Source organism: Cannabis sativa, chromosome 8, assembly GCF_029168945.1.
Source record: "Cannabis sativa cultivar Pink pepper isolate KNU-18-1 chromosome 8, ASM2916894v1, whole genome shotgun sequence".
Classification (NCBI taxonomy): domain Eukaryota; kingdom Viridiplantae; phylum Streptophyta; class Magnoliopsida; order Rosales; family Cannabaceae; genus Cannabis; species Cannabis sativa.
Window position 1 is genome coordinate 23,870,434 of NC_083608.1, and position 72,089 is coordinate 23,942,522.

The 72,089-nt window shown below is 32.9% G+C and overlaps 5 protein-coding genes across 6 annotated transcripts; 2 read left to right on the plus strand and 3 right to left on the minus strand.

Annotated features, from left to right (window-relative positions):
* Nucleotides 1–6,262: 6,262 nt before the first annotated feature.
* On the minus strand, nt 6,263–12,198 carry LOC115698691 (phosphatidylinositol 4-phosphate 5-kinase 4). Its single transcript, XM_030625829.2, has 9 exons — nt 10,757–12,198; nt 9,675–10,402; nt 9,082–9,249; nt 8,369–8,534; nt 8,168–8,287; nt 7,806–7,999; nt 7,527–7,657; nt 7,356–7,425; nt 6,263–7,038 (listed from the first exon to the last, which is right to left on the minus strand). Exons 1-9 carry the CDS (start codon nt 11,282–11,284, stop codon nt 6,750–6,752), a joined length of 2,394 nt encoding a protein of 797 aa, XP_030481689.2. The 5' UTR covers nt 11,285–12,198; the 3' UTR covers nt 6,263–6,749.
* A 4,264-nt stretch (nt 12,199–16,462) lies between these two features.
* Nucleotides 16,463–17,693, plus strand: LOC133030494 (uncharacterized). The gene is made up of 3 exons (XM_061103252.1): nt 16,463–16,607; nt 16,690–16,970; nt 17,067–17,693. Exons 1-3 carry the CDS (start codon nt 16,463–16,465, stop codon nt 17,691–17,693), a joined length of 1,053 nt encoding a protein of 350 aa, XP_060959235.1.
* A 606-nt stretch (nt 17,694–18,299) lies between these two features.
* LOC115700569 (uncharacterized) lies at nt 18,300–19,565 on the minus strand. Its single transcript, XM_030628145.2, has 4 exons — nt 19,359–19,565; nt 19,010–19,127; nt 18,840–18,915; nt 18,300–18,769 (listed from the first exon to the last, which is right to left on the minus strand). Exons 1-4 carry the CDS (start codon nt 19,387–19,389, stop codon nt 18,506–18,508), a joined length of 489 nt encoding a protein of 162 aa, XP_030484005.1. The 5' UTR covers nt 19,390–19,565; the 3' UTR covers nt 18,300–18,505.
* A 12,745-nt stretch (nt 19,566–32,310) lies between these two features.
* LOC115700945 (amino acid transporter AVT1A) lies at nt 32,311–37,603 on the plus strand. The gene is made up of 12 exons (XM_030628625.2): nt 32,311–32,701; nt 33,249–33,523; nt 33,986–34,200; nt 34,651–34,674; nt 34,771–34,951; nt 35,063–35,282; nt 35,371–35,506; nt 35,597–35,616; nt 35,721–35,866; nt 36,191–36,234; nt 36,758–36,820; nt 37,344–37,603. The coding sequence occupies exons 1-12, from the start codon at nt 32,499–32,501 to the stop codon at nt 37,434–37,436; spliced, it is 1,620 nt and encodes a 539-aa protein (XP_030484485.2). The 5' UTR covers nt 32,311–32,498; the 3' UTR covers nt 37,437–37,603.
* A 12,580-nt stretch (nt 37,604–50,183) lies between these two features.
* Nucleotides 50,184–55,274, minus strand: LOC115701032 (uncharacterized). Of its 2 annotated transcripts, none has more exons than XM_030628716.2 (9): nt 54,859–55,274; nt 54,686–54,771; nt 54,084–54,163; nt 53,660–53,715; nt 52,888–52,936; nt 52,582–52,728; nt 52,347–52,436; nt 50,680–50,775; nt 50,184–50,581 (listed from the first exon to the last, which is right to left on the minus strand). In XM_030628716.2, the coding sequence occupies exons 1-9, from the start codon at nt 55,257–55,259 to the stop codon at nt 50,309–50,311; spliced, it is 1,278 nt and encodes a 425-aa protein (XP_030484576.2). In that variant the 5' UTR covers nt 55,260–55,274; the 3' UTR covers nt 50,184–50,308. The 2 variants fall into 2 exon arrangements, with proteins under 2 accessions (XP_030484576.2, XP_030484575.2); XM_030628715.2 differs by having other exon boundaries at nt 50,680–50,778.
* Nucleotides 55,275–72,089: the final 16,815 nt, after the last annotated feature.

Below are 72,089 nucleotides of genomic sequence, written 5' to 3' on the forward strand. Positions count from 1 at the left end.
GTCTGTATTCAAGTTTACAACGAAGAAGAACATCAGTGCAACCTTCGGGAGAAGGTTTTACAAAGCTTTCGGGAGATTGCTTTTCAAGTCTTGCATCGGGAGGATTCAAGCACTCAACCTTCGAGAGAAGGTTTTACAAAGCTTTCAGGAGATTGCTTTTCAAGTCTTGCATCAGGAGGATTCAAGCACTGTTCAAGGTGATCGAAGGGATTTCGAGCTCTTGGAGTTTTATCAAGATTCAGTTAGTAGGTGGAATACATCAAGCTTGTGGCATACAATAAGAGGGAGTCTATTTATGCATAAGTCAATTACTTTGTATTTTTGAGACCGATCTAATGAATCTTATCTCTGGGCGTGGCCCCGTGGACTAGTAACAATCTGAAAGAATTGTTGAAACCACGTACAAAAACCTTGTGTGTTTTTACTTTTCTGCACTGTTTGTTTTTCTGGTTTATTCTGGAGTTACAGAATTGTCTTCTGTAGCTACAGAAAAACTGTTTCAGCACCAATTTCATTATTCCATATTTAATTAAACATTTAATTAAATAATAAAACTGGGAATATTAAAATACGGAATTTCACTTCCTTCTTCATTTTTTTAATAAAAAAGTCATTTGTATAAAAGTGAAAAGGATAAACTCTTTTTAATAAAAAAGTCACTTGTATATGACAAATCGGAAATTTAAGTCTTTAATTGGTTGTTTTCTTGTCTTGTGCTCACTTTTTCATGTAGTAGTTTACTTAATCTTGTATTATTATTTTGGTGTCTTATCGTGTAATTAAGTAATAATTCTTAGAGTGTTATTAGAGTGACAAAATTATGATGACATGTCTTTTTCAATCTCATGTATATAGTTTGACTAACATAACATATATTATATATTTTTTAATTATAATTGGTTCTCAGTATTTGTGTGTTGTAAGTTTTTACTCATTTTGTTATGGAACCGATTCTATTTAATTTATGTCTCAGTGTTGTTGAAAAAAATTCCTTATTTTATTTGTATTTTTTTAAAATTATAACCAATTTTTGCGTTATTGTTTGTTTTTTTACTCATTTTGTCGTGGAACTGGTTATCTTTTATTTTATGTATCAATATTTTTGGAACTGATTCTCTCTTATTTTTTTCTTATATTATAACTGAATTCTGAGCTATTATGTGTTATTTATTTTTAGTCATTTTGTTGGGAACTAGTTTTATTTTAATTTATGTCTCATCTAATTTTTTATTTAGCTATTTCAAAAAATGGCTATTGAATAATTTATTTCAAAAACTGAATTTTGATTTAATTAATTCTAGGAATTGGAATTTAATTTAGTTATTTTGGAAATTGAATTTTGATTTAGTTAATTCAAAGAACCAGTTTTTGATTTATTTATTTTATGTAACTGATTTTTGTGTGTAAGTTTTTATCTTGGTTATTTTATGGAACTAATTTCTTTATCTTAAATTTTTAACTAGTTGATTAATATAACCAGTTTCTTTATCTTATGTTTTAGGTTACTGTGTGTTTTTCTTTATTTATTTTGTTATGAAACTAGTTTTGTTTAGATTTATGTTTTAGTATATTTAAAATTGATCCCCCACCTTTTTTTTTTAAAAAAAAAAAAATAATAACTAGTTTATGAGGTATTATATGTTATTTATTTTTACTCATTTGTTATGGAACTAGTTTTGTTTTTAATTTATGTTTCAGTGTTTTAGGAACTGGTCTCCTCTTCATTTTTTAATTATAACCGGTTTGAGTTATGATGTGTTATTTATTTTTACTCATTATATTATAAAACTGGTTCTATTTTATTATAATCGGTTTGAGTTATTTTTATGTAATTTATTTTTATTCATTATGTTAGACCAGTTGTATTTTAATTATAATTAGTTTAAGTTATTCTATGTTATTTGTTTTTATTTATTATGTTATAGAACCTGTTCTATTTTAATTTATATTTGAGACATGTAACTCCGGTGACTTTTCTGACAATGATAACAACTTCGGTGAATTTTTGATAAATTTTCTGACGACTTATGGCGTCGATGACTTTTCTTGTGACTTTTTTGGAGGTGATGATTTTTTCGGTGACTTTCAACGCCGATCTCCGGCGACTTTCTGGCGACTGTGTCTTCTCCGACGAATTTTTCAACGATATTTGCTATTAAAAGTTTGGGTTTTTATTTTTTTTATTATTTTTTATTTATACACTTCAAAACAGTTTTTTTTTTGCATTTTTACGGAATTCTACATAGAAACTCCTATTGCAACTAGCGCTGCAACCTAAATTGCAACAAAAAATCGTATAGAAACCCCTATTGCAACTAGCGCTGTAACCACTTTAGAAACCCAAACCGTAAATTTGAAAAAAAAAATTAAAAAAATAGTATATGGGGTAATTTTCCTAAAAGTTTTATCAACTTTATTCATGGTCATTTGTTTAGTTTTCCATATTTTAAACTTTGATTATTTTTTATTCCCATATTATTTTATATTATTTATTTATACCATATAAAAATAAAGTCTATATTATTTTTTCCATATTTATGAAAAATCTTTTTTACAAATATAAAAATTTAAGAGAAATTTTTAAGAAATTTTTACATGAAAAATCCTTTTTACACACTTTATTACAAAATTACCCTCACACGCCTATTACTACATTTCTACTTACAAAGTTATTTTTATTACACATTTACCACTTACTCATCATACCATGCATACACGTGTGCTCTCCCCATGCATCATCAATCAAATCATACTCTCTTCCCTCTCTTTTTTCTTTTTGTTTTCATTTCATTTTCGATTCTTCATTTTTGTTCTCTAAGTTCATTTTGAATTCAAGTAACCTCCATTAACCACCCATAATTTATCACGTTTTTCCCTCTTATTTTTGGTTCATCCACGAATTTTCAACTTCCTCTTAGCCCACGATTTAGCAACTGTTTTTCCCTCTCTATTACAGTTTTTTTCAATCTTATTTATAGGATGGCAATCACTCGTTCATCTTCATCCCCTTCTCCAGTTCTCAAACAGAAATCAAAAATGGGCAAGAAATCTTTGGCCAACAAATCCAAGGGTAAACGCCCAATCATTGATGATTTTGATTCTGATTTTGAAGCTCCAATGCCGAAGCGTGTGAGACCCCATTCTTCGAAGAAAACGAAGCTGAACTTGGAGGAGCACACGCTTCCAGAAATTTCTGGGAAAAAATTTCAAAAATCTATTACACATGCTGAAGATCGGACTGAGGTTGGTTTTTAGTTTTATTTTCGTTTCCCCCTTTCTTCCATTTATGCTTTACCCAGATTTTGGCGTTTTCATGTTCATTATGCTTTGTGTAATTTTAGGGTTTCATTTGCGCATTTTGTTTCATGTTTTTAAATTTTTTAGTTATTTATTGTTGCTTTTGATCATTTCATTTGATTCTGGTCTGGGTGTTGTTCTTTAATTTGGTTTTGTTTTCTTTATTTTCAGTGTTTTTTTGTGCTTACAGGTTATGTGTTTTGTTTTCGTTTTTGGTGTTTTCAATCAGTCGTCGGTAGTTTCTTTTCAGTTTTTTAATAGTTTGTTACTGGTATGTTTTGATGTGTTTTCGATTTTCATTAGGTTTAGTTGTTTGCTGTTATATTTTAGATTTCAAAACGATTTTCAAATCTTTGCTCTATATTTTTCTATAGTTGTATATGTTTTTTAGTTTGTTTGTTGTTTTAATATAGTTTTATTGTTCTTTTTATACTGCATTTTTCAATTTCTTTTAGGGTTAGTTGTTTACTGTTTTTTTTTATGTTTCCAAACGATTTCAGGTCTTTACTGTTATTTTATGTTGGTGAACCGTGGCTTGATGTAGTTTCCAATCAATTTCGTTGTAGCTTGTCTCTTGTCGGCAAATCTGATGTTTAGATCACAAGTGTGTATCACCTTTCTGTCGTACTTTCGAATGATGAATGACTTTGTTGGCCGTTTACGGATGCTTTGTTAGTGCCCACTTGCATTTTGGATCCAAACAACAAATCTTGTATGTTCTTGCACATGATTTTTAACTCGAATTGGAAGTTGTTCCTAATTGCATAGAAACCAAGCACACTCGCGTTGTTTCTTTGTCTTTGTATATTTGTGCTTCTTCTATTTCGGATGATGCGGATCGTGATTAGTAGTTCGTCATAATGTTTGTGATTTACGGTTCCTTTTTTCGTTGTTTTCCGGTTGCTCAACCATTTCCTCTGCCACAAGTTTTGCATAGTCCATGAAGTCAAAACTTTCTTCCCCAAATTCATTCTCTTGCTTCAATTATATGTTGTTGATTTGTTGAGTCTTCCGTTGTTCTTTGCATTGTATTCGATTGGTTGGAAGGCGCTTCTATGTGTAATTAATGAATTGTCATTTCCAAAGAATGTTGCATCGATGGTTGTTGTTGGGTTGTTGATGACATTCACACACATTGGGTATGTTGTGAAGTCGGGGTCTTTCAGTTTGAGTTGTATGTAGAAATGCAGGCTTTGATCATCCTTTATCCTCAATGGTTGGTATCCTTCCTTCACTTGATATTTCAGTTGCAAAACAGTGTTTTCTTGGTTGCATTCCAGGGCATCTTTGAGTTTACATTTGCAAATCTTCATAGTTACAATTGGCGAAATGTAGTGTCCATCGGCTTCATAATTTTCATAATTCATTCGATCATCGAATTTTCCATTGTAGAAGACTAGGAATGGAATGTCTTTCCTTTCCCGTGTTTTTGCAATGGTTATTAGTCCGAGGCAACGAATTTTAAAACTTGGTTTTATTATGTTATGAAATAGAGTACAAACTTACTTCTATCTCTCGTTCCTTTGTTCGAAGCATTGTATTTCCCGTCCCGATTCTGATTTTGCCATTTTTTGGTTGTTAATAAACTACAAAGAAACGAGAATAAAACTATTAAGAAACTTCATTTAAATTTTGGGAAACTAACCATTTCTCAAACTCGTTCGTCCTCTATCTTTTCCACAATAAATTCCTGCAAAAAACGTAATGAAACTATTATTAAATGATTATGCAACTGTAAACCAACTGAAAAACCACAATTATATCCCCAAAATTACATAGTTCTTACTCATTGTCATTTTTCATCATGTTTATTCGAATTAGATCGATTTACAACTATTATAAAACTAATTTGCTACCATTAACATACATCTTACCTTGTATATATGCTAGCTCTTGGTACTTGTCATATAACACTTCTTCATGATTTCTAAACCATTTTCAAACGATAATGCAACTGTAAGCCAACGCAAAAAAAATTAAAAAAAAGTTATTAGTATCCCTTGGTTCCTTAATCAGAATCAGTTCTTGTTTATTGGTTTTACCATATGAATTGCCTGTTGCACACCATTGAATCAACCAGAATGCAACTAAAAATGCTGTGTATCATTGTTGAAAAAAAAATCAGTTCATACCTTTTTTTTGGATTTGAGGGGGAGCTCCAGATCTGTTCAATACAGATTTACATTGCTTCAATCTGAATTTTCGACGATCGTTTGAGTGATATTGCACTATAAAAACCGAAATCAAATGTTGAATTTCAGTTTCTCCACGGTTGTCCTGCTCTTTTTTTTAAAAAATTTATGTTTAGATCGTTGGATTTGATCGTTTCCTATTGAAATTCGACGGGATTTACAGCTGTTTTATGTTCGATCTGGTTTCATTATGGTTGCGTGGCCGACTGCATCGATGGAGCTTCATTCATCCTCTCCGTTTGTGACGTGCGGCTGAAGGTAATGGCAAGTGGTATTTTTGTAATATTTTCCTTTTGGGCTGTACAAATGTTCATTGGGCCGGCCCACAGTATTGTTGTAATATTTTTCCCTTTTTAGAATATTCCTGTTTTTTTCCCAATTTTTAATAAACCGTATATTTTCGAAGGCGGAATTTAAAAAATTCAGGAGCAAAATCACTAATTATTCAATTTTTTTCCTATATATAAATGAAAATAACGTATTAGAAAGTTATTTTTTAAAAAGTAATAAGAGTAAATCGATGTGCCAAACAATTGCACATAAATATTTTTCGAAATGATGATTATGGGATTCTTACTATTATTATTGTTGTTAAAGATGATATTTTTGTAAAGTAGTTTTTTTTTATAATACCTTTATTTACTTATTACCATAGAATATAATTAATTTGTTCCTAAAACGATTTTGAGGAATGATATTGTAACTAGGGAAAACTTTATTACAAGTGAAAAGTATAAAGAAGAGGTAGGAATGGTCTTAAGCATATGAATCTGAAAAGAACATCATTTGTCATGTAAATAAATAAAGAGATAACAACCTTACATTCAAAAATTTATTCAGTGTAAGCTCAAGAAAAAGACCAAAGATCTCCTTATCAGTTGAGCCAAAATAAATTGGAAAAAGAAATAAAGAAAAGAATAATACATATGGATACATTTTTTACAATTGGGGTACACTAGCAATGCTTCTCTAATTATAACAGCACTTTTTTGCTGCAGTGTATAGTATAGGGAATATTTTAGCTGTAGCATTATATATAAGGGAAAAAAAGGAGACAAAATACTAATGAAAGTGATGTAATTTGCTTTTGGAGGTCTAATATGGTACCTCAAAATGGTGGAAAAGTGAAAGGCAAAAATGTTGTATTTGAGTTCGAGCTGATGAACAACTTCTGAAATCAATGAATTGCTGTCAAAAATAGAATCAAATTCTGTATGTTAACCAGACAATGCAGCCGTTTATTTGCTTAAAATGTCTAGTTCAAGTGTCTTCAGCGAAAATTTTGAGTATGAACTCGCGAAAGCGCCTTGAGTACTGTTTGGGATCAACAGCTGAAATAGATGTTGGATCATACTGAATGGACTTGTAGGCATGTTCAAGCTTTTTGCTAATGTCATAGTCCTGAAGTATGTCTATGACACCAAAAAACAGTATAACTTCATAATATTCTCCAGTGGGTTCTCCTATAAGCTGAAGTTCTAAGTCATTTTTTCTCAATGTCCGTTCAGCTCTTGCTGGCATGTTCATACCCAATTTTATACTAGCCCACCTGCAACACATCCAAATTGATAATCATGATTTCATGGTAATTAAATTATTATTATATCCATGAATAGTAATCTGTGGAGAAAACTATATGCTTCAACATCAAAAGTCCTTCCTGTAATAGAGATAACTACTATTCTATTATTTCCTGTCAAGGAAATGAGGTTTTAAATGATTCAAGTTCTCCACTTCATGTATCTTAAAAAAAGTGTATAATTCTTCAAGTTGATTTTAATAATCCTAAAAGTTGCAGCCTTATCAATATAAGTACCTTCCTCTTGAACCATATTAAAATTGACAACTATGGCAGAATCATTTTACCTGGATGGATCTAAAAGAAGCTGATCCATGTCTGCCCTTGAAAGTTGGAGACTCCCATCATTATCATCACCTGCAAGAAAGTAAAAAATACAGTCTCATGCGTTCAGAGCAAAGCAAAATGAGATATGGAGCAAAGATTTGAGTACAAAGTCTTGTAGGAGGAAAAGTTACCACCGGGAGTTCGAGCTCCAGAAGGAATAAGATGGCCAGCAGCTGATGTATTTCTGAAATGGAGGCCAACCAAAAGGCTGTAATCCATGATCCTCTCCTGTTCAAGGAACTCACAGTCTCTATCAATTTGCCTGCAACAGAAAAGAAAATATATAAAGGCTGACTTAATTGGAAAGATTTTACATAAAGTACACTGTTTGAAGATGAAGAAAACTCATAAAGCAGTTCAATTTTTCGGCCAAATCTATGAGTTGGGGAGGCTTGGTTTGGCTTTCTCACCGGCAAAAGTCCTGAAACCATGACTTCTGAAGTCGGAATATAAAGTTAAGATCAAGGTCTTTCAGGATTGTGGTTCCATCAATCTCTGTCTCAGGCTTATCTGTTGTTCGACCCAAGACAGATCCCTTCAAGTCAAAACGCCTGTGAATTGTATATTCGGTACAGAAAAGGTTCCCCATAATGATGAAACGTACCTTAAATACAACATCAATTAATTAATAATGGTCAATCTATCTTGTTGTAAGTAGAAGAAGCAACAGCCTCCTCACTTCATGAAAAACACTGCTTATATTATGCTTGGAAGAAAATTAAGTAACTACTTATAATATGCTTGGAAGAAAACTAAGTATGCAGTTTTTTACCTTCTTCTGTATAGGCTGCCCCATTAACTTTACACAGTGTAGACCATAAAATTTAGTCACCAGAGTGTTCTCAAATGCTCGAACATGGTTATAATAGGCTGACAACATTCTTATAAGCACCTTGACCACAAGACAAGGTAACATGATTAGCTAAGAATTTCAGGCAAAACTGGAAAAGATCAACCATGCATCAAAACTCACTTTTACTTCTGCTTTTTTCATAGTCTTTATCATGTAACGGTCATCATTGGTCAAGTAAAAGAAACTACCACTTTTTCCAGGAGACGAAAGCTCCCTAAGTGCATCATTGCCACAAATAGATATCATGTAATCAGCTGGGTCTACTTTAAACAGCTTCCTTAATGTCCTGAGAACATGTCAAGGCAAAGATCAATAGGTGATAAACTTCACACATGACTTTTTGGTAAGTACTAGAACCAAAATTAATAAGTAAACAAATCCTCTATTTGGATCTTGGATTTCAAGAGGGAAATAATGAATTTTGATGGATTTCATTTTCTTTTGTTTGAATTCAAACAAAAAATTGAGAGCTGTTTATAGAAAAAATAAAACTTAAATTTTGTATAATTTTACAAAACATAAAATAATTATAACATACATTCAAGAGAAGTGTACTATATTCTCTAACAAAGTTTTTCCTTGGTAAAATCCAATATCCAAAACAAACACAAAATAAATTTTGTTTTACGAGCTTTCTGTTTCTACAAATTTGCTTGATTCCCTCACTATGAGAAACTTAAAAAGATCCTCAGACAAAATTTGTTTAGTCTGTTTTCCAGCTTTATCAGCTTTATTATTAATAGTTTGGGGGGCACAGACAATTTTGGTAGTAATTAAAAAAAAATAGAGAGGGGTGTGTGTGTGTGTGGGAGCTATGTACTATAATGCCTGACCTGAAGACAAGTGGACAGTAATCCTTCCATTTAAATTCACAAGATTGGTGTGGTGGAGTATATTTAGTTCCTTCTGGAGGAAATCTTGTCCATAATTTTTCCTTGGGGTCAAAAGCAGACGGCTTTAGATCAAGAGATGCAGTTGGAGCTGGTCTTCCAACAGCATGTCTACAATAATGAGTCAAAAATGTTAAAACCTTTAACTATCAATTGCAAAATCTAATACAATTACAAAACTTTTTTTCCATCAACATAATCCCTTCAAATGAAGATGAAACTTGATCACATCAGTTTCAACTCAACATTATATATAAAGAACAAAGAATTTTATAAATACAGCACAGCAGCTATACAGAACCAATGCATGAAACATAAATCTAATAAACTGCATAACAAGAAGAAAGTCGTGTTAACCATAGCCACAACAATGCCTCTAATTATAACAATTGTATTTGGATCCACAAACCATCAAAACAGGAACAACCCTATGAAGAAAGAAAAAACAAGCTGACAAGAATTGGAGACAGAAAAACAAACAAAATGTTAATTAAGATAGATAGATAGAGCATTGGTTTTAAAGAAATAATGAATACCTGATTCCAAGCTGCAAATTAAGCATAAGGTCATAATTCTTATGGCCTTTACAAATGGTCTCCCCTTGTCTTTTAGTCTTCTGGGGCACTCTCATTTGTTGTCCCAAACCCGCTTTAGGAATATCATTCCTATTCCCATTAGCATCTTCACCATTCAAACCTGCATAACTATACTCCTCACAACTACTCTCTCTCCTACCACATAACAGTCCCCCAGCACCAAACCCAACCCTCTCATCTCCACCAGTCTCCCACAACCGCATCCTATCAAAGGGTCTCTCAACGGCCGCCCCAACTCTCCCGTCCACAGACATCCTCCTCGGCCTCTCTCCTCCGCCGCCGGATTCGCTGGCCTTGGAAGAGCGCCAAACGGCAAGTTTCTTCTGGGAGGGTAAGATGGAGACCTTCTCGCTGGGAGAGATACGACAATCGCAGAGGTCGACGGTGTAGACCTGTTGAGGGTCCCAGTCGAGATTGGCATCTGGAGAAGACCCAGAAGGGTAGTAAGTGCCGTTCTGCTCTCTCGGGTCACGACTCCAATTGCCGACGTAGAAGCTACCGTCCGGCCATTTGAAGGTACCGCTGCCTTTTGGGACTCCTTCTTCCCAGTAACCGTCGTACCTGTTTCCGTTCGTCCATATGAACATCCCTTTCCCGCATATCTCACCGTTTTTCCATTCCCCAGCGTAATGGTTACCTTCTTTCCATTGATACCTCCCTTGACCTTCCTGCTTACCAAAATCTCCATTAATGGAAAATGTAGTAAAAATTTAAGAAATTCAGAAAAGATTTATTTTTGTTCTATTTTTCTTTTGCAACCATAACAGCTTCTGATGGAAAATGCAGTGAAATCTAGTAACCAGTAATGAAAAGTAAAGAAGGAAGATTGAAAATTTAGTAACTCTATTATATAAATTTATACGAAGGTAATGCTAATCCTCATTCATCCACATACATTTTGATCAATGGTTAGTATATGTATATGAATAACAGTTGAACAATGGATATAACGTTCAGAGAAATTAAACAAGGGAAGGTTATGTGTAAGTAAGTATATACAATATATACAAATGTTATCTTACTTGCAAGCCTCGACGCCATTCACCCTCATATAAATCACCAGTAAAATAGTTCTTGACACCATGACCATGTTTCAAGTTCATGATCCATTGTCCCTTATAAGTATCTCCATTGGGGCCAGTATAAGTACCGGTCCCATCCATGTACCCGCTTTTGAACTCGCCTTCGTAGGTGGCCCCAGACGGCCAACTGAATCGTCCTCGACCCATAGTTTTGCCCCTGAACCACTCTCCCACGTACATGCACCCATCGGTCCATAGATACTTGCCTTGTCCGTGAGGAAAGTTATCAGACCATTGCCCTGTGTAGTAGTCCCCATTAGGAAGGACTTTGTCTGCGTGGTACATATCTCCAACCACACTCATCCCACTGTCGTTTTCCTCTTCCTCTTCATTTTCGGCGTCCACGTGAGCTATGATTGATGTTCCGAATATGCTATTCGCGCGCTTCTTCGCTGCCTGTGTCCTCCGCACCGTTGCCTCCCATGCCTTTATCATGCTACTGCTATTACTACTGCTTTCTCTGCTCATTTTTGGATGTCGTTTTTTGTTTTTTTTTTCTCCTTTTTCTATTGTTGTTCACGATGCCAAGATGATGATCATGACCAATATTGATCAGTGCCCAGATGAGCAAAATGTGTTAGTTTGATAATGATGATGATGATGATGATCATTTCTCTTTGCCACTTTCTTTCGTTGTTGTGGATTTGTTTGATGATTTTCTGAAGTAACCCAAAAGAGCAATTGTACCAAACAATGGCTTTCTCAACATGGAAAACCGTTTCATCATTTTGGTGACAAGTTTCGGTATTGAGGGGCTCTCATTATCTTCTTCTCCAATTACTTTAAAAGAGTCTTTTTCTATAATCACATCACCACGCACATTAACATTAATAAAAGAAAAACCTACTTCTTAACTCTATAATTAATTAATTGATTAATAATAATAATAATAATACAGCATTATGAAAGAAACAGAATGCCTGCCGGCTTAGAAAGAGTTTGACAGAAAAAGAATGGAAAATTTGTCACAAGTCAACTCAAAAGGAAAGAGTTTTCTTTTCCAAAGGGTGGATTTGTGGGTATAGTAAGGGATATGTGTTCTGTGATTCTGATTGTGATTTAGAAAGAGACTAGGTCTGACCGTTCGTGTCCTACAACATCTACGAACCATGACATCTGGAGAGATGTGCATGGTCAAAAAGTCAAGTTAATAGCTTACTAATCTCAGACTCTCATATGCAACTTTTGTTGCTCTTTTCAAGGGGAAACCAAAACCAACTATTACTATCCTATATATATCTCTTTAATTTTAATGGCTCTTCTTTCTCATACCTCTCTTTCCATTGCCTTTCTCTCTTAAATACTCAATGTGTAACCGAATATTTGGGTAAATCATCAATTTGGTAAGGGTGTGTTTGGCATTGAAGAAACAAAATAGGAGAGAGAACTTTTTTTATAACTATATAGGAGTTTATATGATGGAAACATGTCTTTTGCTCCTACCATATTTTAATTTTGGAGAAATTATAATCTAAATATATAATATGATGTTGCACATCGTAGTTACTTTGGATGTTCTACCAATTTTTGTGAAATTTTTTTACAATTCGTTAAGCATAAAAAATAAACCAATTCGTTAAGCATGATTTCCCAACAATCCCTACAAGGAAAGGACAGTTAGATCCTGCCTTTAAATGACTAGAATTTCAATTTACATATACCCAATTGTTAACATCATCATTTATTTATAAGCGAAGCGTGTGTAAATTAAGAGTGTACGTAGGTCGGTTTAGTCGGGTTATAGTATATTTTTACCAATCTAATATAAATATCGGTTACAAATATTTAATTGTAACCCGCCAAATTAAAAATTAGAAAAAGTTCAACCTGCCCAATAATTTCGTTGGTTTGGTCGGGTTAACTCGTCCAAACTGTTTTTCACTTTTTTTTTATATAATTATTATTTTTAGTTTTTAATTCAAAAAATTAGATTTAAAAAAAATAAAAAATACATATTTATATTTCAAGTTAAAAACTAAAAATTATTGGGCAGGTTGAAACTAAAAATATGTGAATTTTTAACGGCCAAAAAAGTTAAGGGGGCATGATTTAGTACATGTTAAAGTTCGGGGAAAAAATTACTAATTAGCCTTATAAATATGATATTTTTTTAAAAGTACAAATTGGGATATTTTAGGATAGAAAAATCTTTTTTTTTTTTAATCTTAATTTTTGATAAAAATATTAAAAAAAAATGAGAAATTAAATAAATAAGTTTTGATGTATATATTTTTTAATTAATTAATCGATTAATAATTATAAGTTTAATAAAATATTTATAAAATAAAAGAATTAAGAAGAAAGAGAATCTCTTCAAGCGTGGGGGCGAGATTATACATGTGACAGTCAGTAGTCCCGTGATCTGTAAGGGAAATACTGGGTAAGCTGTGCAATCCCACACCGCCTGGGGAAGGTCAAGTGGGATGAATCTAAGACTGTGTAGGTATGGGACTACACAGTTGAAGAGGGCTTAAATGGATTGATTGGTACTACCTATATCAACAAGGTGCAGTCAATAGTCTCGTGATCTGTAAGGGGAAATACTGTGTAAGCTGTGCAATCCCACATCGCCTCTACTTATATCAACAAGGTGCATCTTGTATTTGTAACGTCCCCGCTTCAAGCCTCCATTGGGTCCTTACACCCACGGAATAATGGCTCTTATACACGAGTACGCCACTCTGACTTCTTCATGGACTGATGACTGACCCTACAGACCAACACGAGTGTTTTCAGCGTGCTTTGTCCTCACTCGCACGCTTCTTGGGAAAACTTCCCAGGAGGTCACCCATCCTGATATTGCCCCAGGTCAAGCACGCTTAACTGTGGAGTTCTTTCGTGATGGGCTACCGAAAAACAAGATGCACCTTGTTGATATAGTTAGTACCAATCAATCCATTTAAGCCCTCTTCAACTATGTAGTCCCATACCTACACAGTCTCAGAATCATCCCACTTGACTTTCCCCAAGCGGTGTGGGATTGCACAGCTTACCCGGTATTTCCCCTTACGGATCACGGGACTACTGACTGTCACAATCACCCCCCTTACGGGGTCCGACGCCATTGTCGACCACACTTCCGGATGGGTCAAGGCTCTGATACCATTTGTAACGTCCCTGCTTCAAGCCTCCATTGGGTCCTTACACCCACGAAATGAATGGCTCTTATACACGAGTGCGTCACTTTAGTTGCTTCATGGACTGGCGACTGACCCTACAGACCAACACGAGTGTTTTCAGCATGCTTTGTCCTCACTCGCACGCTTCCAGGGAAAACTTCCCAGGAGGTCACCCATCCTAAAATTGCCCCAGGTCAAGCACGCTTAACTGTGGAGTTCTTTCGTGATGGGCTACCGAAAAACAAGATGCACCTTGTTGACATAGGTAGTACCAATCAATCCATTTAAGCTCTCTTCAACTGTGCAGTCCGATACCTACACAGTGTCAGAATCATCCCACTTGACCTTCCCCAGGCGATGTGGGATTGCACAGCTTACCCGGTATTTCCCCTTACGGATCACGGGACTACTGACTGTCACAATCACCCCCGCTTACGGGGTCCGACGTCCTCGTCGACCACACTTTTGGCTGGGTCAAGGCTCTGATACCATTTGTAACGTCCCCGCTTCAAGCCTCCGTTGGGTCCTTACACCCACAGAATAATGGCTCTTATACACGAGTACGCCATTCTGAAGGGAAAGGTCAAGTGGAATGATTCTGAGACTGTGTAGGTATGGGACTACACAGTTGAAGAGGGCTTAAATGGATTGATTGGTACTACCTATATCAACAAGGTGCATCTTGTTTTTCGGTAGCCCATCTCGAAAGAACTCCACAGTTAAGCAAGCTTGACTTGGGAGTAATTTCAGGATGGGTAACCTCTTGGGAAGTTTTCCCAGGAAGCGTGCGAGTGAGGACAAAGCATGCTGGAAACCTCGTGTTGGTCTGTAGGGTCAGCCATCAATCCAGGAAGCAGCCAGAGTGGTGTACTCGTGTATAAGAGCCATTCATTCCGTGGGTGTGAGGACCCAATGGAGGCTTGAAAGGGGGACGTTACAATACAGGCAACTTTAAGCAACGAATTAGCCATTGGAAACGGGAGATCAAGGATTGGAAGAAGGGGCGCGATGCTATATCTGTTCAGAAGTTCCGCGAGGCTGAGCTGAATCTTAGTGAAGTTATGAACCAACGAGAAGTGTTATGGCGCCAGCGCTCTAAACAATTGTGGCTTCAAGAAGGTGATAGTAACAGTAAGTACTTTCATGCTAAAGCTACTTCTAGAAAGAAACACAATACTATAACTCACCTTATGAATGATGTGGGTCAATGGGTTACTTGGGAGGATGGGTTACAGAATGTTATGGTTGATTATTTCAATACCTTATTTACTTCAAATGTGGTTGATTACTCAACTGTGGTAGAGGAGATTACTTCTTCAATTACCGTGGATCAGAATTTGGCTTTACTTAGGCTGGTTTTGGAGGAAGAAGTTAGAAGAGCTCTGTTTAGTATGCATCCTGATAAATCTCTTGGTCCCGATGGTATGATACCCAAGGCTTTTTCCATAAATACTGAAAAATAGTGAAGAGCGATGTTGTGAACCAAGTTTGCCAATTTTTTACGGATGGTAGTATTCCTGATGGTCTAAATGACACGAATTTTGTTTTGATTCCGAAGAAGAAACAACCTACTTCGATGGGTGACCTTCGACCCATATCCTTGTGCAATGTCTTGTATAAGATAGTGTCTAAGGTGCTTGCGAACCGTTTAAAAGAAGTGATGCCTCGGGTCATATCCCCAAACCAATCTACTTTCATCCCGAGACGCCTTATTACTGATAATATTATGATAGCGTTTGAGGTTATGCACTATCTCAAAAGAAAGCGTAAAGGCAAAGAAGGCTATATGGCGCTCAAGCTGGATCTTAGTAAAGCTTATGATCGTGTGGAGTGGGGCTTTCTTCGAGCTATGATGAGTAAAATGGAATTTGACTTGCGTTTCGTTGATCTTGTTATTGCTACGGTTAACTCTGTGCGGTATAAAATAATTCATGGCGAGCATGAGTTGGGTCCGATTGTTCCTGGGAGGGGTATTAGACAAGGTGATCCTCTATCACCTTATTTATTTCTTATTTGTGCTGAGGGCTTCTCATCTTTGATATGGAAGTTTGAGCGGGATGGTGGGCTTAAAGGTTGCAAGGTGGCTACTGGTGCTCCGGTTATATCTCATATGCTTTTTGCCGATGATATTTATGTCTATTGTCGCGCAACTGATAGAGAGGCTTCGAATATATTATATATACTTCAGCTATTTGAGATCGCTTCTGGTCAACAGGTTAATTTCAGTAAGTCCTCTGTGTTCTTCAATAATAATGTGCCTAATACTGCTCGAGACCGATTGTGTGGGATCCTTAGAATGAGACTTGCAGATGAACATAGTACTTATCTTGGGCTCCCTTGTGTCATGGGAAGAAATAAGGATGCTATCTTGGGGTTCTTGAAAGACAAAATGCAGAAGCGCATTCAAAGCTGAGAGGGTCGTTTCTTGTCTACTGCTGGGCGTGAAGTTCTATTAAAAACTGCAGCACAAGCTTTGCCAAGTTTTGCTATGTCTGTGTTCTTATTGCCTTTGAAAACTTGTTCACATATGGAAAGCCTTATGTCTAAGTATTGGTGGAGTTCGGGTGGCAGGAAAGGTGTGAGTTGGTTTAGTTGGAGGAAACTATGCAAAACTAAGAACTCTAGAGGGATGGGTTTTCGGAGTTTGCGTGAGTATAATCTGTCTTTGTTGGGTAAGCAAGGTTGCTATATCAGGACTCCCTTGTGGGTCGGATATATAAGGCTCGATATTTTCCTAACTGTACATTCTTGGAGGCCGAGTTGGGTGGCAATCCGAGTTTTATATATGGCGTAGTGTCTTTGAGTCACAAACGCTGCTCAAAGATGGTGCTCGTAGGAGAATAGGACCTGGTTCATCTACTGAGGTGCTTAACACGCCTTGGCTGTTGTCTGAAGATAATCCGTGTGTGGTCTCTAATCATCCGGCACTGACCAATTGTAAAGTGTCTCAACTCATGAAGCCAGGTAGTAGACAATGGGACTTGGAGCTTATTGAGAACTTGTTTGATTCCCATTATGTTGAGCTCATCAAACAGGTGCCTTTGAGTGTTAATCTTGCGAGTGATAGTTGATTTTGGAATAAGGATCCAACTGGTTTTTTCACCGTCAAAAGTTCCTATAATCATCTACAGTCGGTCAATGGTAGTTGGAACTCCTCTATTGAGGATGATGTTTGGAGGATGTTGTGGAAGATTAAAGCTCCTCTAAGGTTTTACATTTTGTTTGGAAATCTTTCGGGTTGTTTGCCTACGCATACTCAACTTTCTAGTAAACATGTTCCGGTGGAGTTGCATTGTGTGTTGTGCAGCTATGGGGAAGAGTCAATGTTCCATGTTTTGGTTCAATGCCCCTTTGCTCATTCATGTTGGCTCCACTCTGCGTTAGGTGTTGGCCATTCCACAACAAACAATTTTTTTGACTGGTTTATGGAAGTGTTGGCAGTGGGCAATATGGGGTTGGTGGAAGAAGCCGTCATGGTTGGTTGGGCAATTTGGAAGGCTCGGAATGATATACTTTGGAATGGTAGAAGCTGTAGTGCTGCTGATGTTATTTGGCTGGCTCGTACCACTCTTCGACAATGGACGAGTGCTCAGTCTAAGCGGCTGGGCTCGGTGTCTCTGGCTTCCAATCGCACTGACACAAGAGATTACTGGTCCAAACCGGCTGCTGGTCAATTAAAAATTAATGTGGATGGGGCGGTTTTTGAAGCCACAAATAAGATAGGCACGAGTTTTGTAGCACGTGACTGCGATGACTGAGTGATGGAGGCGTTTCTAACTATTTCTTCTGTCAGTTGCCGACTCGAAATTGCAGAAGTTCTCAGTGTCAAAGAAGCATTTAGTTGGATAAAGAGGAATAATAGGTCAAATGTCATTTTAGAGATAGACTGCATTTTAGTTGTTCAAGCTATTCTTAGTTCGGTATCTATGCCTTCTATTTTTGGTTTATTAGTTAAAGATTGTCAAGTTATTTTATCTTCTTTAAGTAATATTTTTATTGGTCATGTAAAAGGTCTGCTAACAAAGCCGCGCACTGTATGGCACGTGGTGCTTGTTATTGGTCAGGTCTCTTTTTTCTGAGAGTGGTATTCCTCTTGCTCTTCAGTTCTTTGTATTAACGGATATTTCTGTCTAATAAAGATTATTTTCATTGAAAAAAAAAATTATATATCTTATTTTTGTATAATACTGTCAATATAATATACTATAATAAAATTAACCAAAGACAAAGAACCCGAACAAAATAATACCATATTCAATAAACTAAATATAATTTACAGTAAAAGAAAAAGTCAAAGACAAATCATCTAATTGCTCCAAAATTTGCAAAAAAAAAAAAAAATTACTATAGTACAATAAACACAGTCATACTAATTTTTTTAGAAAATTTATATTTCAAGTGTCTGAATTTATATAATCGTTGGATCATGATTATTCGTTTCCAAGGAAGAGGGCATTTTTTATGAGCCCGATAGAAAAAACCCAGGTATATATATCCCTATATTAATTTTAATTATTATTATTGTTATCAACAGAATATATAATATATTAATAGGTAGATGATGATCAAATCAAAGCTTGTTGAGCTTGGCAAGAACAAAGACTGTAGCAGAAGTGACTCCTGGAATAAAGAAGTCATTACGAATAGCACGTGGCATCAAAGACTGCTTTATAAACAAAGTAGCAATAGGAACTCCAAAGATGTAAATCAGCGTATCCTTAGCTCCTCCAAGTCCTGTCAATCCTGGACTTATATTCAGTATCTCTTTCAGGATTGTTTGAAATTGTATCTTTGTTATCTCTGTCACTTCTCCACTATTCTGCTCATCATGAACCTATTCATATATCACCACCAATTAATTCATATATTATTAACGTTAATACTTATAATATATCTGTACTTACGTGGATATAGGCCTTGTGGACTACATCAGCAGCGGGTATCTTAATTTGAGTGTTACCTAATTCTTTGTTGATTTCTCTGCAAAATTAGATTTAACATAGATTAATTATATTTAGTTATCAATCATTTCTGTGAAAAAATAAAAAAAGATAGGTGATTGATTAATTAGTACTCGACAGTTTGGCATACTGCCCGATAGAAATCGGCTACGGTAGGGTCCTTTTTGGCTTCCAGATGCTTTTTATAGCACCGTTCGATAGTGGATATTTTTATGTTCTTCTGCTCACTTCCTACATACAAAATCTCATATAATGAAATCATAGTTTACACAAACATAATGTTCTATATATATATACATAATTATTGACAGCATGTCATCATGTTTATATGTACACACACCATCTCGTTTCATCAAAATAAAAAAAATTTCATGACCCAATTCGATACAATTGCATATTTGCTATATGTATAAAAATATGTAGATAAACAAAATAATTGAGATTGAAAAAGAAAGATGATACCGGAAGAAATTTTTTGGAGGGATTGGCCCATAATATCCTAAACTTCTTGTGGTTTAATTATTTTGAGTAGGGGTATAACATAATTTAGAAGTGATATATATATATATATGGAACACTTCTTAATGGGTAATACCCATTGATAGGAACTAAAAAAAATTAATAAGGTAACAATTTAATAACCTTTTATGGCAAGTTTCTAACAATTATTTTTTTTTAAAAAAAAATTATATTTATTTTTTATAAAATTAGAAATAATAATTACAATTAATAATTTGAAAAATAAATTATAAATTATTTTTAAAAATTAATTAAAATTACTACTTTATTATTTTATGAAATTGTGAGTATATTAATAATTTATTATTGTAAAACTAAAAATCATTTACATGTATATTAATGTGTTTTTTTATTAGGAGAATAAGAGCTTGATTGTGAAATCCAATTGTCTTAATATTATTCATACTCTTAAAAATAAAACGCTACAATACTTCTTAATTCTTACTTAGGCTATCATTGTTAGAGAAATATTATTATCATCCAATAATTTTTTTGATATTACCATGCATCATTCTCCTAGAATAACTAATGAGGTGTTGTTCATTATTTATATTGAAAGATGATAATCTTTTCTAGGAGTCAAATATAATTTTTTGTGTTGAAATTCTTGTTTTGGTAATTGCCATTATTCAATAATGTTTATGACACTTTGTTCTTCCTTCATTTTTTTTTTTGTTAAATTTTTTTTCATTGGTTTTGTTCTTATAGATTTGGTAAGCTCAAGTATTTTTTTTTTTAAAAATAAAAACATATAAATAATTGTTAATTATTATAAAATTAAAGATTTTAGGTTTAGAAAAAATATTATACATTTTATATGTATTACAGTTTAAAGCTTAAAATTATTATTTTTTTGTTTTCAGTAATGTAATATAGAATTCTAGTTTGAAGAAATTTTATAAAAAGATAAATATACACTTTTTTTCTTTTTAATCTTTAAAATGATTTTTATTAAAAAAAAAATAGTTTGTTAGTTTTTTAGTGTGTTTTATTTTTTAAATAATAATTCCATTTATAAATTTTTTATTTCTATTAATAGTTTTATCTATTTTAGGAATCTAGAGAATAACAAAATAGGAAATATTAATTTTTTAATATTTAATTAATAATTATAAATATCAACCATTAGATATTTGATCTAATGGTCAAGAATAAAATACCCATACATGGGTAATACCCATTAAGAGCATACCCATATATATATATATATATATATATATATATAATAAACATAATAATATTAAGATGGGTGAGAATAAAGGGAACTGTCTTGTAGGAAAATATATTTGCATTCCTTTGGCAATAAGCAATACCTTGAAGACGTTTTAGACATGATTCAGAAACAGCACATGGAATGGAATGAAATGTACATATCGTCCTTAAGGAAAGTATATGTTATAATATCTAGTATAATATAATATAGATTAAAATAGTTTCATATCGTATATATGTATATAGAATAATTTTATAGTAAGAAAATTAGTTTTGTTCTTATAGTATCACTACTACAATGTGTTGGCCTTTAGCTGGAGACTGTTTTTTCACCCATATTTATAAAAAAGGAAGCTAAAGGGTGTAAAATATCCGCTTTGTTCAAAATTGACATTTAGAGACAGTTTTTTGATAAAAACCGTAGGTATAAAATTGCATTATACCATTTAGAGGCGGTTAGAAAATAAAGTACGCTGGGTTTTAAGGGTAAACCCTATGGCGTCGGTTCCTATATAAGAACCGACGCCATAGGGTTATATAAGTAACCCTATACGCGTCTCATTCATCATCTTCTTCCTCACTCGAACACAGCAGCAGCCCAGCCAAACCCAAAAACCAGAGCCCCAAACCCTCGCCGACCACCGCCTCCCCCACCCATTTCTCCCCCATTTCTCAACCATTTGAGCCCATTTTTGTTGCAAAATCTTCTATTTTCGATACTTAATCCTATACACCCAAAAAGTTTTAATTTTGTTCCCTATTTAAGTGTCATCCGAACCCATACAAAAAATAGTGGGTATAACTCCGGCCACCATCATTTGTTGAGAAAACATTGAATCTCAACATCCTTTAAGGTATAAATATAGTTTCTTGATGAGGTGCATCTTGGAAAAATAAAAATAATAATTACAACCGTCTTTTTGAAGCCCTCGACTAGACAATTAAAGGTCACCATCTCGTGACAATAACTCGCCTGCCTCTTCCTAATAGTTTCCCTAATGACACAACTGCCAATTGTGAAACCACGAGCATGTGTTATAGTGTGAATTTTTTGCCTAGAAACTCGAGAGCAGTCTCTTATAAAATTGACACGTAGATCCAATCCCCGAGGAATGAATGAACTCTTAATTAATGACTCTCAAAGAGTTAACCTTGCTTGATCTGAACTTGCGAGATGATGTGACCTTGATAGGGTCTAGTCGCATACTATGTCTTACGTAGTGTAAGATAAGTAAGATTGAGAGGACTTACACAAGTTGCACATATATTAAAATATACGCGATGACTAAGTAACCTTCTCTTGCGACTAAGTGAAGATCGCTTCTTTACATAACAATTGGTCTGAATGACGAAACATGTTCGACGACTCGATAAGGAATCGCGTGTCCCATGTTGTCAACACACGAGGCTACCAATATGATTCGAAGTGAACGCAGACATTCCAGTGATAGGCCTATTAGCCATTTAGTGAATATAGAACGCATCTAAAGCCTGCGAGTTTGTGCGAGAATATGAACAGGCAACTCGTACCCGATAGGTTGCATACGTTGTTGTACTTATTATTAAAATGAATTAAACTGTTCTTCATTTATTCTTTTACGTTTATTTTGATTTAATACTATTATTTATTGTAAAATGATTCTACAATCGATAAGTTATGTAAAACTAAAAGGACACTTGCTTTTTATATAAAGGAGTAATCTAAATTAAATAAGAAATGACAGAAATCATTTGCAACAGTGGACTAAGGAGACTGTGATCTGACTGAATTACCATATTTTCTTTTGTCCTTATTTTTTTTCAGCATGTTCATTAATGTTGAATACTCGCTACTCTAAGTGAGTGTTCGTGCTTTTTTCGTTCGTTTTATTTATTGTTTACACGTATTTTAGTGTTGTCTAAATTTCTCTGACAACAGTATAATTTTTTTTCTATCTTAAATGTACGACCTCAATGGTTATACTAGTATGTATAATAATGTACCGAGTGCGTCTTGTTCAAAAAAAAAAAAAATATGTAACGATGTGTGTCCAATTATTCTCACGTGTGAATTCGCCTCCAATAAACATGGCCAGTTTTTAGAAATTCCCATGTTATTTTAATCATATATCTTACTATTATAAATATGGCTTATTAGTGTGGTAGTTTATGACAAATTTACCCTCATAAATTTAATGTTATTACATATTTTTTTTTTGTCTTTACTCTCTTTTGTTTTTATTCTCATGAAGTCAAAAACTACACTAATTAGTCCTTAATGACAAATTTGCCCTCATAAATTTAATGTTATTACAAATCTATTTCTTTTTGTCTTTACCCTCTTTTGTTTTTACACTGAAGTTATAAACTACACTAATTAGTCTTAAATTTAGTTTGCTTTGTGTTGTGGAAAAGAGATGATTCATACAAATTGATAATTATGGTATTTTTCCAAAAGTTTACAAAATGTCGTTTATATGTTCATTAGAATATATAATTATCTTAATTCTAATAATAGTAAACTAAATTCTAATTAGTCTTAAAGTTGATATTTTAAGATTTAATTTAATTAAATTATATATCTATATCTATCTCTTACTATTATAAAAGAGACATAATAGTATGATAGTTTGTTGTCACTTTTACCCTTTATAATATTGTAAAATTACATTGATATTACATTGATCATAGAGTTAATTTACTTGTTTGAAAAATCAATATATTAAAATCTTCTACTACATTTTTGTTTATTTGGTTTTTTTAATACAAATAAAGAGATTGTGATCTAACTATTATATATAATTATGTGAAAATTATATGTAAGTGTTGTTGATAAGTGGAAGAACATTATACCTTTAATATAATTATAATTTTATTATTATTTTTTTTATATAAAATGAGCTAAAACATTATTTTAAGGAGCAAAATTAAAACATTTGAACTACTACTTTTGTATATCTTTTTTAATTTGTATAATAATATAAGTAGCAACTTATGTTTTTTTCATTCAACTTATTTTTCTTGGATAAAACTTTCTTTGTCTCTATCAAATGTCAAATTTTTAGTATGTTTAATACTAGATTTAACTTTTTTTTAATAAATAAATGCTACAATTAACTTGAACACAATATCACTTTGCTATTCCATATTTTTGTTTTTTATATTTTGCTATTACATATATTTGTTAATATATATTTGTTAATGTATGAGTGGGTCTTACCATTTAAAATATTATTTTAGAGATATTTGTAACAAACTCTCAAATTATTATATTTATTACTTAAGTATCTAAGTTATTTTTAGCAGCAAAAATACTAAATTATTATATTTGTAGCACATAAATATCTAAATTATTTTTTTTTGTAATAAAAAACACCTAAATCATTACGTTTGTAACACTTAAGTACGTAAGTTGTTATTTTTTTTATTATTAAAGTACATAAATTATTAACAGATTTGACACTACGTATGCAAAGTACCTAATAATAGTTTTTTTTTCTTCACATTTTTCCATATGTTTTTTCAATTTCTTTACTTACATTTTTTTTTTGAAAAATAACGTTATATTTAAGTTTCGGGAAGATAGTATTGTAGTAACAATGTGAGAACAACCATAAAACGATTGTTCATAGTTTTATAAAGAAAAAAAAGAAAATTAGTCCTTAAAAATATTAAAAATACTGTAGATCTGTATTTTTGTAATTTTTTTATAGTTAATAATAAAATAATTCTAGAAATAATTTAGTTAGTTAGGATCTATAAACATATAAATTTGAATATCTTTGATGCTAATCAAATAATTTAGTACAAATAGTACAAGCATTATAATTTAAATACTTTTGTTGTTAAAAAAATAATTTTGGTATATACTTAAGTATTACAAACCATGCATGCATTACAAACCATTCATTGCTAGAGTTGTTAATGAATTTATTTATTTTTTAAAAAAGACGATAGTAATATTCTGGCAACCATGCATGCATTGCATAGGCAAATTATTTTAGTCTGGTTTTTCTTCATTACACACCAATAATATACAAACGTTTCATACAATTATAGCTTATTGAGATTTCTTTTCATGAAGGGTAACTAAGGATGTACATTTTTTTTTTTCGTTTTTAAAAAAGATTGTCATATGGAGCCATGGCTGCATGCGGCTTCGTCAAGCTCAACGCCTCATCTTTTAACTGGATCGATCAACAGTCATCTGCGTCGAGTTACCATCCCGATCCGCGTCGAGGCTTACACTGATGAACTCGTTAAAATCGCTCCAGTCAGTGTTAAAGCAATTAAATTAAATCAATCTCAGTAGCACTATATCATAGTTCATCCGGTTCTCCATGTTCTCAAAGCAACGAAGCAGTCCTCCTCCTGGCTCTCCTCTTTAGATTTGTATTCTTTTTATTTAGATTAGATTTTGGAGGTATATAATAAATTATTTTTGGTAAGGGATGATAGATAGAGATTTTGTTTTATCATTTTCAAAACTTTGTTTTGTTTTTTGGCACCATATATTTATTTTTTTATGTTATGACTAATCAAAGATGTTTGTAAAGTGCTTCTCCATCATTCTGATCCTCCAACAAACTATCACGGTAAATATCTCTCTCTCTGATTTTCTTTTTTTTTTTCTTTTTTCGTAGACTGAATTCATTCCATTTTATATAGCCGTATTTCGATATTATGTAAATTGTGAGAGTGTTTTAGTTGGTGTATATACTGTTTGATATAATGTCTGTGTGATTCGTGAAAGAATTGATTATATTAAGGGCCAGTGGTCACGATTCTCAAGCAACTTTTCTATAGTTTAATACCTCTTGATCATATTCATTCTTCAAGTTACCTTAAGAGTTTTCTATTTTAATTTTCTTTGTCTATCGTTTGTTGTTGTAAATGAGTTCAATGTTTTTTTTTCTTTTTTTGTTTCACAACTCTTTTTATATTCTTTCTTTTTCCAATGTTTTTCTTTTTGTTATAGGTTTGTTTTATATTGATTTTGTTCTATTTTGCGCCATTATTTATGGCTTTGGCGCCTTACAAGGCTTTAGCACCTATTATATGGTTGGGCCCCTAATTATTTAGGGTAGTTTGTTTAAATTTTCACGTTTTTCAGTATTGAATGTATAAGAAAATTTTGACACAATAATATTTTAAAGTTAATAAGTTATGCACTATACAGATTTATTAGTCGGAATAAAAGGATTATTTTGGTTAATGTATGATTTAAAGAATATTTTAAACTGAAATAAGGTTTAAGAGAGGTTACTTTAAACGCTAATTCTTATTAGTTATGTTTTGGTTTATATTTTTTTAGGAATTTTCAGCATAAAAGGAAAGTGTTTGGAATTTTAGTATTCAGATTTTAATATTATAATTAATTAAGTAAAATGAAGAATAAGAATCTTGAGGATCTTGTAATAAAGGGAGGTGGAAACACTAATGGTCTAATGAGAATATATTGGTTTAGATATATTTTGGAAGTCAAATTATTATGAAAATTTAGTTTGTTCTCAATATTATGGGAATGCACCAAAATTATTATATTATTTGTATTTTTAAAGAATTTCTGGATGAGTGTTATTAGTTTTTTTATGGAAGAAATGGAATTACAAATTTGATGGATGAGCTGCGCCATTGTTTATGGCTTTGGTGCTTTTTAAGGTTTTTGCGCATGATTTATGGCTGCCCCCTAATTATTTAGGGTAATTGATTAAAATTACAAGATATCATGAATTTTAAAAATATTATAAAATTTAATAGCTAATATTATGGTATATAATTATGAGATTATTGCCTTATTAATTTATTATAGATAACATAATATTAATTTTGGGTATATAAAATATAAATATGAGTTTATTATAGATAACATAATATTATTTTTGGTATATAAATTATAAATGTGGGATTTTGTAATAAATTGGAGATAGGGACATTAATTGTGAATTGAGAATATTTTGTTTTATTTTATCTTTTATTTTTGGGAAGATATTGAAATAAATGGGAAGTAAATGCTAATGAAGTATTGAGATTATTGCCTTATTAGTTATATAGAAAAATACCAATATGAATAGATTTTATAATAATTTGAATGGTATAATAATTAGGAGGTTATCTATTTAAATAATAAATAAGGAAGCATTATGTCATAATACCGAATTGGATTAATAATTAATATTAATTTAATATTATTAATTAAATGTATGATGAAGTGGTAATAGGAAAATGATACTTTTGAATGTGAAAATTGCAATATTAAGTTTTAAGGATATTAATACAATTTTGGTTTAATTTAGGTTGAATAAAGATTATAGATACTATGTTTTACGCTATAAATAAAATAATAAATAATTTGACTTATTAAGGATTTTGACATGTTTTAGTCTATAAATAAGTAATATTTTTAAGAGATAAAATGAAATAATTAGTATATAATACTTTGAATATTTAAGGAATAATGGGTATTAAAAGGAAAATTTTATTTATGTTTGATTTTAAAAGGGTAAAATTAAGGAATAGGGATCCTATGAAGGTTATGAAATAGAATGCTATAATTTAGTTGTAACTAGCCAAAGGGTAATCCCTTTGGCTAGTTCTAGTATTTTATAGGGAGATCTAGTTGCTTAGTCTTGGTGGTTGGTTGATTCTCTTCAGTTTGAATAGTTTTCTAATTAAAGTTTTATGCTATTTTTTATGTTTTTTTCAGGTGGAACTTCAGTATTTTATTGAGTTAGGAGCATTGTTTGAAGATGTTATAGCTTTATTGTCTAAATTTCCGGGGGCAGTTTTGTCCCATGGGGCTCGCTCTAAGATTTTCGCGGCTCATGGTTGGCAAAGCATGCTCTGCGGTTAGACGATGAGCTATCCTAGTTTGAGGAGGTTCCAGCGCCGGTGGCGGACGTGGGCGTCGTAAATTCATGAGTGATTTTAATCACTTTGTCGAAAAAAAAGTATTACAAACCTAATACTTAAGGTACTTTTTGCTGTAAATATTCCTTATTTAGTTTTATGATATAACTATCTGTGAAATAGTAAATCTTGTAAAAATAAAAATATTTTGAAATTAATTTTTTTGTGAAATAATTTTATTTTTTTTAACTCATATCCTATTTAATAAAAATATTATATTATAATTATATATATACAAAAATTAATATGCTTATATCATAAATATATATACAAAATATTTATACTTTATTTTTAGCGTTATAAATTATATAAAATTTTCTAAAAAATTTATAGGTTGACTAATAGTACTAATATCGTAGGAAAATTCTTTGGTGTACCGATGCACTTCCTTAATATTTTGGTATTCAAGAGAATTTTTTAGTCAATTAATTTTTTCCATAGTCGTGTACATTGTAGTTATTTAAGACATCTTGCAAAATTTTAAAATTAAGAATAACTTATAATAATATAAAAATTAATGTTCAAATAATCTATAATGCCCATAAAAATTTGTTCCTTAAACTTGTATTTTTAATATAATAATAAAATATGTATTTATAATTTGCACAATAATTAAGATACAAAAAGAAAAATATATAAATTCTTATTACAATTATTTATAAAAACTAACAAAAATATAAATAAAATTGAACATGGGGAGTTAGGCACGTGTAGCCTCACCTAGTAATATATAAAAATAACGTGTTATGTATCTATAATCTATAACTATATAAAAAGAGACAATGCTCTTTTCGGCCTTTTTATAGTAAATTACTAAAATATCATTTATCTTCTTGTTAATTACCATAAAATCCTCTTATTTAATGACAAAATTGAATAATGATAATTTTTTTAATATGACTGTTTGTACAAAGAGAAGACCATTGTGAACAGATGGCATAGATTAGAGAGCTATATTTTTACCATTATCATTTTCAATTTTTGTTGAACAATATCATTTTGTAATATTATTTAATTATGATAATAAAAACATGATATTAAATTATTCAAATCTCCACATAGTAAAGGGAATTTATAACATAAGTTTATAAAGTATGATAAACAATATTAATTATTATAAAGTAGGATAAATAATAAAGGGTATATATTTTTCTTTATGAATTTATAGCCTTTTTTTTTTTATTATTTTAGTAAATATACTTAAATTATAATAAATATTACCAACACACTTTTTTAATTATTATATTTGGTTCTGTTTTAAATAGTTTTCTAATAAAAAATAATAATTTAGTACAATTGAAGAGTTCTTAAAAAAAATTATATACATACAATTTGAACTAATTTAATTTACTTAATTAAATAAATATTTATAATGTAATTATATTTTGAGCATAAGTTACATTAACAAATTATTTTTAAGAAAATATAGATAGTGCAATTAAACATGCACATTTACAATAATAATTTTTTTAGAATTTAGAATAATTTATTATACTAAAAATATTAGTTTAAACAACTTATTTAATTTACATACATATATGCACGAGAACACTTCATTTTTTAAAGTATTATAATTTTTTAGGTGCATTACATAATTCTAGAGTTCGAAAATGAATGCTGATCACCATCTTCATTATGTTTATATATATAATTAATTTATTGTTATAAATTATATACTTATTTAAAATATTTTATAATTACTTTTTTTTTTTGGAAATTTTAATAACTTATATTTTTGAAAAAAAATAAGATTTAAATAATTTATTTAGTAGAAGTATTAATAACAAGTATAAGTGCAACAAAATCATGTTTATGGCACTATATATTATTTAAAATTTGTAAAAAAATATATAAAAAATAAATAACTATAATATGCAGTGTCATATGATAATAGAATGATAATTATTTATGTGTTAAAAATTTGATAGGTATCAAGATATTTATTGTACAATTATTTATTTATTGCATTCAAAATTTTCTATATTTATATATATATTTTTGAATAGGAAATATAGCTTCGCCTTACAAATGGTTAATAGTGGAAATTGATACTTAATTATACTAATAGCAATATATAATAAAAATTTTTACCAAATAGATTAACAATTTGTAACAACCATTACAAAAACACGTCAACACAATTTTTTTTTTTAATTTAAATGCTTGGAAATTTTTTATTTACAAAAATATCTCTTGGGTAAAAATAATAAACCATTATTTGGTTGTCTAATAGTTTATTTGTAGTTGTATTATAGTTGTAATGAGGTTGTTCTTCTAGCTATTTTAGGTTGTTTATAGTTTAATTATAGTTGATTTATAGTTATTGTGAGATGATTTCTTATTGTTTTATAGTTGTTTTTTTTACATTTTACTGAGAAAAGTGTAGTTTTATAATTTTAAAACATTAAAAATGTATTTTTGTTAATAAAAAATTTAGATCGTAAAATTATAAATAAAATATAAAAAATAATATTTTTGAAAATTTCTCAATATAATATATTGTAGCAAGCAATAATATTCTTCCTTAATATTTATATATAGTCATGAATATTTTGTTCCACATGCGTACCACGCGTAATTTTACTAGTAATATAAATAAAATTAATAATATAGCTAGTGAATCTATGTGTACGAGTTCCTTCCCTCTTCATATTTATATTTCTTTTCGAAAACTAATATTTTCTCTTTTAATCTTTGTGCATAATTAGTTTGATAAATAAATATCAAATCGTAGTTTCACATGCTTATAATATATATATATTTTTTTTAAATAAACTTATCATCACCTTAGATGATCCTATCAATCACATGCAAATTGAGATGGATCTGATTCATGATATTCCGATTCCAAAATTTAAGAATATGTACTCAATCTCAAAAGGAAATCAATAATATTATTATATATATATTATACATAATAAAAGTGTAAGCCTTTCATATTAATAAATTCTTTTTATTTTGAACACCTATAGTCTATGATAATATAATAAATAAGCGAGTCATTTTAATTGTTGTCTTGTTCCAACTAAACAAGTAGTGCTGGTCATGTACGGCACTTTTTGTTTTCTATAGACTAATATACGTGTTTCCTCTGATCTCATTTTCAGTACATCTTTTTTTTTTTCTTTCTAATTTTTGAGGAAACACAAAGTTTAATCTGAATCGTTATTTGTCCATTTTGTGTACAAGTGTTCAATGTTGATCGATGCATATATATTATTATTACGTGTAGTATACAATTCAAGTGATGTGTGTACGTATTTGCATGTGACCCCTATATACCTGGGATGTGCATGTGATTCTATTTCTTTTTACTTTTGCTTGTGAAACAAATTAGGAACACTACTATGTTTTGTAATAATTAGTTTATACATATCTTATCATTATCTTCTTCCATATATGATATATTTAGATATATCATAACATGAAGAAAGTAGAAACAGGTTATTAGCCTTGACATTTAAAAAAATATGTTTTGTAAAATAAACAAGTATTAAGTGTTGTATATCAAAATTCTATTATTTGTGACTCAAAAGTCAAAAGTGATCAGAAAATGATTTTATTATCCCAAATATTATGTACTGTGATTATATATGTATAATGTAAAAGAACTATGTACTGATTCTCAGAAGTCTTTCAAATAAATATAGATTGTAGTGCAAGTGCATGCCAGACAATAAATGTAAGAAATGTTTATAAGAAAAAAATGTGAGAAATGTATATTTTTGTCTCTGGTTAGTTGTTAGGATTTAAAATATGTATGAGTATTCTAAGTAGTGTTTAACACTTTTTTGATATGTTGCGTTGCAATTAGTTTAATGATATTTTTTAAAAGTTATTATATTAAACTGTATGAAATTTGATACTCAATTAGGCCAATAGTGATATTAAAAGGTGCTAGACAGTACTAGTGCCCTTTAGCATTTATCAATATATAATAAGACCATCTCCAAAAAATTGTGCTAAATAGTTTTGTGTTCCAATGCACAATTAAAAAATTGTAATGTAAAATTTAATATGTAATTAATATTTTATTAAAAAAAATTAAAATCTAATAACTTTATAATTAATTTTATAATTATTTTAAGATGTAAGATAATAAGAAAATAATATAAATATTTTATAATTTAATGTGATAGTTAAATATATTAATAAAATAATCGAAATGACATAAATATAAATAAAAAAATAGTGTATTTATTGTGGTGCAAATTTTACATCATAATAAATATTATGTTAAATTTGGTACAAAATTTACTATGCGTTAAATTTATATCATGTTTTGACATACTATTAAAATACATATTTTATTAAATGAACTATATTTTAAATTTTCACCGATTATTTATACCTCTATTTAAAATGCTCTAAGCTAATCAGCAAAAAACCGGATATGAATTTATGGCCTTTGTGCAAGAACGCGCGTTTTCCTTACAAAAGAGGATTGTGAGTTGTGAAACATAAAAAAAAATCAGGTGTATTTATTTAGTTTTTGTTAATTTAGTGTTATCAAAAATAGAGGAGGTAGTAGAAAGTTCACTTTTCCATGCATGAATGCCACGTCATGTTTAGAGATGTTGCATCTCTGTCAACAACGTTTCTCTCTCTCTCTGACTCTCATCTCATCATCCCATACTGTAACCATAACAAACATACATATGTTCATTGTCGTTTTTCATTCTCTCACTTTCACCTCACCTACGCTACGAGTAACCTTCTCGATTCTCATTCTCCGCCACAAAAGTTAATAAATGGGAAATGGGATATTTTGTTAATTATTATTAATATATATAAAAAGTAAAAACAAACAGAAATCTCCCAAAAAAAAAAAAATGAAACCACCATCTTTAAAAACCCAACCCATCAACCTAAACAACCAAATACAACAACAACAATAATAATAATTGAAGAAGCTACGAGAAGTGTTCAGCTTTGTGTTGTGCCTTATTATATTTGGGTATTAAACCTTTTTTACTGGTTTTGATGGCTAATATTACAGAAAAGTCTGAGAAAGAAACTGAGTTTTACTTCGAAAATGAGGATGATGACGACGATGACAGAAGTGAAGAAAACGACATTGAAGGTAGAGGCAGTAGTGACAGTGATGATGACGACGATGACGATGAAGGAGAACAACCTAACGATGATGAATATTTCTCCTCTCATCAATGGCCTCAGAGTTACAAGTACGTACCCACTTACTCTGCTTTTGTTTAATTATTGATCTTTCTGGTTGAATCAACCGTATCGACTTCCGGATTTTTGATTTTGTTTATCATGTATGGGTGGAAGTTTCATTTAAGCTAGTTTGTTTATTTATGTTTGGCGTTGAAGGTGATGGTCGATTTAATACTTATAATTTTTCTATTGATTTTATATTTAACTCTGTCAGGAGGAAGTAGATCATAAATTCATAATGACAATCCCTTGTCGAATGTTTAATCCTTACGGAAGATTTATGAGTACCAATGAGAATTTTTTTGTTTGTTTGTTTAGAATTCCATATTTTTGGGTACACGTGGGTAGTAGAGAAGTCGTTACTCGGTACCCTGATCATGAGGTCCGACTTCCGAGGTTTAATTAATTCTTCATAGGAATCTACATAGTGAGATATTTGAGTTCCATGTTTCTTGGAAGCAACATACATTATACTTCAACTCCAATTCTGGGTTTTAGCTAGTCTTTGCTGAGGATCCTTTTTGTTATGCTTATATGTATTTATTTATTTGGCAGGGAAACAATTGATTCTCACATAATATCTCCAAACTTTGGAAATCTTGAACATGTTCGGAGTATTATATATTCAAGCTTTGGCGGTCATAGTAAAGCTAGTTTAGATTCCGAAAATAGGCTTCCTCTGCTGTCTGATCGAATTTCTCAAAAGGATGACTCTGGTAGGATCTCAAGAACACCATCATCATGGTCAGATAAAACTCAAGTAAATAAGCAGCTGACTGGTGAATTACCAATTGGTCAGGGATGCAGCTTCACTCAAACTGTCTTTAATGGTGAGTAATCTCTTTTATTGTACTGTTATTCAACACTAATCTTTGCCACTTTTTTGTTGTGCCTTTTGACATTTGGTTACTTGCTTATGGTATGGGGAAGGATTTTAAAAGAAATGAGAAGGAATTGAAAGTTGAGGTAACGAAAGGATTCAGCAAAAACTTATGTTCAGAATATGCAAGTTCAACACATGAATGAATCGAAAAGTGAAACCCTTTAACTATTTCTATTCCAATTGAGGATTAGCAAAAGTAGCTTTCGTGATTGAAGTTTGATGAAGATTGCTTAAATTCTTTTTATCAGTGGGGATCATACTTTTGTATAACCTTTTCAGGCTTGTTTTACTCTCTTATTCGGTTGATAGAAAGACTTTAAATTTGTGTCTGTAATTAAACTGCATTTCGAACTTTCATGTGGGCTGTTTGTGATTGATTTTTCATTATGGTATGTTTTACTTGGTACAGGAATTAATGTAATGGCTGGTGTTGGGCTGCTCTCTACCCCGTTTACAGTGAAAGAAGCTGGCTGGGCAAGTTTGGTAGTGCTAGTTCTTTTTGCTGTTGTTTGCTGTTATACGGCCTCTCTTATGAGGTACTGCTTTGAGAGCAAAGAAGGCATTATAACATACCCTGATTTAGGAGAAGCTGCATTCGGAAAATATGGGCGTTTGATCTTATCGGTAAGTCATAAGTTTACATGGTTATACAAATTTCATTTTATTATTGGTAGCAAACAGTTATTTCACTTATTCTTGAAACATGGTTATACAAATTTCAATTATTATAGGCAGCAAACAGTTATACAAAGTTCATTTTATTATTGGCAGCAAACAGTTATTTCACTTATTCTTGAAACATGGTTATGATTCATGTCTAGTTAGTATGTTGCTTGCAAGGAGACGGTCTATTTTTACTCGCATGTTGTGTCTGTCTTATCCATTAAGTGGCATTGAATAATTTCTATCATGTTGAATCTTTGGACCTCCAAATATGTTCCATTTGCTAAAGTGCTTGTTAAAGATAACATCCTGGACTTTGAAAGCGAAAGCTCTAGTTTATTATAATGGATATGCAGATGGTTTGCTCCTTGTCATGTACTGATGGTAATTCATGTTTTACTCATGCTGCAGATCTTTTTGTACACGGAATTATATGTAAGTGAAACATTGACTCAGAATTTTACAGTAGTCTCTAATAACCATATGTCATGGATCCTCATTTTTAACAAAATTCCTTTTTTATGATTGCAGTCTTATTGTGTGGAGTTTATAATTTTGGAAGGAGATAATCTTACCAGGCTGTTCCCTGGAACATCCTTCAATTGGGCTGGTTTGCAGCTGGACTCTGCACACTTCTTTGGAATATTAACTGCTCTGATTGTTCTGCCAACCGTTTGGTTGAGGGATCTTCGTCTGATTTCATACCTTTCAGGTATAGCAGACATCCACAGATCCACTAGTACTCTGTTACATGAAGCCTAGAAAAATATAAATGATTCCCAGTGCAGTTTCCTGATTTTTTTTGTTTCAATTGTTTTGGCAGCTGGTGGGGTGGTTGCAACAATTTTGATTGTTCTGTGTGTATTTTTAGTTGGGACTGATGATGCAATTGGGTTCCATGAAACTGGTGAAGTAGTGAAATGGAAAGGCATTCCATTTGCCGTTGGTGTTTATGGTTTTTGCTATTCTGGTCATTCTGTGTTTCCTAACATCTACCAGTCTATGGCAGATAAAAAGAAATTTAGTCAGGCACTGATAATCTGGTACAGACCATCATGAATTGTACTGTAGACATTCTCATCTTACTTTTGTCTTATCTTCTGATACCGGCCACTTATCTCTATGATGCAGTTTTCTGTTGTGCGTTCTATTTTACGGAAGTGTTGCAGTCATGGGATTTCTGATGTTTGGTGAAAGTACGCTGTCTCAGATAACTCTGAATATGCCAAGAGACTCGATCATCTCTAATGTTGCATTGTGGACGACGGTAAGTATGAGTTTGTGAACTTCTTTTAATTTCGAAAAAACTTGAAATGATTTTATACAAGGTTGCTGAACTTATTTTCTTGTGTTACAGGTTATCAACCCATTCACTAAATATCCTTTGGACATTATATTTGCTGTCAATAGAAAATAGTGTCAGCTCTTATAAATTGATGAATTCATTTCCTTCTAATATATTATTCCTTAACACTTGGCACGTATGCTCTCTTATTGAATCCATTGGCAAGGAGTATCGAGGAGCTATTGCCTCCAAGAGTTTCAAACAGTCCCGGGTGTTACATTCTTCTCAGGACAGCACTTGTTGCTTCCTCCGTTTGTGCTGCCTTCCTTCTTCCTTTCTTTGGTACGTTTTAGACTTGAGATTCCACAGCACACTTTGTTGTTTCTACTCTTTTCCAATTTTGTTCAAGACAGTACTTCAATACTTAATGTCAATGCAAAATATGTAACAAACTTAAGTTGGCATGCTATGTTAAATGCATTTCATAGATAAATGTAGACATGAAATTTAGCAACACAAAATCCGGGTCTAACAACTTTAATGGTACCTATATTTCTCCCCTCTGCCGAGGTAGTAGGATATAATTATGAACATCATCGTGGAATTCATTTCCTTACATAGAAAATTACAATATCATTATTTATTTATTTATTTTTGTGATTGCAGGTCTTGTTATGGCGTTAATAGGTTCTCTCCTCAGTATACTAGTGGTAAGCATACATCTCGATTTACTAGTTGCATACTCCGAGTACATTAATTACCATAACAAACTGTTGCTACATGGGGGAGTGCTCTTTCTTGAAAAGCTTTTTGCTTAATTGCTGCACTTAGGCCATCTCCAATGGCTACACTAATTTGGTGCACCGTTGGAGATGCTCTTAAGAAACGAGTCCTTTCATATCATGGAAATCTAGATTTTGCAATTTTTATCTGTGCTTGTCTTCTAATTGGACGATCATTTAGTTAAATATAAGATTAAAACTCCCCACTACTACAAAACTTTATATGCTGGTTTTTTCATCTTTAAGTTACAAGACTGCTGACTGGTAATTGTTCCCTGTCGATTTTATCTTAGTCAAGGCACACACAAGGACCCTTCTATATGCGTAGGCAATTGTTTTGCTGACCTGTAATTGCTCCCATATCGTTGATTTATCTTAGTCAAGTCACACATAAGTACCCTTCTATAGGAAAATGTTCCGGTGATTAACAATGGATGTGACTTTCTTTCAGGCCATTATAATGCCAGCATTATGTTTTGTGAAGATCATGGGGAAAAAAGCTACAACTTTTCAGGTAATCAGACCAGGAAACACCGTTTCTATTTTACTTTTCTTGCAATTGTTCTAAATTTGTTCTCTATAAATGCACAATCAAATAAGATCGTAGCGAGGTGAATTAAGCCATATTATTTGTGAAGCCAGATTATTACTAAACAAAACCAGTAAATAAGATAGACAGCCTAACAAATGGTGTCATATGGTTATGAGTGTATTAAGTATTATGTTTAATTTAGTGTAATCATTTTTTTAGAATCCATTTGTAAAGCGCCAGAGTGTCTAATAGCAACGCCCCTTCAGATATTATACAGTGCACATTTCTCAATGTTACTGAAAATATCATCTATATACAAGTGAAAAACATTAAATTATATTTTGTGTGTTAGGATGTTGTTAATTTTAGTGTATATATATTTATTATTTTTTATCCACACAAATGTGGAGAAATAAATAGTGAAATAGTTTTATGTATTGATGATACACATTGTTCGCAATTATGTTTACTTAATTTTGTTTATCTCATTTGTTTGCTTGATCAGATTGTTTCAAGTGTCGCGATTGCGGGTTTAGGCATCGTCTGTGCGATCATGGGAACATATTCTTCACTGTTACAGATTGTGAAGAGCTACTGAAACATTTCAATAAGCTCTCTTATATTGTTGATTTAGAGAATAGAAATTAGCTTTCTATATGCTCTATATTATTATTATTATTATTTCATCTTCCTCTGGGAATGTTAAAAAGAAAAAGAAAAAGTCACGGTTACTAATAAATAAAAGAAAAGATTTTGTGGTTTAAATATGTGGAGTAATTTGAGAAAATTTAGATTTTTTATTTTTGTCCACAAAGACGTGGACAATAGTCTTGAATTGATCTCTCAAAAAAAAAAAAAAGTCTTGAATTGAATTATTTTTGTATAATGTTTTAAAAAAGAATCTCAAAATATCACGGGGAAGACGTGATATATTGAATTATTGATAATTGATTTGAAAACTATTTGAATATTTAGAAACATCAAAAGAAAGGAAGATAGGAGATGTTGCTTGTTGACGATATGTAAACACCAGTAAAGGAGGTCCAACAAAGATTTTATTTATTTATTTTTTAGAATAGAGGTCAACAAAGATTGGAAACAAATCTAACTAGTAGGGTTGTTTATTTATATCGAATCGTTTAGACAATTGGAATTGCAAGTAATGAGGTTCAGAATTTTGAGAGGTATAATTGTGGATTAAAAAGGGAAATTTGATTTTCTATACTTAAAAATTTTCAAAATTTCTTTTTTGAACCAATACATTTTACACTATGAAAAATATGACTCTTTTTTCAAAACTCCAAAAATACCCCATCTATCTACTTTGTCTCTCTCTCTCTCTCTCTCTCGGACCGAAAAAAAAAACATATGGTCCGATGGTCGGACCACATGGTCCGATGTGTCCGACAATCGGACCCATCGGACCATGTGGTCCGACCATCAGACCATGTCCATCTCTCTCTTCGTTTTCCTTAAAAAAAAAAAAAAAAAAAAAAAAAAAAAAACATATGGTCCGATGGTCGGACCACATGGTCCGATGGGTCCGATTGGTCGGACCCCATCGGACCATATATTTTTTTTTTTTTTCCTGTTCGAGAGAGAGAGAGACGAAGAGAGTGAGAGGGGGCAGTACAGTGGGTGGGTGGTGGAGGTGAGCCGTGGTGGTGCATTTGAAGGTGGGGGCGGTGAAATGGTTTGAGCGTTGACGGCGTGGGTGGTCTGCCGTGGGTGGTCTGCCGTGGGTGTGTGGGTGCGGCACCGAGAGAAAGAGAGAAAGAAAGAAAGAGAGGCGAAAGAGAGAGAGGGCTGATGGTTTCAAATGGGGGGGGTATTGTGGGAGCGCCGTGGGCCAGTGTGTGGCCGTCGTTTGGGGTTCGGTTGGGGTTGGGAGGGCTGGGTTGGGACGGTTGAACAGAGAGAATAGAGGAAAGGAGAGAGAATGGGTGTGGGATTTTGAGAGGGGTAATTTTGGGATTTAGGTAAAGTAGGCATATTCTAACAATTACTTATAATTTAAGTTTTTCTAACCAATTAACCCTTAAATCATGCATAAAAAATCAAATTTCCCTTAAAAATGTGATGTTGGAATTGCATCAAAGTATAATATACTTCTTTTGTTTTTTTTTTTTTTTTATATATATATATATATATATATATATAAATCTTCATTAATCACAAACCAAAACAGATTACAACAAATCAGCAGCCTACTATATGTATGTTTAGTCTTTCATCCTTCTTCAATTTGCTATTTTTAATTGCTTGTATTCTATAGTGCACTGTACACTTAATCAACTATATGTAAACGGGACTTTGAGTATCCCTCCAACTTGCACTGATTCCTGTTCAGCCAACTATTATAACAAACTGTTGCCAAAATAACCACATTCAATCTCTGAATAGTCCCTGAATTTTTCAAATTCAGCTAATTGTTCCAGGAAATTTGAATTTCCATACTTACAAAATCTCATTATTTTTTTCCTAAATACATACTTACTAAAATTGGTAATGTATGACAATTTTACTAATTTTCCAAAACTAACCCTCCCATTTGAAAAGCCGACTCTCTCTCTCTCAACTCACCAACACCCAACGCCACCCATCAACCCCAAACGGTCACCCACGAAACGCTCACCCACGCTCAACCCCAACTCGAAGCAAACCCCAACCCCAACCCCCTCTCTCTCTTTGTCTCTCTCAAACTGAAAAAAAAAAAAAAAAAAAAACTCCAAAGTGGTCCGACCAATCGGACCCATCGGACCCCATGGTCTGACCATCGGACCCAACCCCTCTCTCTTCGTCTCTCTCAAACTGAAAAAAAAAAAAAACTCCAGTGGTCCGATGGTCGGACCATGGGGTCCGATGGGGTCCGACCATCGAACCGATCAATCGGACCCCATGGTCCGACCATCGGACCACTTGAGTTTTTTTTTTTTTTTTTTTTTTTTTTTTTTTTTCAGTTTGAGAGAGACGAAGAGAGAGAGGGGGCTGGGGTTGGGGTTTGCTTCGGGTTCCGTGGGTTGAGCGTCGGTGACCGTTTGGGGTTGGGGTTGAGCGTGGGTGAGCGTTTCGTGGGTGACCGTTTGGGGTTGATGGGTGGCGTTGGGTGTTGGTGAGTTGAGAGAGAGAGAGTCGGCTGAGAGTAGGAATTCAAATGGGAGGGTTAGTTTTGGAAAATTAGTAAAATTGTCATATATTACCAATTTTAGTAAGTATGTATTTAGGAAAAAAATAATAGGGTTTTGTAAGTATGGAAATTCAAATTTCCCATTGTTCCAACCTGAGAAGTGCAAAGGCCAAGCTTTCCAACCAATCCACTTAAAATTACCTTTTGTAATAGTAAGCAAGAGAACTCGTTTGCATAGCCACAAATTGTTGGAATATATTTTACCAGATTTACTAACAAGTATGTTTTTAACATCCTAAACATGAACTTTTAAAACGATATAAAATAAACACATAAAATGTATGACTCCTTCCGCTCAAATATCTAACCCCTTCCGCATAATGAGACCATACTTTTCCTTTTATACTAATTCACATACGGTTAGGGTTGATTTATTTGGAATAAAAAATAATAAAAATAGAGCAAAAATAGGCACTAGTGGCCGGCCATGAAGTGGGCCCAACACTAGTTAGATTTTTGCCATTTTTCTTAACTATTTATCTTTTTTTCACAAATACCACTTTTTACACTTTCAACCCTATAAATACTAAAACTATTTATTTAATACTTAAAATAATTATTAAATAAAATTGTCATTTATAATATTTATTAATTAGACTCCATAAAGTCTCTTAATTAACAAATAAACCGTTAAATCCTATTTCTTCACAATCAAGCTATAACTTAGTGAAAATTCATAAACTAGACATAGTCTAATTTTAGAACTATCATTGATTAATTAAAATCAATTAACTAAGTCTTACAAGCAGTTTGTCTCAACTAGTATGGGGACCATGGGCCTATATAATTGAGCTTCCAATACGCAGATCTAGAACTTACCAAGTAAATTCTCTAACTTATTAATTCCTCCTTGCACCGCTATAGAATTTGAAATTGCACTCTCAATTATATAGAACGCTCTATATGTTCCAGATATAGATACGCTATAAGATTATCCATTTGTTATTATCCCAATAATCAATGACCCTCTATATATGATTTACATTGAATAGAGATTAATTTGCCGTTACACCCTTCAATGTATTTTATCCTTAAAACACTTAGGGTACGTTTGGTAACACTTTTTTAATCAGTTTTTTGTTTTTAAAAGTAGAAAAATGAAAATATTTTTTAAAATCATGTTCTATAAAACTGTTTTTACTTTTCAATTTTTTAATTAAGAATCTAAATTTTAAAAACAAAAAAAATCACTTTTAAAATTTTTTTAAACAACATTTTTCTTAATCAATATTTTGGACTTTGACCCCAATTTAGACCTTGGGACCCGGACTCTGGCGTCGGCCCCAGTCCTGGACTCGGACTACGGCCCCGGCCCCAGACCCGGACCTGAACCTGACTTAAATAAAATTAAAAATAAAAATAAAATTGAAAGTTATAGAACACACTTTTGTTTCCTGTATTTAAAATTGAAAAACAAAAGTCGTTATAGAACACATTTTTATTTTTTAAAAACAAAATTTTAAAAACACAAATTTTACTTTTATTTTTTGTTTTTAAAATTAAAAAACAAAAGTATTACCAAACGCCCCCTTAGTTACCTATAAATGATATTTCAGTGAACTAATATAATCACTGAAATGAGTACTCAACCATTTATCTCTATTAAGCCAAGCTCGAAGGAAATCATCATTTGACTTCTATATTTTGATAGAAGCTATAGATTCCGTATCTATGATTAGCGCTCCCACTCAATTGAACTACCATGTTCTTAACCTATGTGTCACGGGAAGAACCATTTGGTCGACTTTAACGAATAGATTCAAGAACACAAATAATGCAACTGAACTAGAACCTAACCATCTCAAGATTAAGATCATTTGATCTAGGATCAACTAGGTGATATTGAATTGAATAGACATTACAGTAAGTTTATCATATCTAGTTCAAGTTCAATATCGGTCACTTCCAATGCATACTCCATGCATCCAACCCAAGCTTACTTTAACCAATGCCCTAGAAAGGACATGTCACTTATCCAAGGTGCAAGTAAACTACATTGTAGATTATCCTATCAGTTAAACCCTGTGTACTGATAAATCATAGAAATACATTTAATCACATAATTTTGATTACATTCCATTGTGCTGACGACACAATAAACAAGAATATCAATATGATAAGAATTTGGATGAATTTATAAATCAATTAAACATATAAATGATCACATGAACCAAATAACATACTAAATAAGTAATGAAAATAAATTTGTTTCTTTATTGATAATTGAATAGAAAGGATTACATTGAAATAGAGTTTTATTTAGGGCACAAAGCCCTAGGGCAAAAAACCGATTCCAAAGGCAGATGAAACTTCAGCAAGTTGTCTCTCATCAGAAGCTGAGAGTTCACGACTTGCAAAAGAAAAAATCTATGCTTAGGCATGTTTAAGGAGCTCCAAACAACCCTATAGTAGGACACTTTCTTCTGAATAAGGGTGCTGTTATAGAGAATAGCAGTATTGAACTTGCCCTTTCCTCCTCCAGCAATAATTTTCCTCTTGTTGAACCTCTATCTCAAGCGGCTTAACTTGTGCCAATAGCAGCTCGGGTCCAGTTTGAGATTGCAGGACCAAAAAGAAGTGTCGTTTAGATAAATGAAATTAATCTATTTTATCCAAAGCAAATCTTTTTTTTTTTTTTTCTGTGATGGCCTAAATAAATTTTGCTAGAATGACTTGATTCCATTTGACACCCTCCTTGAAACTGATTCCACCATATGCGTTTGGTAAGTAGATATTTTCTTAAGAAGCAACATGTAATTTACTTCTAACCCCATTGGTTTCCCATAAGAAATCTCTGCACAATCTTTTAACCTCCTTCGTGGCACTATGAGGAAGGACGAAGATACTCATCCAATAGTTGCGCAGCCCAAATAATACAGAGTGAATCAACTGAATCCTCCCCACATAAGACAAATGCTTTCTTGACTATAAATGGAGATGCTGCTGGATTTTTTTTTAATAATGATGCCACAATCTTCAACTTTCCACTTAGTTGGTCTAAGCGAAACTCCTAAGTAACGAAGCAGATATGATCCCTCCATTAACTTCAAATCTCCAAGGACGGTTGCTTTTTCAAAATCTTGGACTCCCCCAAAAAAAATTTGGGATTTCCCTTCGCTAATATGCAACCTCGAGGTATTGCCAAACTCATCCTATATGTCTTTAAGAACAAGCATTGAGCTCCTTATTCCTTTGCTAAACAAGATTAGATCATCTGCAAAATAAAGATTAACAAAACACAAACGTTTGCATAGATGATGGTATTTATAATTTGTACCCAAGGTAGCCATTTGGAGTCTTCTCATGAGGTATTTCATTACTAAGACAAAGAGGAGAGGTGATAGTGGGTCACCTTGCCTCAAGCCTTTCTTAACTTCAAGGGACCCTTGCACCCTGCCATTCATACATATAAAGTAGTTGGTAGATCTAACACATTCCATAATTGTAATACCTAAGGCTTAATAATTAGATTAGCAACCCTAACACATTCCACGCCTCGAGCTCGCATCTTCACTGTTTGGTTTTTATTTTTACCTGTACACAAAGCACCTGTGAGCTAATGCCCAATAAGAAGAGCTATGTATTACATAACTTTTCCATAGATAACATAATCATCAATGAAATATCATATAACAATATCTTAATCAAATCAATATATACTATACTCACACACATATACGTATACCAAGTGTCGTATCATACATTATTCCTACATATGATATATCATCATATCACAATATAAACTTAATGCATGCTGTACTCACACACATATATCACACATTATCTTATCTTATATTGTCCTCACATATGATAACTTACTCCCACTCATGTTGATCAGACATGAAGTGTAACATGTCCGGCATTGTCCTGTTCTCACACTCGGCATCCAATAGGGAAATTTCTTATCACAAGTTGTACTCACCCATGATAAGATAACCTGCAAGTAAATCCATACAAGCAGCCAAAAAAATATATCCTACCAGTGCTATGCTCACACAAGCAGCAAAAAACCTATCATATAAGTGTTATTCTCACACAAGCAGTCAAAAGCCTTATTACTATCGCATGCTAACAATACTAACATAAACAACAATCCATAATACAAAATCTCATAAGCACATGAACATCTAACCCACAGATGTCCACTCTTCTTACCTTAGTTGCTAAGAACACCTTTTACACTACTTCAAAAAATCCAAATCATTCAATACCACAACAACACTCTCAAAATAAGTACAAGTATGAATCTCTAAACTCACAATAAAACTTACGTAAAAATACACAATACATAAGCCAATTCTACTTGCACGGCACACCAAGTATAATTTTTTATTACCATAATTCATACCGACACATTAAATGTACTCATATGAATATTTTTAACATAAAATCTGTACTCATACAAACACTTTTTACGTGAAGTTTACCAAAGTACCATTTTAGTATAAAATAGGAAATAAATTTAATAATTACATACTAAATATTTATTCTAGCTAAAAATATTCCCTAAGTTTATTTATTCTAATAAACTTAGAATGAAATTTATTTTCTTTCCATCATTATTTAAATTTTAATATTTATCACTTTACATACACATAATTAGCCTAATATGTAATTATGTAGTTTGTTATCAAAATCATAAGGTAGCATATTTTTTTAACTATTTATACATATCATAAAACATATTTAATCTGCTTTAAAATATGTACAAAACACCGCCCATAATTATGTATAAATTTATACGTTAAATTGTATAAAATACTAAATAATTAGTCAAAAATAGCAAAATATCTCAACATAGTCTCTAATTAATTTTAGACAATATAATTACATTCTAGCATCATATTGACAGTTTCCAAACAATGAACACTACTTTTACTATTTATTTTAATTAAAACCCAATTAATTAGTTAGTTGATTCCAAATAATTTGAATAAATACCTACAATGATCAATAAGTTATAAATCCTGTTCCATATCATACCATTCACGGTAAATGATATTACAAAAAATATGTTTTACTATTTTAACATCACTTAAGTATTTTCCATAATTAATTTAAGCATTAACTAAATAAATTTATGAAAAATATAGAAATGATTGAAAATTAAATATAACTATTCAAAAATAGTTTATAGTCCTTAACAAGACAATAATTAACTTTCAATTTACTGAACAACCTAAGTATTTTTCATAATTAAATTTAAAAATAACACAAATAATTCATGAAAAATACAAAATTGACCAAAAATTTAATCGATCAATTTTTAACATTTTATAACCCATAACCAATCATATAAAATATAAAATTAGATTTTTATAAATAATCTAAGTATTTTTCATAATTAATTTAAGAAATAAACTAAATAATTTACGATAATTCTAAATAAATTTTAAAAATTATTAAACTTCACTAAGCACCTTAGAATAAAATATGGAATCAAAATATATAAAAATATTTGAGAAAAACACCTAAGAACTCCCCAGAATGTGGTCGCCAGAGTTTACGTCAATTTCCCTGCCGGCAAAGTGAACTTTGTCCCCGATTGTTCTTGACCCATCCTTTTGATTGGAGAAGCTTTCCACAGTATATAGGACCTCAAAACGATCAAGAAGAACCCAAGAAAAGATCCTCAAATTGGCATATCAAAGTCGTCTCCTTCGTTGGTGGTGTACCGTCGTTAATGGAGTCAAAATTTTGTTTTTTTTTTGGACGCTAAAGCTTCGTTTTGTTACGTCAAAACCAAGCCTTAGGGTCCCATATTCTCAAATAAAACCTCCTTTGATCTTTGAAACAACTTAAACGCGTTCGAATCATGGTTCGTTTTAAGAACAATATTTTTGAACGTAAACATTGGTGGTCTCGAATGGTTTGTTTCCAAACCTGTTAATCACATTTCAAAAGCTCTAAGAGAGGCTATAGAACTCAAAGAAACAATCTAGAGCAGCCCATAAACTCTCAAAATATAAAAACCCAAAATCTCACTTTTCTATCTTTCGGTGTCGCTCGATACGCATTGCCTCCTCCCTTCAATTTCTTTCTGCACTCTAAACCCTAAAAATATCTCATAAGCATTTTTTATATATCCCCAAACTCTAATCTTAACCCTAGAACAATTAAAATTAAAATATATATATAGGGAGCTAATACAATAGGTATTGTATTTTTTACCTATCAATAGGGATAATAATTTATAGTCATTGATTTAATCCAATGGCTCAAATCAACTCTTGAAAACTACACCAAAATTAATATATTTTTTTTATTTATGATTAATTTTGAATATTATTAATTACAAGTTCAACTAACAAACTCCAAACCTAACTCCAAACTTAATTTTTTTTTTTTACTTATTTATCTTATGACTAGTTATAATTTTTAATTAATTATTTTTTTAATTTGAAATTTATATTTTTATTTTCTACTTAACACAATAATTGTAGCTAGAAAAGTACAAAATATTCAAGTTATTTAATCCTACCATAATCAATACAACCAATAATATAATTATGGTGTAAGACGTAAAATTATTGTATATCAAGTACAATGACATGAGTTCAATCATTTCAAAAGATATGATTTTTTTTTAATTTAAGATTTTAAATTAATTTAATAATTTGAATTTCTTTTTTTTTTTTTAAAACAATAGTTCATTTTTTTTTTAATATTTACTAATATGGACCAATTCTTATACTATAAAAATTTAAAGTTTGTAATTATTGTGGTGAAAAGTTTTAAACTTTTATTTGTTAATATATATTGATGGTTGTATTACATAAAGTATAATAATGAACAATAAAATAACACATGCATCAATAATAATAATAATCAAATAAAAAGTTTGTCAAATAAAAATTGAATAATAAATTTTTTCAAATAAAAAAAATACATTATAAATAGATGAAAAATTTTGTACTAAAAAAATATCTAAACGATTTCGATTTATTATCGATCTCATCCAAATTTTATAGTTTATGACAACTTTAATTATAAGGTGCTTCAAACGTACTATAAACGATCGAATTGCTACCCTTGTAAAGACATGATTTTTTATTATTTATTATTAATTTAACTTTTAAATTAATTTAATAATTTAAAATTTTTATTTTAAACAATATGTATGAAATACACTATAAAAATTTTAAGGTTGTAATTATAATAGTGAACAATAAAATAATACATGCATTAATAAATAATATTCAAATGAAAAGTTATGGTTCTTTGTCAAAGCAAATTATGCATAATAAATAGATAAAAAGTTTTGCACTAAAAAAAAATCTAAATGATCTCAATTACCGTTGATCTCATTCGAATTAGATAGTATATGATGATCTCATTCGAATTAGATAGTATATGATAACTCTAATGACCGCTTAAGATTAATATTTTGGATTATTAAATGATTAGGGTTAATTGCAATATTGAGTTATTAATTATGATTTACATGTTTATGGGGATTTATTTAAATTTAAAATGTATTATTATGCTATATATGTGAATTTCGCGTTTTCTGTGCTTGTGTTCGGTAACGGTGGAAAGCGACGTGGGCCATTAGAGAGTCACATTTTGTATGATTTAGAATATCAATAGCGGGATATTATTGTTAGGCATTGGAGATATCGGGGATTTGTCGGGAGTGGTAAATGACTAAACTACCCTTGCTACAATTAAAAAGTTTTCACTCAGAAATAGGAGGTCCAATTCAAGGTATAATGCTTAGCCTTCTTCTTTATGGTTTTATTTAGCTCAAGATAGGTTAATTGCATGATTTTAGTGATTTGACGTTCTGTAGTGTGCAGCTAGTTTGGGTTTGAATTCTGGGGTTAAGATAGGTTTGTTTTAGTTGATTTTGTGCTGAGATAGCTAGCTGTGCTACGGATTACTCAAACTTGAAGTTAGAGAGCCTAAGTTGGCTCTCTAATGGTGTTTTTAATTTTTGAGCTATTTGATGTGTTCTGTTGCTTGAAATGGATTTAGTATAGTATATGCAAGTGTTCTAGAGAGTATGGTAGAGTTTGGGCTCGAATTGAGTTGTGGAGGACATTTTTGGGGTTCCCTGCACTGAACCGGTCGAGCGGTTCAGGGGAGCCTGTAACAACCGGTCGACCGGTTGATCCCCAGGAACTGGTCTTCCGGTTGGGAACCAGTCTGCTGGTTGGGCTTTTTTCAGAATCCTACCTTAAACTAAGTTTAAGAATAACCATACTATGAATGTATATTACTAGTTCATGCATGATTTATAAATGATGTAATTGATGTAAAAATTAATTTTATATCTAAAAATTTTAAATATATTGAACATTTTAATCTTGAAAAATAAAATTAATTAATATAATATGATAGAATTTTCAAACTATTAAATTAATTGGAATCTTAAATTAAATATAAGTAAAGAAAAGAAAAGAAAATATTACTTCTAAAGTATTGAACTCGTGACATTTTAATTATTTTAAGAGTGATTATTATAAAATTATTATAAGTTGAATATGTTATAGATTTTTATAAGTATAATTATTGTTTTAAAAATAAACTTAATTAAAATATTTTTTTTATGTAAATTTGAAATAAAAAAAATATAATTAAAACTAAATTTTAAATAGAAATAAAATAGAAAGATAAAAATATTAGGTTTGGAGTTTGTTAGTTGAACTTACTATTAATAATATTAAAGATTAATTATAAATAAAAAATATATTAATTTTGGTGTAGTTTTCAAGAGTTGATTTGAGCCATTAAATTAAATCAAGGGCTATAAATCACTATCCTTATTGATAGGTAAAATACCCAATCCCTACCATAATAGCTCGCATATATATATATATATATATATATAAAACAACTAAACACACGTATATATTATTATATTATATATATCTAATAATAATAATAATAATAATAATAATAATAATAATAATAATAATAATAATAATAAACTAAATAATATGCTTCAATATATTTACCCAAATTATCATTGTTAATGTACCTATAATAATATTCACAAATAATTAAATATTAAATCATCTCCAATAATTTAATTATTTATCTAACATTATACACACCCTCAAAATAGAAAAATAAACGAAATAAAAGAAATTTTATTGTCACTAAAAAAATCTGATACTCCACTAAACTCATAAATATTCAAATGATAAATTATTCCTATTGGCAAATAAAATAAACTAAGTATGAAGAAAATTAAAAATTATCTTTCAAGAAAAGAGAATATTACAGTTCACATGTTACTTTCATGATTTGATGTTTAATATACAAATTATGTTAAATTCTAAACATATTGTTATTCGTGATTATAGTGTTGTCTACATAGTAGAAATAATCATGATTATATGCTTCAAATTATTTAGTCCCACAATTTATCAATGCATTAGATTTACACTGATAATCAACAATGTGGTTTACTTACACTTGGATAAGTAGAATGTTTTTTCAAAACATTAGCAAAGTAAACTTGTATTGAATGTATCAGCTATACATCAAACTGGACCGATATTGACAGTGAAAAAGTGTTGACACAAAAAATTAACCAACTCGCTTGTATGTATAGACGAGATGAAAGTTAGAAATAACTAAGTAAAATAGAGAGCACACACAAGAATATATAGTAGTTCGCTCTATGTAACTCTGGTCCAAACCTGAACCCGACCCCGACAGTAAACTCCGAACCTCGAGCCCCGAGCTTAGACCTGGAGCTCGGCCCCAACTCTGATATGGATCCTAACTTCGACTTTACCACAATATAACCTAAGTTCATACATATTACTACACAAGCTTATATATCCCTTTTATAATAATTAATAAACGGAGTACCAAATGAGTGGCATTTTGCCGATAATACTATATAGTGGCCAAGAACTTCAAGGACTAATAATGAATGTCAGGAGCGCACCACTTGATTCACAATATTCAATATTATCCAAATGCTAAAAAAGGACTATTATATGTTGATGAAGAAACAGTCACTTGTGTAAATATATTCTGCTCTTAACTCCCATCTTCAATGCCAATTTTCAAGTAAACTATATTTTCAATGACAATTGGTTCATGATTTCATCTCCAAAGTCAATTTGCTAATGACTCCATCTTCAATGCCAATTTCCAAGTTAACTATATATTTTCACGATGAAATAGAAATCGATCTACTGGTAAGGAAAGAAAAATTGTAATTAAATGCAATGCCAAACTCCTACAAAAGATTAGAAAAAGAAAAAAGGGAATACTCATTCCTCCTATTTCAAACAGAGTGTAAAAGATTTTTTGGAGTCAAATTAAAGGGATGGATTAGTATGAGAAGTAGCAGATAGAAGTTTAGACTCCAACATAGATACATATCTGTCAAGCATAGAGATTACAGCCTCAAACTCAATCACTTGTTGCTCAATGGTGTCTATTTGCCGCGCATATTCATCGAAACTAGAGCTTTTGGACTTCAGTTGCTCTACGAAAACCCTAAGTCCCGAAGCCACGTCTCCATAGCCATTGTATTCCTCTGCTATTCGGAGATTCATCTTTTCCAATAGCTCTAAATTGTTGTTTGAGCCCTAGACACCAAAAATAAATATAGGTTTTTTTGTAGTGAATAATGGGAATGAGCTTTGATTCTATCATCAAATAGTGTTGTTTGGCTCATAACACAAACCTGAACCTCTGATTTGACCATGGCAAACACACTAGTGAAAAGATCGTTGAGCGACTCAGCCAAATCGTCCCGATTCAATTGTTGATTACAATTCTCCTTCTTAGCCATAATTGTTTGTACGAAACAAAAACAAAATTAGCCAAAGATGAATTGGAAAAGAAAATCAAGACTTTAATGAAAACAATGTAAGGGAAATGAAATTCACAACCTAACAAATACAGAATTTTAGATACTGTAACATGTTATTTTATATTGTGATCTTATTATTTTGTTATTTGTATAATACTTTTAGGAGTATTATCGACAAAACTATCTCAACTATACAATTTGTCCTTAAAAAAATTATACCATTTGTGACATTTAACTACATAAATCTTTTGATAATAAAACCCTCCAAACTCCACTTCTCCCTTTCGTTTAAAAAGCTTTGTTATGTGCCACAGTAAACCCTGATGTACACGTGACAAATTTGTAGTGGCTTAACTATTTAAATACATAAAAATTACTTTAAAAATTAAAAATAAAAATAAATTACAAAAAAATTGTGTTCCATTCTTTTTCATTTTTTTTCCTTCTTTTGGAACCTTAGTAACTGATGTACACGTGACAAATTTTTAGTAGTTTAACTATTTGAATATAATAAAAGTTACTTTAAAATTTAAAAATAAAAATAAATTACAAACAATTTTGTTCCTTCCTTTCCTTTTTTTTTTTCTTGTACAACCTCTCTGCCTTTCGTTCAAAAAACTTTGTTATGTGCCACAATATACCCTGATGTATACATGGCCAATTTGTAGTAGTTTAACTATTTAAATATAATAAAAATTACTTTAAAAATTTAAAAATAAATTACAAAAAATTTTGTTCCTTTCATTCTTGTGTTTTTTTTTTTCTTCTGGAACCTTCAGTAGCTGTGGTAAATTTTTAGTGATTTAACTATTTATATAATAAAAATTACTTTAAAAATAAAAATAAATTACAAAAAATTTTGTTCCTTCCTTCCCCCGCCCCCATCTTTCTTCCTTTATTTTCTTCTTCTTCTTCTTCCTTCAACTGCGAGACCCCTTTCTTCAAAAAGTAGAAAAAGAAAAGAGAAAAAAAAGAAAAAAAATATTTTTTTTAAATTTTATTTATTTATTTTTAATTATTTTTTTATAATATTTTAATAATTAAAATTATGTAAACCGCTAAAAATTTGATACATGTACATTTAGGGCAGTTCACTGTTGCACTTAACAGAGTATTTTGAACAGAAGGAGTAAATAGCAAACAGAACCAAAAAATCGATTTATGTCACAAATTGTATAGCTGAGGTAGTTTTGTCACCAATATTCTTTATTTTGTGTTTTTTTGATGTTGTTTGAATGTTGTTTTCCTGTTACTTTCGTGTGGGTTTCCTGTTTTCATATTATTTTTATAAAACAACGTAAAAATATAAATACATATATTTAAACGTGAAAGTGTAAATTTTTTACCAAAAATAATATTTAGTGTAAATTTAATTGCATGCACATACCAACAACAACCACAAAAACAATAATGTAATAGAGAGAAATAAATTGGAGGGAGTGATGTAATATATGAGGGAGCACAATAATCTTGATGTTAAAAAGGAAAAAAGTATTTGTCATATCAGGCATTTTCATGGCACAGCAGAACAAACTAACCTCCTCCATTATATCCTTTTCACGGGTTTTTGGTTGCTTCTGTGTTAGTTGTCCTTTGTATGTCTGCCAAGTTTCTTCATCTGTGTTCTCCTATATGCACCATATGAATTAGTATGGCCATCAAATCAAGAGATTAAACTTTAAAATAAAAATAAATTATAATGCCTATGGTAATTCAATGAGCATTTATATGTAAATCACATCCTAATACGAAGTGACTTGAGAGCTTATAAACCTTAGCCTCTTTAGTAGCATCTTCTCCTATGCTCCATGAGACACCATCACCAACAGATGCTTCACGTCTTACTCGTTGAAGTGAAGCTTCCCGATCTAGCACCTCTTCTGGGCTCATAATATTTCTAATCCTCTCCAAGTCAGCCTCCTAAGTAGGACCACAGTGTTATAAAAGATAGAAAGAAATATAATCGCGAAGGTGGAGAAGATGGAAATTAAAGCAGAACTTGATGATTTTCTTTTTTAAAATTCACTATTGTAAACTGTTGAAACCAAAAAATAAATTCAAACACAAATAAAGTCTTACTGTTGGCATTAAATTTGGTGGTCCTCGGAAAATGTACAAAGTAGATGACCTGTACAAAATAAACACTGAGATGACTGAACTGTAACAAGTGTCTAGCAGCAAGAATCGGGTCAAAGAAGATTAAAACAGATATCGCTCAAACTTTTTTATTACTTCTTCAAATGAATGTTGAAGGAGGCTGGTCATTAAAGTAATGGTGTATTGTATACATTGGTCTTCAAATTTGAAAATTAAGAATTAAAATTAGTCAAGGGCAATAAGAAATGCTGAGCGGAAATCCGAATATAAATATCTTCCCAAGATTGACTCCTTTTGCAATCAAAAATTAGACTAGCAATCTAATCTGAATATTAGCCTTCTAATACTCTTCAAAGTTATAATTTATGGAAAAACCTCTAGTGAAGGTGTTCCTGTGGAGAGCTTTATAGGGCAGTCATGGTAGCATTTTATTTTTAGCACTAAGAAGAAGTTAATGGAGAAAATCTGCCAAAATTTTGAGTACCCTATGCATTCTGCAACTTAATACCATAATTCAAATTCTAATTGCTATGTAAGCTCCACATGGATCACACAACATTTTACAATCCTTTTTAGAAATGACAAAGGAGGTAGGATAGGATTGGATAGGTGGGCTGGAATTATACTAATCATCTTAGTAAAAGCAAATTGAGAGAAGAAAAAACATAAGCCAGTGTCCAAATTTCAAGAAAACATAGGTTAATGACCATCTAAATAAATAAAAAAGTGGGGGTTTAGGAAACAGATAACATACTGTCCAAATCGAAGGACATCACCAACATGTAAATCCACATAGCTCTTTTCGTTCACCTGACCTCAAGGAAATAGAAGAGAAACTCGTATTACACATCACAGGCTTATGTAACTAGAATAGTAATTAGATTACAAAAAAGACGTCAAATATAATTAAAGCAAATTTTTATTTACCTGCATAATAAACTCAAAGAACCTACCATGGTAATACAACTTCTTTAATTTGATTGATAAAAGCCAAGTCATATAAAAGATAACTTCCTCCAATTAAAATTCTAAAGAATATTTCCCAGTTACAACCAATCAATATACAAATTAATTAATGTTAAAACCTTTAAAAATATATTATTTATGAAATAAACAAAATAAAAGACATAAATTGTGATGCAGGCTAACAATGCACTAGAATTGTTTGTGCAGAATACCTGATTATTGTTGATGAAAGTACCATGAGTACTAGCAAGATCATAAATATAAGCTTCTCCACTTCTTTTGAACTGGAGAACTGACATATAGGAAACAGATTAGCATGAGTATGAGGAAGCTAAAGTATACACATATGAGTGTGTGTGTACGCATCAAAGAAATCATGGGTATTTCAAAATCTTATCTCCCAAAATTTAAAGGGAAAACGGAGCTTTTTCGAGAAGAATTTTGCGTCTAACGCAGGACACTTAACAATCATGTGGGAAGTGATCAACAGTAAAAAAGTGCAGAAATCATTTACATCACTGACAGACCTTAAATTAACACTGGGAACTAGCTCATTCAAAAAGGGATAATCTTAGCTCAGAACATCGGAGCAACTATAATGCCTCACTCACTAAACGAACAGCTGCTCTGCCCAACTTTAACACTAAAGTAATAGGCTAACTAAGCCAACGTGAATAACTTTCAATTAATCACTTCAATTTCATATCATCACACACATTTGACACAATCATAGAATGTAGTGTTTTACAGTTGAAAAAGTTAAGCATCTGAGGTCAATTTCAAGTTTCTTTGAAACGGGAATGAAAGCGATTACCTGCGTGAAAGCGAGAAACGGTGGGATGCTCAAGTACAAAGTCACAGAGGTCCACACTCCCAAATATATAAGCTCCTTTCTCGTATCTGAATCAAAACTCAAAATTCAGCTATGCACCATTAATGAACAACAAAAAGTCCAATTCTTCGGCGAATGAAAAGAAAAGGACTTACACATGGACTTGATTTGTCATAGAACCTTCCTTTAGAACTTCAAAGTAGAAATTGTGGCCGGGAGGTTCACTCCAAGGGGGAATCGTGTACGGAACGACATGTTGACGGGACTCATTGCAACTCTGCTTGCCACCGGGTTCACCAGTTTTCGCAACTTGGGAGTTGAGGGGTTTTGATTGGGATTCTTCAACGGGAGGTTCGTTTTGGGGTTCTGAAGAAGTAGGTTGTTGGGGGGGAGGAAACATGGGGGTCTCCATTGTAGATTTTGAAGAGGAGGAGGTTGTGGGTTCGGAACTTGGCGTACCCGTGGCTGGTGTCATGGTCAGGCACACGCAACACACAACACACAACTGAACTACAAGACGAGTCATGAATCCGATCAAGTCTGGATCAGGGACCATTAATTTAGTGGGTCAAGCCCTAATTTAGATTAATAAATAAATAAATAATGGGAAATTTACAAAGGGAAATTTGATTTTCTATACTTAGAAAATCAAAAAATTTTTTCCCTAAACCAAAAATTTAAAACCTAAAAAAACTATTCCTTTTTTTTCAAAACCCCAAAAATACCCCCCTCACAATATTCTCTCTCTGCATCATCTCTCTCTCCCTCTATCTCACCCCAACCGCCCACCCTCACCGAACCACCCTCACCCACCCACGTCAACCCCAACGCCGATCACCACCCTCACCCCCGTCGACCACGACCCCAACCCCTCCGACCCCAACCCCAACCCGAAAGAGCAACCCCAGTCTCTGAAACTTTTTTTTTTTTCCTGCGATTTGAGAGAGGGAAGAAGACAGAGGTCCGATGGTCGGACCTTGGGGGTCCGATGGGTCCGACCATCGGACCCCCAAGGTCCGACCGTCTTTTAATTTTTTTTTTTCTGCGATTTGAGAGAGGGAAGAAGACGGAGGTCGATGGTCGGGCCTTGGGGGTCCGATGGGTCCGACCATCGGACCCATCGGACCCCCAAGGTCCGACCGTCTTTTTAATTTTTTTTTTTGCGATTTTGGAGAGAGAGGAAGAAAGAGGTCAGATGGTCGGACCTTCGGGTCCGATGGGTCCGACCATCGGACCCATCGGACCCGAAGGTCCGACCGGCTTTTAATTTTTTTTTTTTTCCTGCGATTTGAGAGAGAGGGGAAGAGAGAGGTCCGATGGTCGAACCTTGGGGTCCGATGGGTCCGATTGGTCGGACCCCATCGGACCTGGGGTGTGGGATTCTTGGGACCGGCTAGATAGAGAGAGAAAGAGAGATAGTTTTAGTTTGGGGGTATTTTTGGGGTTTTGAAAAAAAAAGGTATAGTTTTTTTAGGGTTTAAATTATTGGTTTAGAAATCAAATTTTTTGATTTTCTAAGTATAGAAAATCAAATTTCCCTTTACAAAAATAGGTTAACTTTTACAAAAATACGTGACACGGAAATTTTTTCAAAAATACTGTATTTATAAAACACCAGTAAAACACAAAGCATAACAACTCAAAACAACAGTAGAACAACTACAAAACACCAGTAAAACACCAGTGAAAACTTAACACAGTATACTGCAGTATGAAACTTATAAAAAAATACAGTAAAAAAGTAAAAAATACCGCCTGGCAGTATTTTTGTAAAAAATTAGCAAAAGTTAATATATCATGTAAATTTCCCTAAATAATTATATAAGTCATTATTTTTTGTTAAAAAAAAATTACATTTTTAAGTTTAAATTTTTTTATATATATTTTTATGATTTTTTATAAAAATAACACCAAAACAATAAGAAAACTACATGAAAATAATATCAAAACAAGAATAAAAAATAACACACAAATAACAAAAAATCAACAACAAATTAACAAGAATACAACATAAAAGACCGTATTTTCTGTAAATAAAATAAAAAAAATCGTAAAAATAGTTAAAATTCCGTGAAACCGTATTTTTGTAATTTTTTTGTTGTTTTTGTGTATTTGTGAAATAATCCTTAAAAAAAATTGGTTTTACAAAAATACTCGATTTTGGATAAAAGTTTACAATTTTACTACCACATGGCAGAAATTACATGTATACTGCCCTTTTTTTTTTTTTCCTTTTATACTGTAAACGTAAAAAAAAAATGAGACTTCCATCTTCCACTCACGGACAGAACCACCACAGAAACACCAGAACAATTGAAAAACAATCATTAATTCCCGCAAGATTGAGCAAAAAGAGTGAAACCGACGTTAAATCACTAAGGAAGGAACTCTGTCATCTAAGGTTGGTTGAATACTCAAGTTGACAAGAGTTGACAAGTTGTCAAGCGAATGAGATGAGAGCATCATGTTTATTTTTTATAGTGTTTCAACTAGGGCTTGGAGTTGAATTATATGGATTTAAAAAAGTAAAATATTGGGCAAAAAATAACATATTGGTCGTCGTACATGAAGAGGACCACTTTCTAGTTATAATTTTGCCACTTTTTCAACCACTTATTCTTCTTTCAATAATACCATATTTTCCAATTCAATCCTATAAATACCAAAATCATTTATTTAATAGTTATAATTAATTACTAAATAAAATTTTCATTTATGTAATTTATTAATTAGACCATACAAAGTCTCTTAATTAATAAATTGACCCCAAAACTTTTTTTCTTCACAATTAAGCCCTTACTTAGTGAAAATTCATAAATAAGACATAGTCTAATTTTAGAATTATAATTGATTAATTAAAATCAATTAATTGAGTCTGCAAGCAGTATTATCTCAACTAGTGAGGGGACCATGTGCCTATATAACCGAACTTTCAATAAGTAGATCTATAATTCACCAAGTAAATTCTCTAACTTATTAATTCCACCTTGTGCCACTATAGATTTGGAATTGAATAACACTCTCAATTATATAGAACGCTCTATATATACCACGATATAGATATGTTATGATTATCCATTGTTACAATCCTAATATTCAAAGATCCTCTATAGATGATCTACACTGAATAGGGACAATTTTACTGTTCTACTCTTCAATGTATTTTATCATTAAAACACTTAGCTACCTATAAATGATATTTCAGTAAACTATTATAATTATTGAAATAAGATCTCAATTATTTATCTCTATTCAGTCAAGCTCGAAGGAAATTGTTAGGTTATTTTTAGTATTAATTTAGATTAAATTTAGTATATTTTTAATTAGTTTTAAATCGTGTTTAGAGTATTTTCACGCTTGTAATCTTTTATTTTTGCAGATTTAAAATAGAAGAAGATTAGAAAATATCAAAGGAATAAGATGGAAAAGAAGATAAAAAAATCTCACAAAAAGATGATATATAAAATAGAGAAAATTGTGCAAGAAAATAAAGCTGAAACTTCAAGCCTGAATTCGACTATTTTCTGATTAGATTTTAGAAAAAGTCAAAACATAAAAGTTCTAGATCTCTCTTTTATATTTTCGGAACATCTTGAATCGTCCAATTTTGAGTAATATCGAGAGAGTTGTGACCAAAATACTATCAGTTAACGCAGCAGAAAACTCACATCCTCTTCTAATACTAAGCAGAATACGTTTTCTAATCCTAAGCAGAATACGTTTTCTAATCCTAAGCAGAATAGGTTTTTTTCTTCAGCGTTTTTTTATTTTATTTTATCATTTTTTGGCTATAAAAGAAGTTGACTTCAATAGTTTTGGAGAAGCAATTTTGAGGGAAAATGAGTACTAATTTTAGAGACAGAAGTCAATACTAGATGCATTCTACAGGGGGTTTTTAGCATTATTTTATTCTCTATCTTCTTCTCTTTCTTAAAGTTAATATGTGTGATTTCGCTTCCATGAACATGTGTAGCTAAACAATTGATTAGAGTCTAGATGGATGTTGTTTGACATTATTTTGTGGTTTTATTATGATTTATTTTCCCCCCTAATTTCTATGTATTCTATTTCATTCGTGCCTAATTACCTTTAATTGTCTAGCCATCAATTAACTATTTTATAATTTTGATGTGAGATCTGAGAAGTGAGTGTCGATTATGCTATAGTGAAATAGAACTGAATTTTGATATAGGACGAGAGTACCTGTATAGTTTAGATAGCTTATAGGGTTTTTGTGTTTGATGTATGTTGCATGTTAAATTTATCACGAGAGTAGAAAGTTTTCATGTGATTGAGATTTACATATCTGAGAAGACTATAAATTACCTTAGTAAACCTGCTTTTGCATAAAAATTGATAATAGGAAGATAATCATATTAAGCCACATTTAATAGATACAATTAAAATCGAAGCCCTAATTTTTATTAACTATTAATTTCCTTAAATTGTTTCTCCTTTCACTGTTTTTATTATTTTCTAGTTTTAACCTATTTTTAATTTTTATTTAACCAAATAGAAGTAAAAGTTTAATTTTAACGTACTTAACTACAATCCTTGTGGGATCGACCTCATTCTTGGTGAGTCTATTACTTATAAACGATACGTGCACTTGCGTGTGCAAAATATCACAACAGAAATCTTCGTTTCACTTCTAGATACTTATAGAAGCTATAGATTCTATATCTATGATCAATGCTCCCACTCAATTGAACTACCATGTTCCCAAGATGTAAATATCCTCTATAACCATAAGTTAGCTTCCACGAACAACTTGAAGAACATAAGTAACACAACTAAGTTGAACCTAACCATATCAGGATTAAGATCCATAGACCTAAGATCAACCATTGATATTGACTTAGAAAGATATAACAGTAAGTTTATGATATCTTATCCAAGATCAATATCGGTCCCTTCCAATGTATACTCCATACATCAGATACTGGTAAACTTTGCCAATGCCCTGAAAAGAACATAACACTTATCCAATGTGTAAGTATACCTTATCGCTGATTATCATGCCAGTCTAAATCCAGTGAACTAACAAATCATGGGCATTTAACTTTTAAACATATAATCATGATTATACTCCACTATGCTAACGACACTATAATCATGAAAAAATATATACATATTTATATATGTTCTGGACTTAATAGAATTTATACATTAAACATAATTATGAAATAAATCATGTGAACCATGCAACATAAAATGCGATTTCTGATCTTTTATTAATTTAAAATTTTGATTATATTGAAATAGATTTTATTTAGGGAACAAAACTCAACACACACTACCATGGCCTGTCATGGGAGACAAGATCTGATCATGTGTCAAAAAAAGGTGTAACCGCTTGTATGTTTATTTCCATATGAAGATGACGTGGCCATTTACCTTGATGTATCGGTTATGATCCTTGACCAGTTTGTAGAGGTCCTTACCCAAAAGTCATTCACTCAAATCATGTTCTAGGACTTCTTGGAGATGGGGACACATATGGTTCTTCTACATCCTGGAGACGCTACTTGAGCTGGGGATGGCTCTCCCCATCAATTATCCATAAAACTCATCTTGAACTACCAAGAAACCTTTGCAAGGGACCTTGATAGTATCTCTGCTAATCTGGGAGGTTAACAAGTCTCCTTCTCTAATTATGCCATGTGTTCCTTGCTTGGAAACACGGATAACATTTACCCCCCATGCTTCTGGGACTTTCTGAGTTCTGGGAGCTTGCAATCTCTTTCCCAGAATTAACCGTTAACACGTGTTGACTATTAGAGTCGTGGATGCATCTTTTTGGTGAGTTGTAATATGTTAAGGGTAGATGGAACATTAAGGCCTACCAATGTGGCGATCATGCGGCACATTAAATGCCCTGGTTGATTCATTACACGCGTGTTGGGGCGGGTATGTTAGAAAAAGGTTAAAATGACAGCGGGGTGATTTGAAAAGACCCGTCTTTATGGCTTGATGAACCTGAGGAAAATCATGACAAATAAATGCTTCCAACCCTTTCAACTCTCCAGACATTGGATTTAATGAGAGATCTAGACCATTGATTTTGAAAAAAGCCTATTTTTTTCTTGAAGTATAAATTGACACCGATGATGCTCTTTCACTTTTTTCACACCTCTACTAGACTTTGAGTTTTCCCTTGCAAAATTTTCTCTCTAGCCGTTATTTTTCCATTGCATGCAAGAAGAGTGTGAGAGTTTGATTCAATGATTGCTCAATCTCTGCCCGAGGCTTTTTCTAAACATTGAACCCCTTCAAATTGACTAGCTCGACCCCTGCCAGACAAAGGATTCGATTTCTAGATTAGTTGTGACTGCCTTATCGATTGGGTTTGAAGAGTATAGATAAGATTCTACGATAGCAACCCATGTCCTTTCCACTCAACACGTAAGTACACTAACTCCTGGTTGAACTTTTATTATTTCATATCTAGGATAGAAATTTCTTGTTCAAGCTAAGACTAGGACTGTTTACATGTTGAAAAGTAGGCTATGTGAAAGATATTTCACAATTTTAGGATAAATCTGTCTGAGAATTTATTGCTGGGCTTTGTGCCCAAATAAAACTCTATTCAAATGTAATCTTTTCTATTCAATTATCAATAAAGAAACAGATTTAATTTCATTACTTGTTTAATGTGTTATTTGGTTCATGTGATCATCTATTTACTTATTTGATTAATAAATTCATCCAAACCCTTATCACACTGATATTCTTTGTTTATTTTGTTGTCAACACAATAGAAAGTAATCAAGATTGTGTGATTAAATGTATTCCTAGATTTATCAGTACACATGGTTTAACTTATATGATAATCTACAACGTAGTTTACTTGCACCTTGGATGAGTGTTATGTCCTTTCCAGGGCATTAGTTATAAAGTAAGCTTGGGTTGGATGTATGGAGTATGCATTGGAAGGGACCGATATTGAATTTGAACTAGATATGATAATCTTACCGTAATATCTATTCAATTCAATATCACCTAGTTGATCCTAGATCAAATGATCTTAATCCTGACATGGTTAGGTTCGATCTCAAGAGTGTTATTTGTGTTCTTTGATTTGTTAGTTAAGCCTACCGTTTTGGTCCGGGTGATACGTACATTTTGGGAACACAGTAGTACAATTGAGTGGGAGTGCTAATCATAAATATGGAATCTATAGCTTCTATCCGGACATAGAAGTACAATGATTTCCTTCGAGCTTGGCTAAATAGAGATAAATGATAGAGCGCTCACTTTAGTGATTATATTAGTTCACTAAAATATTATTTATAGGTGGCTAAGTGTTTTAAGGATAAAATACATCGAAAGGGAGTAACGGTAATTTTGTCCCTATGCCATGTAAATCATCTATTGAGGATCATTGATTATTGGGATTATAACAATGGATAATTAATAGCGTATCTATATCGTGGAACATATAGAGCATTCTATGTAACTGAGACTGAAATTCCAAGTTCTATAGTGGTTCAACGAGGAATTAATAAGTTAGAGATTTTACTTGGTAAATTCTAGATCTGCTTATTGGAAGCTCGGTATTATAGGCCCATGGTCCCCATACTAGTTGAGACAAACTGCTTGTAAGACTCAGTTAATTGATTTTAGTTAATCAATTTTAATTCTAAAATTAGACTATGTCTGGTTTATGAATTTTCACTATGTTATGGCTTGATTGTGAAGAAATAGTATTTTAGGGTTAATTTATTAATTAAGAGACTTTGTGGAGTCTAATTAATAAATATTATAAATGAAAATTTTATTTGATAATTATCTTAATTATTAAATAAATAGTTTTGGCATTTATAAGGTTGAAAGTGCAAAAAGTGGTATTTGTGAAAAATAGATAAAATAGCTGAGAAAAATGGCAAAAACCAAACTTGTGTGGGGCCCATTAAGTGGCCAGCCACCATATGCCTATTTTGCTCTATTTTTATCAATTTTTTATTCCTAATAATTCAACCCTAACCCTATTGGAATTTAGTATAAAAGGAAAGCTATGGTCTCATTATCCAACTAATGCCTCCAAAGCTAAGAACCTAGTTTTCTCTCTAGGTTGATGAGACCTCTTCCTTCTTCTTCCTCTATTTCGAAATACCATAGCTCTTCTTCACAAACCAAAATTTAGCCATTAGTGATTGAGTGCATGCCCACACATAATAAGTGAGTCATAAATCATAGTATGTAAGACTGTGAATAATCCAAATAATAAGAAGGAGAATCGGGCTCAGATCTTGGTGATACTCTGCTACAGATAGGATACAAAGGTTAGAGATCTGAGCGAAAAGGCTCATTTAATTCCGCTGCGACCACTGTAAGGTTTTTCATACATTTTATGTGTTTATTTTCATTGTTTTAGAAATTCATATTAGGATGTTAAAAACATACTTGTTAGTAAATCTAGATCCTAGTGAAAGATATTCCAACATTGATTTGTTGTGAAAAGTGGATAGTGTTGTCTGGGTATTTTTTTTTGGTCATTTGAGATTTCATAGGTGCATGTATGTCTATAGACCTTAGGATTTTGTCGATTGGGGTACAAATCTGGCAGTTTTCTTCTATTATAGTCGATCGCTTCAAAAAGCTTTGTTTCTCTTCATTTTTGTGTTAGTAGAAATGGACCTTAACCAGGATTTCCAATTGGGCATTGTGGGAACCACTGAAGGTGCACATGTTGCTCTTGTAAGGGAAGCACTCGTGGAAGGAACCCAGGCTGTGCTTCCTGTTGAAGTGCCTTAACAAGGGACGATTCTGGAAACTGTCCCAGAGGATGAACCTATTGCGGAGGAAGGACTCTCCTCAAAAGCCAAAAGGAAAAGGAGGGCTAAGACCCTCTGCTGCACAGGCTTTCAATGACTCCATTTGGGAGATGGATTAGAAGGCCAACTGTTTGCCATAGGAGAATCAACATCCACGAGTATAGAGGGATTCAATGCTTGGAGTTGGCCCGACATTTCCAATGGAGCGCATCTTCCCTTAAGGACATATTTTGCGAATCTGATGGCCAAGATCAGGATAGCTCCTTTCCAGGTAATCCCCTCATCGTATAGGCTCATGGCTGGGTGGTATGTCTTTTGCAAGATGAACAAGTTGGAAGTACCTTCCCCGGAGGAGATCCTTTACTTTTACAGTATAAAGGCTAACCCCATGAGGGCAAACAAGAAGAAGTTGGGCTTTTTCAGGATGGGCAAGCATCCGTACTCTTACTTCCTAGTCAACCACACTGACCGTACTCATGATTCCGAGAGTACTGGTTCTTTTCTTTCGGGTTCCCTATAAAAAGGCTGCCTTCTCGTCAACTTACTTCACAAACTTCATTGTGCTCATTAGGATTGCTCTATTCCAACTAATACCTCTGTCTTATAAGCTTTTGGCCGAATGGTACATTTTTTTGTAAAATTAACAAATTTGAAGTACCTTCTCCGAAGGAGATCTTGTTCTTCTACAGAGTTAAGCCTCAATCCATGAGGACCAACTTCAAGAAGTTGGGGTCTTACAAGCTTGAGAAGTATTCAAATGCTCACTGCCCCACCAGTCACACCAAGTGTTCCCATGACCTCAGGAAATATTGGTTCTTTTCTACTGGCTTCCCAATGAAGAGAGTTCCTACTCTCCCGCTCAGCTTCCAAATCCCAGGTAAAAACCTTTACACTTGCTTTCTTGATCTATTTCTTTTTCATACTCTTTTTTGATTTGGTTCAAGTGTTGAATGGACCTTTATGCTTCTTTGTGTCAATTGGTAGAACCAGTGCCTGGGACCATTGAGAACAATGAGTTGGCCAAGAAAATGGTCCAGTACAAGGCCTTCACTGAAGACCAATTGAAAGTTGAGGACTAGGTGACCACATCACTACTCCGTGCGCACAAATTTATTGCAAATTTCTAGAGCATTGACAATGTCAGTAATAGGGGTCAAAGCCAAGATTCAAAGGAGATCAAGGATGCAATTGTTCGTGACCTAGCCAAAATCCTCACGAAGGCTGCAAAAGAGGATCATCTCCTGTAAGCTAGTTGGATGCTTCATCATCGAAATCCTCTGACAGAAGTTGAGAAGATCTGAGAGAGGTATGTTGCAGCATACCTGGACAAGGGCACACTAGGAGCTAGCACTTTTGGAAGAAGTAACAGACCCTTTCGTGATACCACACCCCCCAGTCTTCCCTACATATCCTGGATGGACAAGGGGGATTTGATACACACTTTGTGAATTTAGATCGCACTAAGTACCCCATGAATGAATTCACAGATAGGGTATGTGAGATAGTTAGGAACCCTAGCAATCCAGAGTTACCTCCAGACTAAATTAGGGTGGATCTTTTCGCAACCATGTCTTCTAACTCCTTAGAGAACACAACAACTTTGTCGGTTGGGAGGACATGATTCTTTTTGCTCATGGGGAACCTTATAGAGTTTCTCACTTAATGGTTGCACCCACATGCACACTTTTAGTGATTTGATGTTGTATGCTACATGTACTTCTTGACTTTGCTATTTTGGAGTTGTTCACCATCTATTAGTTGTATATGGAGACACTCTTGAAGTGAGAATGCTGGAATCACTGAGTTAAAAGGTTTCGACGAGCTTGGCTAAAGTGGGAGGCCCAAAAGGAAAGGGAAAGAGCAAGGCCAAGGCCTATAGGTCCTGCAAGCTAAGGCTTCCATCAACCTCCTCTACATATAATATCCAGGCGATTCCTCCTCCCGTGAAGGCTGCCACACAAGCTTCTGGCTCCAAAGCTCCTGTTGGGGTAGACAAAACACCCACCGCTTTCAGGGAGGCTTCAAAGGAATTGGTTGTGTTTGGTAGCGGAACAATTTAAACTGACCATCTCGAGCCACTAGCCCCAATGGAATGTTCACGATCTTTGGTCGTAGAGGGAACACTCTGGGAGGATATAACGGGAATCGACCTCTCTAACAAAAGTTTGGATGACCTCATTTTTCATTGGAAGGACACATCCAGGACCTCAAAATGCAAAAAATCCTCCGCCTCCTTTTGGCAGGGATGCTAAGAAGGCCAAAGGGGCTCTGATAAAAAAAATGTCTCTAGGAGGGGATAATGATCTTCAGAGAACCAACACCCTAACTCCACCAAATCTGCCATCATCCGACCAACAATAATATCAACACCACCAACAGTAAGATCAACAACAACCAAAATCAACAACAACCACCACCATTGACTGAGCAACACTAACCTCCACCATCAAAGCAACTTCAACCACCACTAACAAAACACCACCAATTACAAAAACAATAACAACTCCAACAAGAAGAGCAACAAAGGCAACAACAATAAAAATAAATCCAATCAGGATCCATTACTCCTTCAAGAGGTTAGAAGTCCACTTCCAACTTGCAGTTTAGGCCAGTCACTTCCCTACCCTGGATCCCTTTTGTGGGCTTAAAGTTCCCCTTGAGGCCCACTCACCTCAATCACACCATCCTGAAGGAAATGGGGGAGTCCAAAAGCCTCTTGAAAAAGCAACACGAGAGGGAAAAGAGTGTCCTTCAAAAGAGACCTGACAGTCTCTCAACCGTGAAAAGGGTTGAGATTTCTGAAGGCCTCTGCACCACCATTCTAGTAGGTCCAATCATAGACATTCAGGCCCTAGAGAAGCATTTGGTGCTCAAGGTGGGGAGGGAAGTGGCACCCTTTGCTGAGGAAATCTTAGACCAAGTAGCTGGCAGTGCAACCAATCTATCCTCGGAGAAATGGGAAACTTGTAGCAGGAATAACGTGTTTGCTTTGACTAATGCCACTAAGCAGCAAACAATAGGGGTAAGCTTCAACTTTTCCACCTCCATTTTCATTGTTGCATATTGCTTTCTCATGTTTACCAGATGGGTTTGACGACAAAAAGGGCCAACAAGGAAGTAGGTGCCTTAATCGTGGAGCTTGAACAGACTAATGCTAAAAGCCAACAGTTGTACAATGACAACAAGACCCTACTTCCTAAGCTCGAGGAAGCCAAATCCCAGACTGATGTTGAGGTGAACAAGGCCAAGAAGGAAGTTGAGGAGAAGATAAAGCAACTTAATACCAAATGCAAGGATAAAATCAAGCTTGAAGACAAAGAAGCTAGTGCCAAATATTGGAAGTTGTATGTTGAACATAAGGCCCAAGTTGAACAAGATATCAAGGATGAGATGGACTAACATAAATCTCGAGTGATCTTCCTCGAGGATGAAATCTGTCAGGTGACTGAGGAGAGGGATACCAAGGATTCCCATCTCTCAATCCAAAGTGATGCGCTGAACACCAACATCCGAGAGGTCGTCAATTTGCAAAGGAAGATTGATGGGAAGATCAAGTGATCAAAGGCATACTAAATGATAATGAAGCTTTGAAGAAGGATCTCAAGGATTTAAATAAGGCGAAAGAATCATTGAGTGTCAAATATGATCAACAGACTTTGATCTTCAATGCTACTCGCTCGACCAGCAACAACCGCAAAGACATTATAGAGAGATTGTAGAGGGAAGCTACTCACCAATCTGCCAATAATATCAAAGCTTTCATTGCCTTAGAGGCCATGCAAAGAGCCAAAGAAATGGCTACGTAATTTGTTCGAGATGCTATCGAGGTGGAGGCAGAAGCTGAAGCTAGGGCTAAAAGGTTTTGACTTCAATCCATGGAAATGTCCTACTCATTGCTCCTCCACACTATCTGGAAAAAGGACCCTTCTATCCTCAAACATCTTGGGAAGGATGAGAAAGAATACACCTAGTGGGTGCTTGCCAATGACAATGATACCAATCTTGAGATTTACGTCCTCTAAAATGATGATGGGGAGTCTGGTGATAAATTAGAAGACTTGGGACCTGACCACTTTGCCGAAGTGGTAGTTTCCTTAGGGAATGTTATCTAGGACCCTCATGACCTTTCTAAGGACAAGATAGAGGACCTTCCAGCTCTCGCCCAAGATGTGCCTCTAGTTTAGCCTCAAGACTAGCCCATCGACCAGACCAAGGAAACTCCCTCAGGACAAGCCCATAATTAACTTCCATACAAGAATAAGGGGTCATTCTATCCAAGAACCTTTTTTTGTTTATTGCTTTAACTTTATTTTTGCGGAGACAATGTAATCATGCCTTAACAGTGACGCTTTATGTAATAGCTTTATAGAATATTGTTTTAATCTTAATATAAATGCTTTTATTTTCATGCTTGTGTTTGCTTTCCTTTTCTGTCATTGTTTGTTTACTAGGCCACTTGATAGATCGCCTTAGGATTTTTCAAAGTTTTTGGTTCCAACGGCAAAAACATAGCACCATTAGGCTTTTTGACTTTAGACTACTTGTTGAATCTTTGAAGTATGCAAACTAAAAATTCTTTAGATATTAATCCTTGTCAATGTCTTTGTTGTGGCATTTCGCAGACCTTGGAAAATTAATTTAACACGATGGGATTGTAAACTTATTCCCTGATCGCTATAGGATTCACGAAGTTTAACTCTTATCTACGTGTTTCCCGATTAACTACCTTAGGTAGAATACTGTAGCAAATTTGTGTCATTTAGATTAATAAGGGAAGGGGTCCAAGTGTGAAACTGAATCCAGGCAAGGTTCCTTATGGGAAGACAAGGTTGGGTTCATGCTAGTACTTAGACCATGTTTCCTTGATCCAAAGTAACAGAGCTGGCTTAGCATTATATAAGTTTTTCCCGAATTCATGATAAGAGAGCTGCTGGAAATGTAGAGGCCTTCCAGCCATACTAATTTTTCTCACATCTTATAGGAAGACTATCAACATGGTCAACAAACCAAAGCGACTATAATAGTATCTAAACAATGCTCTTTTGTTAGGGACAAGATTGAAAACGTATTGGTTGTGCTTCTTGTGAGAACTAAGTTGGATATGCAGTAGACTTCAAGTGATTCATCCTTCTAGGAAGGAGGGTTGAAAACGTATTGAAATCCAAGCGGTGTTCTCAATTCATGACTAAAGGTGAAAACCAAGTTGGATATGTAATAGACTTCAAGAAATTCCTCTTTTTAGGAAGGAGGGTTGAAGACGTATCGAAATCTAAGAAATATTTTTGACCAGTAGTTTGAAATTTTTTTTAAAATAAAATACAAGTAAAAAATTAAATGAAAATAATGACTGAGTACACACAATAAGTAAGGCATCTGTATGTTTTTTAGGGCACATAACCAGGTATACTACCCCTCAAGTGAGCTAGGAAGTTTGAACGTCTTCAAATTCTTAGTCACTTATTTAAAACATAGCTTGTGTAGGAGACAAAAATATGAACTTTTGTGTAAATTTCTTCAATTTTCATTTCATTACACTTGGAGGTTTACATTAAGAAAGAGAATTTACAAAGAATTACATACAACTTTAGAGGAATGTTAGACCCAAATACCCCCAACCTATTAGTAATAACGATGCAAGTGGTCTGCATTCTAGGCACGAGGGATCTCTGATCCATCTATTCTCTTAAGTTGAAATGTTCCATTTCCCACTTTGTGTTGTATTTCGTAGGGTCCTTCCCAATTACGTCCTAAGACCCCCACTCCCGATTCTTTCAAAGCTAGGAAGGTTCTTCTCAAGATATGATCTCCAACATCAAATGTGCGACTCCTGACTTTAAATTTAAAGTGCCTTGCAATTTGGCCCTGGTACATCTCAAGTTGGACCTGTGATTGTTCCAGAGCTCTTCAATTAAATCTAATGATTCTTGGAGCAAAGAGTGATTCTGGGTTGGGTCATAAGTGTCTCCTCTGTGAGAGGGAACTTTGGTCTCTACTAGGATGATCGCTTCACACCCATAGGTCATCGAATACGGTGTGTGCCTTATTAAAGTTCTCTATATGTTAATCTGTATGCCCAAAGGACTCGAGGAAGCTCCTCCGGCCAATGGGCTTTACAAGCTTGAATTTTCTTCTTCAATGTTATCATCATGAACTTATTCAAAACTTTAAATTGCCCATTTGCTTATAGTCTAGCCACAGTCGAGAAGCTCTTCACGATTCTGTTTTGATTACAAAAGTCAGTGAAGTGATCACTATCAAATTACTTCCCATTTTCTGAGACAATCTTGTGTGGAAGTTTGCAGCGGCATACTATATTCTTGATGACAAAGTCTAAGGCCTTCTTAGAGGTGACTGTGTTCATGAGTTCTGCTTCAACCCATTTGGTGAAGTAATCAACAACGATTATGGCGTACATGGCTCCTCCTTTTCTACTGGGAAGGGATCCTACTAAATCAATCCCCTAAACAGTTAAGGGTCATGGACTGCTCATAAGAGTGATTTCCATTGGTGGTGCTCGTAAAACCTTGGCATATCTCTGACATTGTTCACACTTCTAGACGTACTCTATACAATCCTTCTTCATTGTGGTCCTGAAGTAACCCTAATGGATAGGGGTGTTCGCGGTGCGGGTGGTGCGGTTTTTAACCATTTTTTCAAACCAACATGCACATGCGGTTTTTCCAATTTTCCAAACCGCACCCGCACCGCGATACTAAAAAACTGCATCGCAAAAAATAATGCGGTGCGGTGCGGTTTATGCGGTTCGAACTATCACAATTTTTTTTTTTTTTGAAATCATCATAAAATAATTAAACTATCATTAATATAATTATTCCAAAACACTTAAGAAAATACAACAAACTTGAGACTAATAAAAGTTATAACAACAACAATAAGTCAATAATCTTTTTAAAGTTTCAATAACACACCTCAATCAAAATAACAAACTTGAAACTAATTAAATTCCAACAACAATATAAATGTACAACATACTTTCAGCAATAGATTAAAAATAAAACAAACACAAACTTCCAACTCTAAATTTCAATACACATGTATGGGCATGGGTTTGTTGCTAAGAAGAGAGGGTTTGTGAAGAGTTATGGAGTTTTCCCTAAGATTTATGGGCTTCGGTTGGGCTCATATGTATGGGCTTAATTAAATAAATATAAAAATTGAAATTTGTAAACATGCGGTGCGGTGCGGTTTGAATCGCGGTTTAATAATTCAAAATCGCAAATCGCACCGCGCGGTTTGAGAAAAATTCAAACCGCAACCGCACCGGAAAGAATTTCAAACCGCATTTTTTTTGTGGTGCGGGCGGTTTGAGCGGTTTGAACGGTTTGATGTACACCCCTACTAATGGAGGATGTTTTTGGATAGGCTTGGTCCAATAAGTGTGGTCTCCACAGAAGCCTCTGTGAATCTCGTGTATGATAAAACGTATTTCGATCCCGGCTATGCACCTCAAGTATAGCACAGACAACCCCTATGGTAAAGCTTCCTATCTAGTATCACATATCGAGGAGCCTGGTACTAGACCTTCCGAGAAGAAGCTTTGTCCATTGAAAGCTCTCCAAAATTTAAGAACTCATAAGTGGGCCATATCCAGGAGTTAAAATGATCAGCAATGACATTTACCCCTATGTTTTAATGCTTGATGTTTCTAAGTGGGCCACAGGCACAACTCCATATTGAATGATCTTCGGGTCTGTGGCAAGTTTTGCAAGCATATTCGCGAATGAGTTTTGGTCCCAGGAGACTTGTCAAATGTTGTAGCCTTTAAACCCTTGCAGCATCTCTTAGGACATCATCACATAGGCAACCATCCTTTCACCCTTTGTATGATATTCCCCAGATATTTGATTTCCCACCAATTGGGAGTCACTATGTACTTTGATACATTGGGCTCCAACTTCCTTAGCCAATCGTAGTCCTGCTAGCATGGCTTCGTGTTCAGCTTTGTTGTTGGAGGCATGGAATTTAAAACGGAGAGCACTTTGGAGCTGATGTCCTTGCAGAGAGATCAATATGATTTCCACTCCAGCTCTTTTTTTTCATTCAATGCTCCGTCAACATAGTCTTTCTAGGTAGGTAACTCTGAGATTGGCTTGCCAAGAGGTCACTTAATCTAGAACATTCCACCACAAAGTCCACAAGGGCTTGGCCTTTGATGGATACCATTGGCTGATATTGGATGTCAAATTGGCTAAGTTCCATTGCCCATTTTAGCAGCCTTCCAGATGCCTCCGCCATTTCAAGCAATTAGCGGAGAGGATGACTTGTTAATACCTTAATGGTGTGGGCTTGAAATCAAGGTTTGAGCTTTCTAGAGGAAACTAGTAAGCAAAAGGTTAATTTTTCAATCAAGGGATACCTGAATTCTACACCCAGTAATCTTTTACTGACGTAGTACACCGGTAGTTGGGCCCTTCCTTCTTCTTGCGCTAAGGCGACACTTATGGCGTGATCAGACACTACCAAATAAAGGTATAAATCTTTGCCTTCTACTAGCTTTGAAGGATAAGAGCTTTGGTCAGATGCTCCTTTTGTTTTCGGAAGGTTTCTTCACATTCTTTAGTCCATTTGATTTCTTGTTTCCTCACAAC

Excerpts from the sequence above, each read along its gene's own strand:
- LOC133030494 (XM_061103252.1), top strand. The coding sequence starts at position 16,463 with ATGGAAAGCCTTATGTCTAAGTATTGGTGGAGTTCGGGTGGCAGGAAA. Across the intron at positions 16,608-16,689 it reads GTATAATCTGTCTTTGTTGG|GCCGAGTTGGGTGGCAATCC; the intron begins GTAAGCAAGGTT and ends ACATTCTTGGAG. Across the intron at positions 16,971-17,066 it reads ATGTTGAGCTCATCAAACAG|TCGGTCAATGGTAGTTGGAA; the intron begins GTGCCTTTGAGT and ends AATCATCTACAG.
- LOC115700945 (XM_030628625.2), top strand. The coding sequence starts at position 32,499 with ATGGCTAATATTACAGAAAAGTCTGAGAAAGAAACTGAGTTTTACTTC. Across the intron at positions 35,867-36,190 it reads CTTCCTTCTTCCTTTCTTTG|GTCTTGTTATGGCGTTAATA; the intron begins GTACGTTTTAGA and ends TTGTGATTGCAG. Across the intron at positions 36,235-36,757 it reads CTCTCCTCAGTATACTAGTG|GCCATTATAATGCCAGCATT; the intron begins GTAAGCATACAT and ends ACTTTCTTTCAG.
- LOC115701032 (XM_030628715.2), bottom strand. The coding sequence starts at position 55,259 with ATGGTCCCTGATCCAGACTTGATCGGATTCATGACTCGTCTTGTAGTT. Across the intron at positions 53,716-54,083 it reads CTTTCATCAACAATAATCAG|GTGAACGAAAAGAGCTATGT; the intron begins GTATTCTGCACA and ends CCTTGAGGTCAG. Across the intron at positions 52,937-53,659 it reads GATGTCCTTCGATTTGGACA|GTCATCTACTTTGTACATTT; the intron begins GTATGTTATCTG and ends TATTTTGTACAG.
- LOC115700569 (XM_030628145.2), bottom strand. The coding sequence starts at position 19,389 with ATGGGCCAATCCCTCCAAAAAATTTCTTCCG. Across the intron at positions 19,128-19,358 it reads CCTCCAAAAAATTTCTTCCG|GAAGTGAGCAGAAGAACATA; the intron begins GTATCATCTTTC and ends TTTTGTATGTAG. Across the intron at positions 18,770-18,839 it reads TCCACAAGGCCTATATCCAC|GTTCATGATGAGCAGAATAG; the intron begins GTAAGTACAGAT and ends ATATATGAATAG.
- LOC115698691 (XM_030625829.2), bottom strand. The coding sequence starts at position 11,284 with ATGAGCAGAGAAAGCAGTAGTAATAGCAGTAGCATGATAAAGGCATGG. Across the intron at positions 9,250-9,674 it reads AATTTGCAGCTTGGAATCAG|ACATGCTGTTGGAAGACCAG; the intron begins GTATTCATTATT and ends TCATTATTGTAG. Across the intron at positions 8,288-8,368 it reads TGAAAAAAGCAGAAGTAAAA|GTGCTTATAAGAATGTTGTC; the intron begins GTGAGTTTTGAT and ends CTTGTGGTCAAG.